This window comes from Adiantum capillus-veneris, chromosome 22 (genome assembly GCF_014529385.1).
Source record: "Adiantum capillus-veneris isolate H3 chromosome 22, ASM1452938v2, whole genome shotgun sequence".
NCBI lineage: Eukaryota > Viridiplantae > Streptophyta > Polypodiopsida > Polypodiales > Pteridaceae > Adiantum > Adiantum capillus-veneris.
The window spans coordinates 12982719-13054807 of record NC_140952.1 but is presented as its reverse complement, the minus strand read 5'-3'; the positions used below and the strand labels follow the sequence as shown (position 1 = coordinate 13054807).

Below are 72089 nucleotides of genomic sequence, written 5' to 3'. Positions count from 1 at the left end.
ACCATCGGCTACCAACCATTGACTACCGGCCAACCGAACGATTGTTTTTTGATCACTTTTCGGCCGCCATCCTACCATAATATTCAAACAAAAAAGGAATATTCCAGCGAGTGATTTTCTTACGCACGATGACTTCTCCTCATAACGAGGGGCCTTACAAATGTGTGTTTTTAAGATTAAAAATTACAAGAAGTAAAGCAGGCTCCATACTTAAGAGGTCCCTTACTTTGAAAGGGAGTTTTCAAGGATAGCAAGAAATGACCCTTGTGCACAGGGAGGCAGGGTGGCAAGCGACACCATTGAAGGCAAGACTGGTACCAAAGAGGGTCACCCCAGCATGAATAGGAGAACTCGTTTTTGCATCCATGGCCAAAACAAGCTATAACACCCGGTGCAATCGCGTCTTCTTCATCTTTGGCTTGTAGACGGCTACCACGGCTTCCACGAAGGTTGAGTTTGTACTAGGGTTGAGTTTATGTAGAGGGTGATTTCCACCATGTCGATACTCCGATGCTCAGTCCTCGTAGCTTCGGCATGCCCAACTTCGACATGCAGACTTTGAATTCCAAAAAACAAAAATTTTGCAGCCAAGGACTTCTACTTAGTTGGGTTTCAAAGGACATAGTTTGTAATTGAAGCCTCCAAAGGACAAGATGAAAACTTTTTCAAATTGAAGCATGATAATGCTTCCATGAATAAAAGTGGTAAGCCTACTTGGTTAGCACCCAACTTGAGCACGGGACTTGTCCCCTACACCTCAAATAAAGTTATGATTCAAAGGCAAGGCCCTTAATGAGCTCCAAGAGAACAGAAATAAGGTAACCTCTTTTAATTTGGTTTTTTATCAGCTAATTACACTCCTAGTTGATGCAAGTTGGTGAGGTTGCCTAGCAGTAAAGGCGAGTTAGGCTATAACTTGTACTGCAAGGAGTAAGGCTCCCTACAAGGGCATTCATGACTCGCAAGGCTTGTGTAGCCAGATTCAAGCAGTACAGACTTCAACACTTTGATGTTTGTGCTTGGATTCACAATCGTCAAGGTTGATCTTTAACTCTAACTTTAGTAAACCAGATTCAAACAAGTCCTAAGGTCTATAAGGTGAAGATTCTCAGCAAGGTTGACTATTTGTCACAATTCATGATGCCAATGGGCATCTCTCTTTCTAGTTGCGTATTTTGGATTTGCTAAGGCTTGCCCCATGGACAAGTTTTCCAAACTCGATGGAGTTAGAAAGTCGTGGTGCACCCATGGTCGGTACGACTGATCAAGGTGAATGCAACCAGTATTGTCCAACTTAAAGGAGGGGCAAAGCAAGGCTTATAGGAACAAGGCTTCTAGGAGCATGGCTCTATATCTATGATCACTTCAAAGCCATTGTAGCGTGCCAATGTGCAGGAAAATAGGTACATGAAGTACATTGAAAACACAATCATGCCACCAGATGTTCCGACTTTCGAATGCCAAGGGTAGTGGTTACAAAAATTGGTAAGTATATTACTTTTACATTTCAATTTTGACTTATTTACTTTTGTAGGATTTTCTACAATGCCAACTTGACAAGCAAATGTTTCTTCGGTTGAGTAGAGATTGGCAGTAAGATGAAATTTGATAGCTAAGCTTCCTGAGCTATCTATTTCAAGATTGGGCAATCTAAGGATTCTCAATAAGATGTATGATTTGGCAAGGCCAATCTTCTTTATGATAGCTCGACAAGGTCGACTCTTTTTTGTTTTGACATATGTGTGTCACTAGGAGCACATGTTAGCTATGAGCAGTCATGCTGCATTCTGTTTCATCTTTTTTATGAACTTATGTGAAGAAGGGCTTCACTTCAGGGTATCTTGCATAGAAGTTTCCAAAGTTTGGAATATGCTATTAGCATACAACTTTGAGAAACCTTGCACCATGTCCATTTGATTTTCTCTTGGAGGAGGTCGATATGATACACACCACGATGGAATGTAGGGTACATTTCTCAGCATACAAGGCTACGAGCCAGCTTGAAGCAAAGACAACCGCTCTCGGAGGCAATAAGGTCAGTACATTTCAAGTTATACTTGTTTCTTCTGTAATTTAACCTAAAAGTTGCCAAATATTTCTCTATTGTGCAGGGCAAAGTGCTTTGCAAGCCTTCATGGGAAGGAAGGCTTCTATTTTGTATCATCCATTGACTTCAAATCAAGGATCATGAAAAACATATTTGGCATTAAGTGGATATAATCTCACGATTTAAGTTTGGCAATAATGCATTGTGATGTATCCATGTCCATGTAATCATGCAAGGCACATATAGCAGTAGCTCACAAGGTTGAGACCGTCATTGAAGCCAAGGGCTTATCAGTCTATTTTTTTTATATGCATGCATGGCATGAAATAAGATGGCAATACATCCACTCCATCATTGTTTACGCTTCCGCAATCACATTAGCTACCTTGTCCAAGAAGAATTGAGGCTGGTAGATGGGCTTCCAATCATTGTATATGTATACAGCGATGGACACTTTACATCATTGGCCATATGCATACGGTGTAACCAATCCAAATGATAGTTTTTATGGGTAGCGGCCTAGCTATCAAGCATTTGATTCATGTCACAACATGAATAGATTAAGAGAGCCTCCATGCAGGTAATCTCTTGTGTAAACACCCGAGAAAATCTAGTCTGACTATTTTCTTTGGGAGTATTTGACATCTTTCTCCTCTGATCATGGAGGAAAAATATTCTCACATGACTTAGTTGTGAAAAAAGATCTCAACTTCATAAGATCTGTTGCTTAGTTGCAGCATTAATTAGGCCTCTAGGAGTGGCAATTTTAGGGGTATGACCCACTAATACATAATCCCTCCATAGGTGTTGAGAGTCATGAGTTGAGCTCAGCACAGTTGTACTTTCAGGGAAAGACGTCCGCAATCTACCAAAGAGTAGTGGAAAAATGCAACTTTCTTGATTGATTCCAAACATTTTTTAACACAAAGCTAACCAAGGGGTTTGGATTGCAAAGGCAACACCCAGGGTTAGCAGTTTCTACTACTTGTTTTTCCAATTGTTTCTTTCACGTTTGCAATGTGCACGTGACTATAGGTAAGTGTACATTATGTTCAACCTCCAGGTATGCATGTGGTTTGGTTTATTTCCAATTTTGAATATGTTTGAATAATCTTAAAAATGCTTCTATCATTTTTCTCTTTAGAGACATGACAAGGTCATATAAGAGCATAGAATTTTGGGTCGCAGTGTCCCAAATACATTTCTACATTATGCAGCTATGGCCCTATATGTAGGGTTTGCTTTGGCACATGTCGTCACATGGCATACAACATGGTCTAGGAACTCAAAGAGTTCATTTTAGCCAGTTTGGAGCAAGGTTAATGAGGGTCCCTCTCCCTCACGTCGCAGAGTGTTTGCAGTTATCTCCACACACACGTACATCTCGTACTTCAAGGACGTTCTTCTTACGGACATCCTTATCTGAGACATATTCCACATGTGGAGAATATGAGTCTTTGGGGCTGACATTGGCGCCCGCTATTTCAATTATGTGTCACGACAAAGTCCCTAGGTACCATTTTGAGCCCGTAATATCAGAAACAATTTCAATGGCTAAGAATTGTCGGGTACTTAGAACGACTTGTTAAGGTTACAAGTGCTACTAAACAACATTAACGGATGGTTGTTTATGCATATAGCAAGGCTGGGTGTTGTTAATGAAATATTTCATTGTTTGTACCCAGAAGCACCTTATGTTTCACATTCTATTATGGTTCAAACATTTCAGCAAGGCTTGCAAATGATTGCAATAGACAATATTTAGTATCTTTTCAAAACTATTTACACTCTTCTTTCATGTTTGCTATGAGCATCATATTCGCTATAAGTGTCAGCAAGTATGATCATTGATATCTAGCTTCAGATTATTTTTTGCTAAATGCATCCATACTAGGTGTTATGGGTCCTAGTGTTTAGCAAAGGCTGATTTGGAGCAACATGTACATTCATGACATAGATATAACAATCACCAATAGAGGTCATGGCTCAGTTTGGGTGTTTGTGGATCTTTCAAGTTAACCAAGATGGTTGTTTATATCATTGTTGATTTCTCAACCATGTTGTAAGGCATTGTGATCCCTGTTTACCAGTTATTTTGGAAGACTGTCTGTAAACGATAGGGAAACACACCTTAGTACTATCATTATCCAAAGGTGATAGAGAAATTACAAGTGTAATCTTGTACCAAAGTATATGCGAAGCGCGTACGTTAGCACCAAGCAATCCAATTAGAAAGCATGTATCTCTCTAGTTATAGTTTTTTTACCATAAGGTAAAGCATGTTTGCGACTAGGTTTAGTCTCTTCATGTGTAATTCAGGTTCTCAACCTTGAACACTAGTTATGGTGGGGCTATTTACTAATGAGAATCGATAACAAGTCAAGAACTTATACTTTGTTGATGAGTTACGTAAGCCAGTTATTTTCATAAAAAGTGAAAAGAGGTACTTTTTTTGGTACATCTTAGTTGTGATAACTCGTTTAGCATACTCTAAATGGAGTATACACGCTATATTGGATTTTGGCCAGTTACACAAGACAGTTGCAATGGGACAACAATGTGGAAAATCAAGATGTTATTCTTGATTTCATTGAAAATCCTATTGAACCGTGTTCCAACAGCTTGATCAATGAAGGATGCCACTGTGGAAGACATTAGTGTTCTTATGAAGATACAACCACTTTTGTTTTTGAGGAAGAAAATGCTTCTCCATGAGGGGAGTAATGTCAGGCCTAAGGGTAAAACCGGGTAGGCCAAGGGCCAGGACGGACATGCGGTGAAGGGGGATCTTTTATTAGCAAGGCAAAACCTATATAGGGCATGATCGGGTGGAGAGTTGCATGCTCTAGTCCCCAGTCATTACACCTTTATTTTTCTTTCTCTTTCTACCTCTTTCCTCTCACTCCATCTAACTCTTCCTCCCTTAATCTCTCCCCCACTCTCTAATCCGTACCACTCAACTCCCCCTCTCTCCATCTCTCTCCTCTTTCTCTTTGACCCCTCTCACCCAATCTCCCCTCTCATCCTCTCTCCCTCGCATCCCAACTCTCTCTCTCTCTCTCTCTCTCTCTCTCTCTCTCTCTCTCTCTCTCTCTCTCTCTATAACACCTCTCCTTGCAACCTCTCTCTCTCTCTTACCTCCTCCCCCTTCTCCTCACTCTCTCTAACTCCCCCTTCTTCTCTCTCTCTCTCTCTCTCTCTCTCTCTCTCTCTCTCTCTCTCTCTACCCCACCTCCTTCTTTCTAACTCCTCTCTCTCCGTCTCACTATCCCTCCTACTCAAATCTCTCTTCCTCTCTCTCTCTCTCTCCTCCTAACCCACCTCTTTCTCTCTAACTCCTCCCTCTCCCTCTCACTATCCCTCCTACCCAATCTCTCTCTCCCTCTCTCTCTCTCTCCTCCTAACCCACCTCTTTCTCTCTAACTCCTCCCTCTCCCTCTCACTATCCCTCCTACCCAATCTCTCTCTCTCTCCCTCTCTCTCTCTCTCTCTCTCTCTCTCTCTCTCTCTCTCTATGTATTGACCTCAAGTGTGGTAAACGGCCCGAGCATGTAGCCTCCAATCATGATGTGAATCATTTGTACCTACGTCTAGACTTCAAACGAGCACTTATATATGCTGATATGGTGGACCAAATGTTAAGCATGATAGAGCATCAAGGGAGCCCAACATTAGAATGCAAGTGGAAAGTTTTCAAAGAAGTAATTTTCTCTTGTGCGAAGGAATGCTTTTCAGGGAAACACATGTCTTGCAAAAGGTCTAAGAAGGGTAGCACCAAGAAGAAATGGTTTGACATGGAATGTAGTCAAGCCCGAAAACACTTGCTAAGATTGGATGCAATCAAAGACAAGGAAGTTTACTTGGAATGTTCACACACATACAAAGCACTTGTTCAAAAGAAGAGGAGAAGGTGGGAAGTCGAAAAACAACTTCTTTTAGCACAAGAGAAAGCACATGCATGTGGCAAGTTTTGGCAAAATCTAAAAGGCAAGCGCGTTGAGAGCTTTGGTGACTTGACTCTTGAGGATATGTATATGCATTGTAAGAACCTCTATGAGCAACCCAATGTTGATAAGATGGAGGGTTGTAGCTCCCTTCCATTTATGTCTCCCTTCTTTACCATTGAAGATGTATGCCGCGCGCTTGAGAAACTTGCTACTCGCAAGGCAGGTGACCTTCAAGGTGTCAAGGCTGAAATGATTAAATGGACAAGCAAGAAAACACGATATTGGATATGCGATATGTTTAACCTTGCACTTCAGTATGGCATGCCTCATGATTGGAGTGAAAATTGGATCAAACCTTTGCACAAAGGAGGAGATGTAAACAATGTGAACAACTATCGCACTATAATGGTTGGTTCTTTGATGGCAAAGTTATTTGGATGTATCATGGAGATGAAGATAAGTGAATGGGCTGAAAAGAATGGCAAACGTGCGCTTGGCCAAGCAGGTTTTCGAAAGCATCATAGCACTATTGATCACCTTGTCACTCTTCGAGTTCTTATGGAAGCGTCTCGATTGAAAGGAAAAAAGTTGTATTGTTGCTTTGTGGATTTCAAGAAAGCTTTTGACATGGTACCGCGAGGAAATCTTTGGAGACGTATGCAAAGCCTTCAAGTGCCGAGAGAATTTATGCATGCAGTCTTTCGCATCTACCAAAAAGTGATATGTCGATTACGTATGGGAGATGGAATTTCAGAATTTTTTGCAAGCACTATTGGTGTCAAACAAGGATGCCCACTTTCCCCAACCCTCTTTGGGCTACTCATTGATGAATTGGAATACATGGTTCTTGATTTTATGCAGCAAGAAGGCATAGAAGAGGTTAAGATTGGAAATGCGGTGATCATGCTTTTGCTTTATGCCGATGATGTAGTGCTCTTGGCACATACCTTAGAAGATGCACAAAAGCTTATGAGTGTCTTGGAACGCTTTTGCCTACATAGCGGGCTGATCGTGAATGGATCCAAAACCAAGGTTATGCTTGTAAAGACCCTCAATGACGAAAATCCATGCATTGTATACAACAATGAGAAACTTGAAGTGGTAGATCACTTCAAGTACCTTGGCCTTGAGGTTCCATCCAATCATAAATGGAAGGATTGTGCAATGCGTCGCTTGGAAGCCGGAAAGAGGGCTTATTATGCATTTGAGAACATGTGCAATGCAGGAGAGATCAAGTGTTGGGCTCTCAAAAAGTACCTCTTTGACACATTGGTGACACCGGTGCTTCTTTATGGAGTGGAGGTGTGGGGTGGAAGCATCGGGAAGTCTACTTGGAAAGAGTTTGAGAATGTCCAAAAGCGTTTTCTCACCAACTTTCTCCAAGTCAAGACACAAACACCCTACATGCTCTTACTTCTTGAGTCCGGATCGCTTCCCATTGAGGTCTTGGGCATGGAAAGGGTTGTGGAGTACATGCGTAAGACACAACGTAGCCCTTTGCATCGACTTCCTAGAATCGCATATGAAGCAAGTCAAAAGGTTCAAAAGACATGTAAGAGCAAAATACTAAGTTCGGGGTGGATGCTTGATATCAAGAAATGGTTTGGAAGATGGGATGCATGTCACTTGGTCAAGGATGCGTCGATCGACTCCCAAGTTAATGAGGCCTTCTTACAACGCCAATGTATCATGGCTTGGGAGAAATCCGGAGGTTCTCGCTTCAGCCATTACACCACACACGTTGCCCCAAACTACAAATCTCTCTTCTTCTCGGAACGAGGTAACCGAACCCATTCCTACATCCTTGAGCCCATCCCGTTGAGTGCGATCCGCACCATTGCCTCCATTCGTCTTAGCTCCCATTCTCTACGCTGCGAGACAGGACGTTGGGGCACTGGCGAGGAGTGTCATCGACTTTGCACCTTATGCCCTCGTCAAGTGCGAGAGAGTGAGTACCACACACTACTTGAGTGCTCAGCTTTTGACCACATTAGGTCCTCTTTTCCCCATATATTCAGCCATGAGCTCTCCCTACATACCTTCCTCTCCCAACCACGATGTGGACTCTCTATTGCGACGCTCATTTCAGCCATTTTTGAGCATCGAGAGTCACTTATGAACTCCACTCACACCACGTGACATGTTCATTTGGTCCCATAGGTCATATTTGACCTCCCAGGACGATAATAGAACTATCTATCTATCTATCTATCTATCTATCTCTCTCTCTCTCTCTCTCTCTCTCTCTCTCTCTCTGGCATCCACCAATTGTTATGGGCACCTGGGGGTAGTCCACGTGCCACGTGGACTGTAGGTTACATGTAGTCCACGTGAACTACCACCGGGGCGGGATTGCCTTCGTGGCATGCCACAAGTACGACAAACTTCCGTGTGGCATGGCATGTGGGTAGGAAGTTGCTCACGTGTCATGCCATGGAGGCAATCGTTGCACCAATGGTGTGCCATGGGGATGCTCCCTTCCCACGACATGGACTACCCTCAGGAGCATCAAACGGTCTAATTGGATTTTTGTGAGAGGGCATATCTCCCCTATTTCCAACCCCTCCCCCTTTTACAATACCTCTCCCTCTCTCATGCACACTCTCTTCCACTCTCTCTCACCCACATTCTCCCTCACCCACCATCTCCTTCCCTCTACCTCTCTCACTCACTCTCTCTCCCACTTGTGCTCTTCCTAACCTACCCTCTACCTCTCTCACTCCTACTCTCTCTCTCTCTCTCTCTCTCTCTCTCTCTCTCTCTCTCTCTCTCTCTCTCTCTCTCTCTCTCTCTCTCTCTCTCTCTCTACAATCCCCCCCTCCCTCTCTCACTCGTTCTCTCTACCGCCCTCTCTCACCCCGCACTCTCCCTCATCCACGCTCTCCCTCGCTCTACCTCACCCTCTCTCACGTCCTCTCACGCTCACTCTTACTCGTGCTCTCTCTCTCTCTCTGACCCTTTCTTGCTTGCGTCCTCTCTCTCTCTCTCTCTCTCTCTCTCTCACTTCGTCTCACGCACTCTCATGCTACCACTCTCCTACCCTCTTCTCACTCTTGCACTCTCACCGTCACCCTCTTCCTCTCTCTCACTCTCACCTCATATTGTCCAAAAAGTATCAATTCTCATACGAAATTAATCCAAAGGAGTCGATCGTTAAGATGAAATTCTAATCAATATGACTCAAGAGAGTGGTTCGTCGCGCAACCAACGACATTTGTGGTTGCTACATCCATGGTGGTGACAGTTGCACATATAGCTCCATGGACGGATGCAAGGACTTCAATGACCACAGACCCGCAAAATGTCGGCAATAGCAGTGTGTCTTTCAATTACTTCTTTGAATTAGTTTTTGAGTCACATTTCAACGTGATGGATTGATGCGCATATTGTGCAATACAATCACCTCTCGCCAAAGATTTCTCTTTGTCGTCTTTTAGCCAATCCGACCATTAACACAAGCAATTATGTGTTGCAAATCCCGTTGCTTCTATAGAGGAAAGAGACTATCAGCCTACGATGGCACGTTTTATTGCGTCCGCGGCTTTTCATGCACAAGGTCTTGCATTTTTCAATAGGTATGGTGTTCGTGGGAAAGAGTTGGTCAAATCCACCACCTTTGATGAATAAATTAGAACCATTTTAGAGTTCAATTATATGAAAGAAAGAATGTTCATGGTGTGGGATGGAAACCATCGGCTTCACGCATGGAAAGATTGGACATTGCGTGAGCGACTAGATGAATTTCAACCCCAAAGGTTGAGTACACATTCGTGAAGTCGATCTTTGAGTGACGGAGGAATTTTTATTAGTGCTTGGCATAATGTTTTCAAAATTTGCTTCGCTACACTTTAATTTTAAATAGTCGGTAAACTGTTACAAAAATAATTAAGGTTATATGAGTTCACGTACCTCATACTATTGTCTATGATACGTTTATGATACAAAAGTTGGCACTTGTGGATCCATGGTCCTTGTTGGGCAAGTTCAATGAGGACATATCAAATTTTGAAAAGGCACTTCATGGCATTGGCATGAATAGATCAAGGTGGCTTGAACTTCCAATGTCTTTGCTAGCTTAGCTCTTATGGAAGTATATATGTATTGGATGACTTAAATATATTGTGTTTAAAATTTAATCCATCTTTACATGTGTATTGTAAGAGGAGTTCGATGCAATGTATCGTCATAAAACATAGAACTTGCGTGCAAAAGATACAAGGGAGTACCTTTTGAAAGAAGAACGATACGAAGCAAGCGACATGGCTTTAAGTGGCTTATACTATATATGCTTTCGCTTAAGCAATCACTAGCATATAGAAATATCATGAAACTTAGAATTTTTGGCATTTGAAAATCTGATTGAAATAAAATTTTATTATACACTTTTCTTTTAGATAGTTTCAATACTTGGAGATAAGATGAAAGTTTAAATTTTCCATTTGCCACTAAGTATGGCTTCACTTATTTTGTACCCTAAATGTTAAATTACTTAGGCTATCTCTAGTGGCTCGTGTATTAACACACAAACAATATTCTCGTTCATACTTTGATTAGGTTGTGGACAAAATCTATGCGCTTTTTGCTGGACTAATACCATTTTATTTTTATACAATAAGTTGCCATACTAATTCTCATCTTTTTTGCAAAGACTGTTTTGCTCAAACAAAGAAAAATAATAATGTTTTTTTTCAATCTTTGAAAGAATTTGACGTCAATGATTTAAAGGTGAAAAAAACTTAATAGTTTTTGCCGTAATATTGACTTACTAGTTGTGGTATACTTCCTTTAGTACAAAATGTGGATCAATGTTTGTGAAACAATGTAGACAAGCGCGCGCGCGCACATACTCTGAGAGAGAGAGAGAGAGAGAGAGAGAGAGATTTGGGAACGAAGCTCCGACGCAAAACATTCGATTACCTAGACTCCCTTTTTAATTTTTTGTTTATGTTTTATCTACATTAGTTAGAAGAGTCTACAATTTTTTTTATCAAAATCCTACATATGTATAAATGATTCATTGCTCACAATAAAGCAAGTACACTATGTGCCGCAATGTCAATCCAAAACCTAATTGTGCCGTAGTCATGGCAATGTAATCCAGCTAACTATATCCAAGGCTTTCTCAATATCAACTTGAAGCACTCGCAGCAATCTCAATCCAAAACCTGATTGTGCCGTAGTCATGGCAATGTAATCCAGCTAACTATATCCCAGACTTTCTCAATATCAACTTGAAGCACTCGTACATCTTGCTTAGAATATTTGGCATGTTCTATACCAATTATGCATTAACCAGATTATCATTACTCTGTCTACAAAGAATGAAACCATACTAAACAAGATGCAATTCATCATGTAAGAAACCCTTAGCCAACATCTTAATAACCAACTTACAAATAATTGATATAAGAGTGATAAGGTGCCAATCCAAAAATGATTCACATTGATGCTTCTTAGGGAAAAGCTTGACCAATCCTTGCTTTCAAGAAACTTGCATACATTCATCTTCCCATGCTTTATTAATCATAAACAAAATCGGTTTTTTGAAAAAGGACCAAAAAGCAATAAAAATTTAAAATGTCAACCAAACCCAGCTTCCATTTGCCCATCAAATGCAAGGCTTCCTTTTGCTCCTTTCACACGCAAATGCATGCACACACACGCACGCCTCTCTGTGTTACACACATACAAGGTTGTATTACTGAGTAATCTGGCTCCTTGAGGATAAGTCGGTCTATCCTCAAGGAGCTATATAAATCAAAACATATGTACAAGGACTCCAGCTCAAGGAGGTCTGTAGGAGTCATAAAGTACAGGGCGGTGTGGAATAATGCCAAGTAAGCTGGCCCCGCGACACTCTTTATCCATAAATCTACTAATACGTCAAGTCATGAGGGAGATACGGCTCTTCACAATATCAGTTGTAAGAGGAGACACATTTGAGCTTAGGACATCACTGACATGAAAAGTCCACAACTCAATGGGCAACTGCTGATCATTCCCCAGTATTCAGTGAGAGCTCATTAGAATGTTAAAAAACCCATGTACCAAAAAAACTGCACGCTATAGCAAGCTCTGGTGAATTTTGATATTATGGCCCTTGATTTTTTTAAAAGACTCAACTGGGCTTAAGGATAAGAATGGTAGAGTATGTCCCCTACAAAATGCTAATGATTAACAGCATATGCTTGACATGCACAGAATTTAGGTGGTGCATGAAGCACAAAGTCGACTAAACTGGCACATTTAATAGCCTGTAAGGTAAGGGCCTGGCAACGACTCCATCTAATATGGACCAACCAGCTAAGGACAACTGTTTTTGTACTAGGTCAAATTTTTCAACTGCAAGCCTGTGAGAGATTTCGACGGAACTGCTGACATAAAAATCAAAATCCCCTTCATCCTGTCCAGTTCGTAGCTGGTGGAGATAGCAAACTTGTAGCATCAATTTGAGGAGGTCACGAGATGTAGTTCCCTCCTTTAGTAGAGCCTGGACAAGCAGTCAGTAAAAAAGGTTAGCATAATGCCAACAGTAAAGTGAAATACAGCTGGAAACGAATCATTCCATCTCTCTCTCTCTCTCTATCTCTCTCTCTCTCTCACACACACACACACACACACAAAGGAGCTGATTTCTAAATCCCTCAAAACACCCAAATGGTGCCGATTTTGAGCTGTATACAAAGCGATCCAGAAGGTAAAGAACTGGGAAAACTGTTACAACTGAGCCATAAGGGCAGATACAGCTAAAACTGTAAAAACTGAAAAAGTGGAGGGGGGGAGACCTCTCCTAAAGAGAGTAAAAAGTTTCCTGGCCACCGAGAGAGAGAGAGAGAGAGAGAGAGAGAGAGAGAGAGAGAGAGAGAGGCGATCCGCAGCAAAAGTACTCTCTGCATCTGTGCTCCAAAAACCCAAGGCAAACCCAAGAGGAGCACAAGGGCACCAGCAGCCTTTTGTCTCTGAGTCCGACCACAAAAATTACCAAATGATCTGCAAATAGAGCTCAAAAGGAAGAACCGACAAGAACACTAGTGTCACGTGCACATCTAACCCTATGTGCATATGGACAAGCTATAACTCCTATTTCTAGGGTTTAGGACAGCCTAGGAAGTGTTCTGACACCCTTGTGAGCCTGTACGCAGGACGTGCATGCCCAAGCACTTTAGAGTAGCTGCATACCCTCTTATTGCACATGAGCACAACCAGGGTCTTCTAGGTGTAGCATTGGGGAGTGTTCCCATACAGCACCATTAGTACCAAGCCTAGGTAAACTTGCATACGGAGCACCGCTTATTAGTAGTTCTCCAACTTATTAATAAGAGACAATTTAGCATTTTTCTGCAAGGTCATGGGGAGTCAGTTCTGGCACTGCTTGACCCTAGAGAATCACTTCTCCAGGCAAGTAAGACTTGCAGGACAAGGATCAAGTACCCTCAGCATTTCCCAGAATCAGTACCCAGAGTTTTCAAGCATCAGCACCCAACGATTTCAGCCCTCATACATCAGCATTTTCAGCCACAGCAGATGTCAGCCCTCATACATCAGCATTTTCAGCTACAGCAGATTTCAGCCCTTCATCGCCAGCAATTTGCAGAATTCAGCCTGAAATACTAGCATTTTCAGATTTCAAGATTCCCTCTTTGGATCAGCCCCAAGTTTGGAGACCCAAGCAGAGTTCCACTAGCGTTTTCAGGTTTTCCGTACAGCTATCACATAATCAGCTTCTACGCAAGAGACTAAGTGTGCGTGTGATCCTGCTTTATTTTGATGCCTTTAGGTCACTTGGGCCCCACCGGACGGAGTCCCATCAATTAGTGGGAACTCCTCTTTAAAAATAGGCCACTCGGCAAGACTTTGCAAGTCCGTAAAACTTCTTCTACTGCTTATGCTTCTCCTTAGGGTTTAGGCTCCTCGGTCGAGATCTGCAGGTTGGCTCCGTTCTTCAGTGGCTTGAAATGTCAGCAGTTTGTGACATCCCCCCTTATTGAAAAAAAGTAATCGTCCGCGATTACAGCATATCTATAAAACAACTCAAGTTAGCTCAAAAAATTTTGAGGGTCGGAGGGACATTCCGAGGGACAATCAGTTTTCTCATTCCAGATTGGAGCTCTTGATATCGTGGGTCATTGGCTTTATCCAATAAGGAGTCTCATTCCATATTGAAGCTCTTGATATCCAGGATCGTTGGCTTTCCAGAAAAATATCATCCAATAAGGAATATTCAATGGTTGACCCATCACAATGCAACACAAATGCTCACATATGCATGTTACAAGACACAACGAACATTGCCGTTGAGAACTTCAATGAGACAGATGGTCTGCGCCATGAAGCTACTCAATGACTACCTCGTCACTCCCCCCGCAAATAACCTAAAAAGGTCCGGACCATGGACTGGTACAACCAAACGCTCCCCAAAACGCAATCTGTGTCGCTTGGAGGTTCAAGCATACAACCAAAAGCTCCATAGACATCTCGTCTACGTCGTTCCGAGGTTGAGAGAATACCAAAACAACATTTCTCACTACTCAACCCGAGAGTAAATCACCAAGCATAAAGCAGTATTGAAACAGAGGATACCAAAACAACATTTCTCACTACTCAACCCGAGAGTAAATCACCAAGCATAAAGCAGTATTGAGTCAAACAATTCGAATCGGTACCAAGACAAGTTTAAAACAGATACTATCCATTTCAAAAAAAAATTCAGACAGGATCACCAAACAAGTTCTCAAACACATTCAAAAAACTGTTAATTCAAACTAAAGAAGCATTCTCGACATCAGTCGAGCTCGAAAGTCGACTTGCTTTCCATTCTGAAATCTGCATCAAAATTAGGGTTAGATTTCTTCCATAAGGTTGTAGCCGATCGTAGATGGTCGATAAACTCTTGAATAGTCGAAACAAGCCTCGAGAGACAGTGTTCCTGTGGCGATGGTAGTAGCTCCAAGATATACCAATCATGCTGGACCTTTAAGGTTATCAGTTGTCATGGGACACATCTAACCCTATGTGCACGTGGACGAGCTACAGCATGACCAAGGTTCAGTTCAGTCAAGTCAGTCTAGAATAGAAAGTGATCTGACACTTTTGTGAGTCTGATCGCAGACCGTGCATGCCCAGACACTTAGAGTAGATGCATATCCTCTGGTTGCACACAGCATGATCATCAGCATTACCATCAGAATCCATCAGGAGCATTTTCCAATGCATTAAACCTATTTTTCCTATTTTTGACATTTTTCACTTATTTATTAAGTGACTTTTGTTGGGAAACCGGGTAGGGCAAATTGAGTAGTGAAATATATAAGCAAACCTAGTGCTAGCTTATCTGGCAGAAGTGGAACAAGGAGAGCACAGGCACCAGGTTGCAGCAGGCCCTCTGGACCGCTTCTCAAGCAAGCACCCCCCAAGAACCTGGCGTTTTCAGTCCTTATCCCTTCGCAGTTTCAGCATTGAAGTGCCAGCGATTTCAGCCCCTCACTTCAGCAGCTGCAGACTCAGCCAGGCCAGCGTTTTTCAAGCAACAGAATCCAGCATTTTCAGGCAAGTATAACAGTGTTTTTCAGCCCAATGAACCTGCGTTTTTCAGCTTGCATGGTGGCGATTTCAGCCCAGCCTATCAGCATTTTAGGGACCAGCCATTCAGTGTTTTCAGCCCCCATTAGCCAGCGTTTTCAGCCTCGACAAGCAGCGTTTTTCAGCCTGTCACAAAACGAGCACTTAGAAATCTGAAAATTATAATACTTTGCAAAAGGGAGAGAAGGGAGAAGATCGACACAGTATTGGGGACCAGAAGATGGGCTGGTCCCCCCCCCCGTTAAGAGTATTCTTTTATTCAGGGAGAATTCTTATACAAGCACAAGAACCCGAGGAAACCCCTCCGTTCTGTAATCTTAGACCCGAGGGTCGTGCTTTCCCGTAAAGGGCTTGGGCACAAGGTCGTCCTTCCCGTAAGGGACTTAGGCGCGAAGCCGTACTTTCCCGTAAGGGACTTAGGCGTGAAGCCGTACTTCCCGCGAAGGGCCTCCCCGTAAGACGGGAGATTCCTGCAAAACAAACCACATGAAGCAACAATTCTCAATGCGTATCAACACCTTATACCTGTCGCTCCTTGCTCGGAGAATCGACCTCCATACTCAGTCGTCACGCGAACACTTGCAAATTCCGTCGCCAGACTCTGCTCCAAAATCCCAACGCTGGTGCTTTCTGCTGCTTCCGGCATATGAAAACTGAAACGCTGGCTACCCTTTTATAGGGTCTGGCACCCGGCGGGAATAGCAGCCAAAAAACAGGGCTGGGCGCTTCCTAGAGAGAGGAGAGAGAGAGATTGCAAAAATCAGGCCCCCCCCCCCCCCCCCCCCCCTTGCGTAGCTTTTTAACGCTGGCCTTTTTTTGAGTGGCTTGCTTTATTTTATTAATAAAGACCTGGTCACTTAAAAGTGACCGGCCACTTAATAAAATAAAGTGTGAACCTGTTCAAACTTTAAAAACTCACTTAGTTAGTGAAAGCAATGCTACACGAACACATTCCAGGCGTCCCCAGGTGCAGGACACGACACAGATGCAATGCAGACACAGACTCCTCGCGGGAAAACATCTGTCCTCCCGCGACCGTTCCTCCTTTTTGTAAAAAGCGTCATTGAACCCATCTTTATTCTTGTGCTTGCGTTCTTACACGTACTTTCTTACTCAGTTCAGATTTCCTCCTCAGCCTACGGGGTGTCCCCTTACTGATGCACCCGTCACCCATCATGTGACGCATCAGGGGCACTCGTAACCCGGCCCTTTCCACCGAACTTACGGAAACTCCTTCGCGATGTTTACCGTCACCCATCTAATGACACATCAGAGTTTGTCCGTTCCTGATGACAGTTCCTGTAGCTACAATCTTTTAACAGTTCTTAGTGCACATGATAAAATATCCTAAAAAAGAGATTAATCATTAAAAATAAGAAAATAGTCCAATTAGAAACATCCCTCTAGCTTCTAAACAGTTAACCTCAACTGTAGTGCTTGGACATATACCTCCAGTATCTCGGGATAAGCTGCTAATTCCTCCTGCGTCATCCACTGAGCATCTAGATTCGAATAGTTCTTAAACTTAACCAAATACTTCCGTGTTATCTTTCCGGATTTGAGAGACCGCTCTTGATGACTTACTATCTGCTCCGGTTGGAGTATTTCTTCTGTTTCCTCAACCTCAGGAGGTTCCTCAACACTAGGCTGGCTTGGAGGCGGTCCCACATACGGCCGGAGTAAACTGACATGGAAAGCATTATGGATCTTCCAATTAGGCGGTAGCTCTAATCGGAAGGTGACATCATTCACTCGCTCAGTGATCTTAAACGGCCCATAATAACTGGTAGAAAGTTTTACCACCTTCCCCTTATGAGACGCTTGTTTCTTAAGTCTTGCCTTCTCAAACTTGAGTAAGACTAACTGTCCGACTGTTAAGTCTAGATTCCTTTTGTGCTTGTCTGCAGCTTTCTTATGCTTTTCCTGAGAGCGTAGAATAGCTCTCCTAACTTGCCCGTAGGCTGTGTCCAAATCCCGGACAAATTCATCTGCTACAAAGATCTTATCCTTAGTTAAAAGGATGGGTGGAAGCAAAGGCTTGTCATAGAGAATCTCAAAAGGTGCTTTCCCCGTCGATGAGTGTATGGTATTGGTATACGCATACTCGACAAGAGGCAAATATTTCTCCCAGTCAGATTGCCGGTCTGACACATAAGCTTTTAACATATCCAATACTGTGGAATTGGCTATCTCACTTTGCCCGTCCGTTTGAGGATGGTAGGCAGATGAAAAATTCAGCTTTGTACCAAGATTATCCATCAAGGCACGCCAAAAATTTCCTATCATGCGAGGATCTCGATCACTCACAATAGACTTAGGCATTCCATGATGCTTAAAGATCTGTGCTAGAAAGACCCTAGCCATATGATCTGCTTTGATCGTTTTCTTGACTGGTATGAAGTGTGCTTGCTTGCTAAACCTGTCCACAATGGTCCAGATCGCGTCATTTCCAGTCTGAGTTCTCGGGAGGTCCATGATGAAGTCCATGGCAATACTTTCCCAAGGTTCATTAGGCACAGGCAAAGGTTGTAGCAACCCAGGCGTCTTATGCCGATCATACTTCACTTTTTGGCAAACCAAGCATTCCCTGACATACTTATCAATGTCTGCTTTAAGGCTAGGCCAAAAGAAATATCTTTCCATTGCTAAGGTCGTAGGGAGAATACCCCGATGACCCGCATAAAGCGAAGCGTGTGCTTCATCCATGATCTTCTTTCTTAATGGTTCCGCCACACATATGGCCTGATGGTGGTAGAGATAACCGTCCCGAATGGAATAGGGAAACTCATTCTCTCCACGATGTAGCTTTCCCCAAATGGTGGAGAAGTGTGGATCATTCGCATACAAATCCGGTAGTGCTTCTAATTCTTGGTGATACACCGAAGTGATAGCGTTCACCCTTGGCCGCCTAGATAGTGCGTCTGCGACTACATTCTTACTCCCAGCCGTGTGAAGGATCTGGAAGTGAAACATAGACAAGAAGTTTGCCCATCTCATCTGCTTCTCAGATAGTTTCCTTTGCGTAAGAAATACTGCAAACTCTGGTGATCAGTCTTGATCACAAAATCCGCTCCTAGAAGATAGTGCTTCCAGTTGGATAAGGCGTGAATCACAACTGTGAGTTCCTTTCCATAGATTGATGCATGCAACTCTGCATCCTTAAGCCGTCTGCTTTCGTAAGCCACTACATGGCCTTCTTGGTTTAACACCGCTCCGATGCAATCGCCTGAAGCATCGTAGTGAACCTCAAATGGTTTCCTTAAGTCAGGCACTATCAAAATAGGTCCATGGCTTAGCAAGTACTTGAGCCGATCAAAAGCTCCTTGTTGTCTCGATCCCCATCTGAAAGGAATGTTCTTCTTTGTTAAATCATGAAGTGGTCCTGCTACATGAGCAAATCCTCGAACAAACCTTCGATAATATGAACATAATCCCAGAAAGCTACGTACATCATGTACCGTAGTGGGAATAGGCTAATCTTCGACCACTCGGATCTTGGCAGGATCCATACTCACTTGATTGTGAGAGACTATATGGCTAAGATAGTGTATCTCTGAGAGAAAGAACTCGCTCTTCTTTGCATTCACATGCAACTCATGCTTTCGCAATTCTTGAAACACTAAGTCCAAGTGCTTCCGATGTTCCTCTTCTAACTTAGAGAAGATGAGTATGTCGTCAAAGAATACTCCCGTAAAAGCTCGATACGGGCTGAAAATGCGGTCCATCATGCGATTGAACGTCGCAGGAGCATTGGTCAAGCCGAAAGGCATTACCAAAAATTCATATAGTCCAAAGGTTGTGCGGAAAGCAGTCTTATGGACATCCTCAAGGGCGATCCGTATCTGATGATACCCACTCTTTAAGTCTATGCGACTAAAGACACTTGCACCCTGCAACTTATCAAGTATATCATCAATCCGAGGGATCGGAAAGCGATTCTTGATCGTGATCTTGTTTAAAGACCTATAGTCTATGCACATTCGAAACGTGCCATCTTTCTTCTGCACCACTAGAACTGGAGAGCAGTAGGGTGAAGCACTTGGCCGTACTAACCCTTTCTCTAGAAGCTCGTTGACTTGCTTCAAAATTTCCTCTTGCTGAGCAAGACTTACCCGATAAGGGGGTTGATTGGGAGGCGAGCTACCCGGTATAAGATCTATGCGGTGATCTTCCAGGCGTACAGGAGGGAGTTCATCAGGAAGTGTTTCCGTGAAACAATCTTTGTACTTTTCAATAAATTGAAGACGCTTAATTTCCAGACTAGAGAGAGAGTCCCTACTAGTTTTATCCTTCTCACATGCAAAAATCAAGTAAGCAGAAACACACTTCTTCATTTCTTTCTTAATGGAGATATGGCTTACAATTGGGAACTACCAATCCCCTGCATCAGCATGAATCTTTATTTTCTTACCCCCATGATCAAAAGTGAGGGTCTTTTCCACATAATCGGAAATAGGTGTCATGTGGAAGTGCCATGGCATAACCAAGATGATATCACATCCCTCGATGGGTGCCATCAAAAATGATTCGCGGTCCTTGTACTCGCCAATCCGGAGATTGAGCTGTCCTTGCACGGGAGTTGCATTGGTTGTCAACCCCTCGAATGCCGATCCGGATGTAACCGGTGTGCCAAGCTGAGCCGGTGTGAGGCACAATCGTTTCGCAGTATCCAGGGAGATGAAGTTATCCGTGGATCCTGGATCATAAAGAATCAATACTCGCTGGTTGTTCAAAGACCCCCAGCCCTTCAGAAGTTGACGCTTCCCTTTCTCCGTTTCTGTGTTTCCTTGAACATCTGGAATTGAGTTCGAACTTGGTGGTGCGGGTTCCTTCCTTGCTTTCTCTTGCCTCATAGAGGCTTGCTCTTGCCGTTGCTGCTTTAGCGGGCAGTCCGGTTTCATATGTCCTTTCTCGCCACAGTAGAAGCACCTTCCTTCCTCTCTGAAAGTTTGAAGTTGAGTAGGAGAAAGGTACTTAGTTCGCTTGCCAGTGCCCTCTGGCTTCTTAGAATGATCATCGTCTCTAGATGGAGGACGTTTTCTTCCTTGGCCCCCATGGTCATCGTAGACCCCTCTTTGCCTTGCACGGTAAGTGCTATGCTCCATCTTTCTGGGCGTCCCAGTTGAGTGCAAATCCTCAGCAATGATTGCTGACTCCATCATCCTTTGAAGAGTATCATGCGGATACACCTTCATACTCTTTCGAAGCTGCGGTTGGAGACCCGCTTCGAATTTTCTTTTCTTTTCCTCGTCGGCAATCTTCATAAAGGGAGTGACCTTCAGAAGAACCGACCAATACTTGTCCACATAAGTCGTTACTCTTTCATGTTCCTTCTGGGCAAGCCAGTCCCATTCCTTCCGTATGTCCTGCTAGAAGTCAGGCGGAAGAAATTGTTCATAAAAATTCAGATTTAAAGCTCTCCCAAGTTCTGGCCTGAGAACCTTCCAGAATCTTGGCTAACCACCAATTACTTGCCGTTTCCTTGAGGTGCATCCCCACATGGCGCAATTTGGATCTTTCTGTGAAGTGCCCATTAGTAAAGGCAACTTCAAGATGAAGGACAGTGCTTTGGAGATGTCTCTCCGTCCGTTGTAGGTTTCGAACTTGATGTCCTTGTAGCCCGATTTGAAGACTCTCATGCGATGTTGAGACTTGCGGCAATGCTTCTTGAATCGAGGCTTATCTTTAGGTTGATGTAGGGTAGTAGCAGTAGTAGCGGCTTCCTTCTTCTGACGAGATGATCGAGAAGCAGAAGTATAATCTGGAGAGTAAGATGGAGATGAGATAGAGATGTCCTTGCTCTCGTCTAGCAAAGAGAGCGCTTTTTCCTGGCCTTTCCTTGAAGTAGGCCGTTCATTCCGATCCGAAGATCCTTTGTGCACCTCGGCACGTTCTTCTTCTCTTGCCTCCTGTGGTCTCACGCCAACAGTGTTGTCTGGATGCTTGGCTGCATCAGTTCCATTCGTTTTCTTCATTCCGCCCAAAAGCTTTTGGACGTCTGGCAACAGTAAGATTTGTTGCAACTCCGCAAGCTGAGCTTGCACTTGTTGAAGCTCCTCTTCAACGCTTCTCCCTTGGCTCGACATGGTTCTTCCCGTTCTTCCCGGAATCGTCCTTCTTTGCAGAGAAAGAGAGGAGTCCGAGCTCTGATACCACTGTCACAAAACGGGAGCGTACACGAGCACTTAGAAATCTGAAAATTATAATACTTTGCAAAAGGGAGAAAAGGGAGAAGATCGACACAGTATTGGGGACCAGAATATGGGCTGCCCCCCCCCCCCCCCCCGTTAAGAGTATTCTTTTATTCAGGGAGAATTCTTATACAAGCACGAGAACCCGAGGAAACCCCTCCGTTCTGTAATCTTAGACCTGAGGGTCGTGCTTTCCCGTAAAGGGATTGGGCACAAGGCCGTCCTTCCCGTAAGGGACCTAGGCGCGAAGCCGTACTTTCCCGTAAGGGACTTAGGCGTGAAGCCGTACTTCCCGTGAAGGGCCTTCCTGTAAGACGGGAGATTCCTGCAAAACAAACCACATGAAGCAACAATTCTCAATGCGTATCAACACCTTATACCTGTCGCTCCTTGCTCGGAGAATCGACCTCCATACTCAATCGTCATGCGAACACTTGCAAATTCCGTCGCCAGACTCTGCTCCAAAATCCCAGCGCTGGTGCTTTCTGCTGCTTCCGGCATATGAAAACTGAAACGCTGGCTACCCTTTAGGGTCTGGCACCCGGCGGGAATAGCAACCAAAAAACACGACTGGGCGCTTCCTAGAGAGAGGAGAGAGAGAGATCGCAAAAATCAGCCCCCCCCCCCCCTGCGTAGCTTTTAACGCTGGCCTTTTTTTGAGTGGCTTGCTTTATTTTATTAATAAAGGCCTGGTCACTTAAAAGTGACCGGCCACTTAATAAAATAAAGTGTGAACCTGTTCAAACTTTAAAAACTCACTTAGTTAGTGAAAGCAATGCTACACGAACACATTCCAGGCGTGGTGCAGGACACGACACAGATGCAATGCAGGCACAGACTCCTCGCGGGAAAACATTTGTCCTCCCGCGACCGTTCCTGCTTTTTGTAAAAAGCGTCATTGAACCCATCTTTATTCTTGTGCTTGCGTTCTTACGCGTACTTTCTTACTCAGTTCGGATTCCTCCTTAGCCTACGGGGTGCCCCCTTACTGATGCACCCGTCACCCATCATGTGAAGCATCAGGGGCACTCGTAACCTGGCCCTTTCCACCGAACTTACGGAAACTCCGTCGTGATGTTTACCATCACCCATCTAATGACACATCAGTGTTTGTCCGTTCCTGATGGCAGTTCCTGTAGCTACAATCTTTTAACAGTTCTTAGCACACATGATGAAATATCCTAAAAAAGAGATTAATCATTAAAAATAAGAAAATAGTCCAATTAGCAACACAGCCAGTGAAGACCAGCGATTCAACCAAGAGAATGCAGCGTATTGCACAACAGAATTCAGCAGAAGAAGAACAATCCCGAAGATAGTATTTTCAGCCGTCGCCGTCGTCGTTCTCGTCGTCTACAGACTTAGATCCACATTGCATCATAGCCTCGCAACTTGCATCAACATCTTGTACCGGATTTGTACAATCAATAGTAGACCGCTCTCGCCATAGAGAGTGGGGCCTTCGGAGGAGGGTTTGACAACATTCTGGTGTCGTATTCTTCTCTCTCTATCTCTCAGTCTCAACACCTTCATTCACAATGTTCATCACTTTGTTTGTGTCCATTGCACTCTCTCACTATAGGAACCGAAGGCTCTCCCTTCCCTAAGTAAAAGGAACCTTGAGCACAATTCGGAGCACTCATCTTGAGCAAAGTTCAACAATCACTTCCGCTGCACCTTACGTTGGTATAAGAGCTTTGGCAGTGTTTTGTATCACTCAAGGAAAGAACCACAGAAATTTTTTTTGCTTGTTGTGGTTGCACGTAACCCAAGTCAACTTGGGCGTGTCGATTCCTCATCGTGTTTTTGAAGAGTGACAAGAAACCCAAGAAAGAAGAGCTTGTCCAGCCTCCCCTTGTGCCTCTTTTCACTCATTGAGAGCGGACCGTGCACTTAGCGGCCGGCCAATCGACGTGAGGTGGAAAAAAGCAACCTTGGTGTGAGCGCAAGGCCGCCAAGGGGTGCGCCCGCGGGAAAGAGCAGAACTCGGGTGAATAGAAGATCCTTCTCTAACACAGATTGCAAGCGAAAGAAGAACCTCAAGGCCCTCAAGACCCTCAAGAACCTCAAGAACTCAAGAACCGCAAGAACTCAAGAACCAAGACCCACAAGAACCCAAGTTCCTCGTGAACTTAAGAACCCAAGACCTCAGTGGATGGTCATGTCACGTGACACATCCAACTCTATGTGTCCGTGGACAAGCTACAGCATAACAGGGTTGGTTGAGTCCAATCAATCTAGATTAGAAGTGATCTGGCACTTTCGTGAGTCTATTCGTAGACCGTGCATGCCCAGTCACTTAGTGTAGATGCATATCCTCTGGTTGCACACAGCATGATCATAAGCATTCCCATCAGAATCATTCAAGGAAATTTTTCAGTGTATTTGACCTATTTTCCCTATTTTTGACATTTTTCACTTATTATTTTTAAGTGACTTTTGTTGGAAAGTAGGTAGGGCAAATTGAGTAAGTTTGTATATAAGCAAACCTAGACTAGCACTAATTGGCAAAAGAGGCAATAGGAGCACCTTGCTCAACAGGAAACTTCTCAGCAAGACCAACCCCCGCGACAACTCTGGCGTTTTCTCTCAACAGAAGGCCTAGCGTTTTTGCACCAGATCAGCCAGCGTTTTTGCATTTGCAGATTCCCGCCGACTATAGACAGCAGATCGGCCCTAGCGTTAGCAGATTTCCCCGCAAGGTCAGTTTTCAGCCTAGCGTTTTTGGTTTGCAAATCAACCTCAGCGTTTTTGCAGATCTTCGCGACAGATTCAGCCCTAGAACCAGCGTTTTCAGTTTTCAGCAGTTAGACATCGCAGAAGAAGTCCCGAACCTCGCAAATCTCACCTTCCCGCAGCAGATGCTTGCCGCACAGTCGGATCCAGCGAAGTTTACACTTTCAGCCCGCAAAACGCAGATTTCAGCATCTGCGTTTTCAACGCGTCATCGTCGAGCCGTCGCCATCAACATCGTCATCGACATATAGTCAAAATTCAGCAGATAAAGATTTGTAGATTTCAGCCCTTAGCATTTTCAGATTTCAGCCCGTCTTGTCGTCGTCCTCATCGTCGTCGACATCGTCGGCAAGTCCAAGCATTGTAGATATTTGTGCAATCATAAGTAGACCGCTCTCGCCATAGAGAGTGGGGCCTTCGGAGGACGGTTTTACAACATCTTTGGTGTCGTATTCTCTCCTCTCTCTATCTCTCAGTCTCATACACTTGCACGCACAGTGTCCATTCACTTTGTTTGTGATCATTGCACTCTCTCATTAAGAATGGAAGGCTCTCCCTTCAATAAGAACAAAAGGAACCTTGAGCACAGTTCGGAGCACTCATCTTGAGCAAAGCTCAAACATTCATTCCGCTGCACCTAACATTTCCTCGTGAACTTAAGAACCCAAGACTTCAGTGGATGGTCATCACCCGAAGCGGAATGGATACTTCGCATGAAGGTGGTGAGCATGGGAGTGGCCAAGAAGAGTTTTCCCCACCAGGAGGTTTTCCCGACCCTCCCCCTTCCCCATCTACGCCACGGTTTGCACCAAATCCTATGGAGGCTTTGGTCAAGTCGATGATGGACATGATGGCACGACAAGAAGCGACTCGTGTTGCCTTGGAACACGAGCGCGATGAACAAAAAGAAAGAAAGGCAGAAAGGCAGCTATTGAGCAAGCGCGCTTGGAAGCCGAAGACAGATGCGAGGTGTAGAGAGACCTATGCATGCAAGAGTTGGTCCGACATGCTCTCACCTCAAAGTCCGAGCCAGCCAAAGATGTTGGTAGTTCATCCAGTGGCGCAAGCCGAGATTCGGACTCCAACAACCCCGTCACAGAGAAGATCACGTTCGGTAAATATGATGGTAAGATAGATACTACAATTATTTATTCTTGGTTGCATCAATTTAATGCTTATTTTGCGACAACTAAGAAGACAGGAAATAGCAAGGTTTTGACGACAGCTATGTACCTTGCCGGTGATGCCATCAATTGGTACCACGCATGGCAAGAGGCACAGTTGGCCGTGCACCTAGAGGAAGCTGAGGATGGCGCGCCCCTTTCCTTCAATTGGGCCGACTTCCAAGACAAGCTCAAGGCGCGGTTTATGCCACCACAGTACCTCGCACGATTGAAGGACGCTTGGCGCGGTCTCAAGCAAAATGGTATGCCAGTTATGTCTTTCTCTAATCGTGTTTTGCAGCTCGGCACTCAATTACGCAAATTGGATGCGAAGCGCAAGGAGGCATTCCTTTATGGATTGGAGGAGTATATCAAGTATGATGTCGAGGTGCTCAATCCAATCGATCTCAACAAGGTGGTAGCGATTGCTCTTGCACAAGAGATGAAGCACAACAAGGGAAAGCCTAAGGAAAACAAGACTTCAACAAGTACCTCTCAGACTTCGCAGAACCCTTAGAACGGTAAAAACGGTAAGACTGGTAAGAACGGTAACTCTTCTAACCAATCTTCCAATAATCTCTCAGAAAAGAACTCTCAAATTGAACCCAAGGGTTAAGCTAACACAATTCCTAAACCTAAGCTCACTCTAGATGAAAAGGTAGAACAAGGAATTTTAGGAGGATACATCACATCGAAAGAACAAAGCACTTATTCTAAGGAAGGTCGTTGTTTTCATTGTCACATCAAGGGTCACATAAAACGAACATGTCCTAAGCTTGAATCGAATGAATCTAAAGAACCCACAGAACCCACTTCCTCTGTCAATGCAATAAATGAGCACACGAGTGTGACCCAAGTATCTCATGATCCTCCCATTGATGAGTCTTCATTAAGTGTTATGGTCAAGTGAATGGTCAGCGTTTTGTCATATTGTTTGACACAGGCAGTATGCATGATTTGATTAGTGACTCTCTTGTCGAAAGAGCCCGCTTAGAGGTTCGCAAAACATCTCCTTTCGAGGTGTCTGGCTTCTCTCCCGGTATGGACTCTCATCACGCAAGAGTGCCTTGTTGTTTTGTTCACTCTTCAACAAGTGTCCTTCCGCATAAAATTTGTAGTCTCTCCTCTTTCAGGATGTGATATGCTTTTGGGAATTCGATGGTTTCGTGAGCATAACCCTCTCATTGATTGGGCGGAAAATACGTTCATTTTCAATGCCAAAAGTGACTCTCCCCTTGTCATTCGTGGAGAGAAAGTTATTCATTCTTCATCTCTCATTTCGAATATGTAGGCGAAGATTGAAAGGATTCAGGAGAAGGAGACTCTCTCAGTCTCTTCTTTTCCAAAGCATGACACATATGATTTAATGATAATGACAAGCATGATGATTTGCATGATCATGATGTGATTTCTCACAAGCATGATGATTTGCACGAAGATGATGTTAGGAAATAAGACGTAGCTAAATAGATAATTGAGTAGATTACTTAATGGAGAGAGACAAATTTATATACACGAGATTATAGAGTAGAGAGAGAGAGAGAGAGAGAGTACACACGATATACGTGGTTCACCCAATGTGGGCTACGTCCACGGGAAAGCAGCCACTCAATGGCTTTAGTACTTCAAAACAAGAAGTAGTTTACAAAGGGATTATACCCTTAATGGAGCTCCCGCCTTGCTTCACTCTCACCACCTCACACTCACCTTGTTGCATCAACTTCACACTATGAAATGTGTGTAGAAATGGCCTCCTTTTATAGGCCAAAAGGGTTGCCCTCTCTTATGAGAGACAGCCATGTGTAGCCGCCCTTGAGAAGACAAGTCCGCTTTTGAATTCGGCCACCGGCCACCGGCCATTGACTTCCGACCACCGGCCACCGGCCATTGACTTCCGACCACTGGCCATCGGCCATTGACTACCGGCCACCGGCCAACCGACCGGTTGTTTTCCGACCACTTTCCGGCCGCCGGCCGGCCATAATATTCCGGCGGAAAAGAATATTCCGGCGGAAAAACAAAGTCTCGGGGGCCTCCGCCCCCGAGGCCTTTAAAGTTACCCCTGATTCTTGTCCGTGAAAATTTTGGTTTCCGGTGAGTGATTTTCCTTCACGCACGATGGCTTCTCCTCATAATGGGGGCCTTACAAATGTGCGCTTTTACCACAGAAAATTACAAGGGTAAATCAGGCTCCATACTTAACAATCTCCCACTTGGAGACTAATCTCCAAACCAAACCTGTGACTGCTTTCCATTCTGGCTTCTTATCCTTGAATGCCGATTGAAGATGAGCAAAAGCTCAACTTCTCCTTGTTGACCACCTTTGTAAACATGTCTGCAGGATTTTCACTTGTATGCAACTTTCCTAGCTTTAGTTGTCCCTCTTCCAAAAGAGTGCGTATGAAGTGATATCTCACCTCAATGTGCTTTGTCCTTGAATGAAAGGCTGAGTTCTTCGCAAGATGGATAGCGCTTTGGCTATCACTGTACAGGACACAATTGTCTTGTTTGAATCCAAGCTCTTCTAAGAATCTGTGAAGCCACAGAATTTCTTTGCTTGCCTCCGTCATTGCTACATACTCTGCTTCCGTGGTAGAAAGTGAAACCACTTTCTGCAGCTTTGAAGCCCAGCTTGCTGCTGTGCCTCCAACCATGAACACATAGCCAGTAGTGCTCCTTCGAGTATCTTTATCACCTGCCATATCTGCATCAACATACCCTTCTAGAAAAATATCAGTTCCTCCAAAATACAAAGCATTTGTTGTTGTCTCTTTTAGATACCTAAGTATCCACTTCACAGCTTGCCAATGCTCTTTACCTGGGTTGTCCATGAACCTACTCACAACTCCCACTGCATGTGCAATGTCTGGCCTTCTCCAGACCATAGCATACATTAGAGAACCTACCGCTGCAGCATATGGAACTTTAGACATATAGGCTATCTCCTCTTGTGTCTTTGGACACATATCCTTCGTTAGTTTAAAATGACCAGCCAAAGGTGTAGAAATTGGTTTTGCATTTTGCATTGCAAACCTTTCTAGTACCTTCTTGATGTAATCTTCTTGAGATAGCTTTATTGTCTTCTTCGTCTTGTCCCTTGATATTTTCATACCAAGTATCCTCTTTGCAGCACCTAAATCTTTCATTGAAAAAGATTTGGATAGCTCCTCTTTTAGGTCTTTGATGTCCTGCATGTTAGCACTTGCAATCAACATGTCATCAACATACAACATTAGGATGATGAATTTCCGATCTCCCAAATTCTCCGTGTAGACGCAGTGATCCGAGTTGCATCTTGTGAATCCATGATCCAACATCCATCGATCAAACTTCAAGTACCATTGTCTTGATGCTTGCTTTAAACCATACAAGCTCTTCTTTAATCTGCAAACCATTTTCTCCTTACCTTTTACTTCATACCCCTTTGATTGAAGCATGTAGATTTCCTTCTCTAAGTCACCGTAAGGGAATGCCGTATTTACATCCATTTGCTCGAGATTTAGATCATGAGCAGCCACAAGGCTTAAGACAAGCCTAATTGAGTTCATTTTTACAACAGGAGAAAATATTTCATTGAAGTCAATACCTTTCTTTTGAGAAAAACCTTTTACCACAAGCCTAAACTTGTACCTTTTCTTCCCACCTTCTTCTTCCTTTAGCTTGTACACCCATTTGTTTTGAAGTGCCCGCTTACCTTTAGGCAACTCAACCAACTCCCATGTTTGGTTGCGATGTAGTGAGTCCATCTCCACTTGCATGCTCTTCGTCCATTCTTCTTTGGATTCATGTTGCATAGCTTCTTCATATGATTCCGGCTCTCCAGAATCTGAGATCAAGAGATGGTTGAAGGAAGGAACAAACCTTTCTGGAGGTCTAAATGCTCTTGTAGATCTTCGGGGAATAGGTTGAGGCTCCTCATTTGGTTGACGTTGTTGCACATTGTCACCGTTTGCAGTCCTTGAGTCTTCACCATCCTCAAGCTCCATGAACTCATCACCTGTTTCTTTTGTTTGTTTTCTTTCCAAGTAATCTTTGTACATATTTTGTTCGTTAAAAATTACATCCCTACTCCTTAAGATTTTACCATCTTCAGGATTCCATAGGCTATACCCAAAGTCTCCATCTCCATAGCCAATAAAGAAACACTTTTTGGACTTTGCATCTAACTTTGATCTTAGGCTTCTATCTATGTGCATGAAAGCCTCACACCCAAACACTTTGAGAAATGCATAATTCACCGGTTTACCTGTCCATGCCTCTTCTGGAACTCCCCCATCCAATGCCGTTGAGGGTGACCGATTGATTAAGTACACAGACGTACTTACAGCTTCCGCCCAAAGCTCAAGCGGTAGGCCTGCATGTAGCCGCATGCTTCGTGCTCGTTCCATGATTGTCATGTTCATCCTTTCCGAAATCCCATTTTGTTGAGGTGTCCTTGGGGTTGTCCTTTGCCTCCGAATGCCATTGCTAGCACAAAAGCTTTCAAAAGCTTGGCTGCAATATTCGCCTCCATTGTCGGATCTTAGGCATTTAACCTTGGTACCTGTTTCATTCTCCACAAAGGCTTTCCACCTTTGAAATATGGAAAATACATCGGATTTATTCTTCATGACATAAACCCGTGTTTTTCTAGTCGCATCGTCTATGAATGTTACATAGTACAATGAGCCACCAAGTGATGGTGTACTTGCAGGACCCCAAACATCAGAATGAACCAACTCAAGTTTTTTATTTTTTCTTTCATTTCCTGATTTTTGAAATTTTACCCTCTTTTGTTTACCATAAACACAATCTTCACAGAACTCTAAGTCCACTTCTTTCAAACCTGGTAGAAGCTTCTTTGTTTGAAAGATTTGCATTCTTTTGGCACTCATATGCCCAAGTCCGTAGTGCCACACCGCACTGTCAACTTCTGTAGTTGCTGCACAAGCTGAAGGTTGCGTGCTAACAGTACACAAGTAAAGTGTACTGACTTTTTCACCCTTGGCAACCACCAAAGATCCCTTTGAGATCTTCCACCGTTTGTTTCCGAATGCAATGTTGTGACCTTCATCGTCCAATTGTCCTGTAGAGATCAAATTTTTGCGAAGAGAAGGAACATGCCTAACATCTTTAAGCTTCCATTCATTTCCGTTAGCAGTTTTGACAGAAACTGTACCTTTGCCGACAATCTCACAAGCTTCATCATCTCCCAAGTATACATACCCAAAATTACCTTTGGTGTAGTCTTGGAAATGTTGCTTGTGTGGTGTCGCATGGAATGAAGCCCCGGAATCTACTATCCAGGAATTAGACACATTGTCTAATGAGAGAATTAGAGCATCTTGCTCTACTTTACCTGCCACATTGGCCTCCGATGTTGGCTTGTTGTCTTGAGACTCTGTCTCCTTCTTCTTCTTGGACCAGCAATCCTTCTTGACGTGGCCCTTCTTGCCGCAATTCCAACATTCAAGAACTGACTTTGTGCGTGACTTGCTCCGCCTTGAGCGATCACGACCCTTTTGGTTTTTGAACCTCTCCTTAAGCCTTCCTCTTGTTTCCGCTGATAGTGCAGCACTTGATGATTCTCCTGTGCTTCTCCTTCGCATTTCCTCGCTTAGGAGAACACCCACAATATCATCAAACTTAAGAGTATTTGTGCCAGAGATAGAATTACTTACAGCCATCACAAGGCTGTCCCAACTATCCGGTAGAGATCATAGTATAAGGAGAGCTCGCACTTCGTCATCGAAATTGATTTTCACTGATCGAAGTTGACTTATGTTTGTGTTAAAGTCATTTAGGTGTTCTGCAACTGAACCATTCTCTGCCATCTTTAGATTGAGCAAGCGCTTCATAAGAAATACCTTATTGAATGCCGATGGTTTCTCGTAGAAGTCGTCAAGTGACTTCATCAAGTCCTCCGTGGTCTTCATCTCCGAAACATTGAAGGCCACCGTTGACGCCAAGCTTAACCGGATTGTTCCCAGTGCCTTTCGATCAAGGACAATCCATGCTTCATCTGCCATTGTTGCGGGCTCTTCCCAAGACCGCATAGTGGCAAATAGAGGTCCTTCTGGTAGAGATAGTCTTCAATCTGCATCTTCCAATGTTGGTAGTTTTTGCCGTTGAACTTCTCAATCTTTAGCTTCCCTTCCTCCACCATAACTCCCACTCAATTCAAGGAATCCTTTCCTTGAGATAATTTAGCTACGAGCAAACCTTGCTCTGATACTAGTTGTTAGGAAATAAGACGTAGCTAAATAGATAATTAAGTAGATTACTTAATGGAGAGAGACAGATTTATATACACGAGATTATAGAGTAGAGAGAGAGAGAGTACACACGATATACGTGGTTCACCCAATGTGGGCTACGTCCACGGGAAAGCAGCCACTCAATGGCTTTAGTACTTCAAAACAAGAAGTAGTTTACAAAGGGATTATACCCTTAATGGAGCTCCCGCCTTGCTTCACTCTCACCACCTCACACTCACCTTGTTGCATCAACTTCCCACTATGAAATGTGTGTAGAAATGGCCTCTTTTTATAGGCCAAAAGGGTTGCCCTCTCTTATGAGAGACAGCCATGTGTAGCCGCCCTTGTGCGAATAAGTCCAAATCGGACCCTCCAATCCGCCCATGTGTGGCCGCCCTTGAGAAGACAAGTCCGCTTTTGAATTCGGCCACCGGCCATTGACTTCCGACCACCGGCCATCGGCCATTGACTACCGGCCACCGGCCAACCGACCGGTTGTTTTCCGACCACTTTCCGGCCACCGTCCGGCCATAATATTCCGGCGGAAAAGAATATTCCGGCGGGAAAAAAAGTCTCGGGGGCCCCGAGGCCTTTAAAGTTGCCCCTAATTCTTGTCCGTGAAAATTTTGGTTTCCGGTGAGTGATTTTCCTTCACGCACGATGGCTTCTCCTCATAATGGGGGCCTTACAAATGTGCGCTTTTACCACAGAAAATTACAAGGGTAAATCAGGCTCCATACTTAACAGATGATGTGATTGTTCACAAGGATAATGTGTTAGTCGATACTTTCTCTAGTGAAGCTAACCTCATTGCAGATTCGATCAATCACGAAGAATTGATCTTGGCTCTCGAGTCGAGGCCCACAGAACCCCCACAGGAAGATTCGATCGATCACGAAGAACCGATCTTGGCTCTTGAGCCTAGCTCCAAAGAACCCCCACAGGAAGTACTATATGTTCGAATGATTAGTCAGCACGCATTGTTCGAGTGTTTCATTCGTGATGATTTCATGTATTTTAATCAACGTCTTTATGTGGTCCCTTTTCATAGGCATGACATATTGTACGATGAACACGATTCACTCATGAATGAGCACGGATGTATGCGGAATTCTCATGAAAAGATGAAATGTTTGCATTCAAGGAAGTCACATTCCATGTCTCTTCCTTGGCATGACACAGTTGTAGAAAGAGCACAAGAAGGATTGAGCATCAAGCATCGGCATTTCCATTGTGATTTGCCACAATTGATTGATTTAGATCAGAAAGACAAATTTCGACCCCATTGTTTGCGTGTGTTTGATGAATGGTTTGGCACTCCGTCTATATGTTCATTTGCATGGCATGTACAGTTTTTTCGAAGGAATAGTATTTTTTCCAGTCACTTTACATGGAATGGGTATGTTGATGTTTTTGTGTTGGAAGTGGTTTCAGGAATTTTCATCCTCGGAGATTCTTGAAGAAGGTAGACACATGACTATCGACGAAGATGAAGCATTGAAAGAACCACAGATGCCTTTGTGTCGCTTTCGGCGCGGCCCAAAGAAGCAAGCGTTGCAGTCCTTTATGAATTTCAAGTATTACTTGACCCACGCATCAGAGTGGGCCGGCGAAGAGTCCTTCACAGGATTCCAGACGTTGTTGGCAATCTCCTTCGACGCCATACAGTTCGGTACCAGTACCTCACTTTGAAAAGGAGGGATGTCACGTGACACATCTAACCCTATGTGCACGTGGACAAGCTACAGCATGACCAGGGTTCAGTTCAGTCAAGTCAGTCTAGAATAGGAAGTGATCTGGCACTTTTGTGAGTCTGATCGCAGACGGTGTATGTCCAGACACTTAGAGTAGATGCATTAGATACATATCCTCTGGTTGCACACAGCATGATCATCAGCATTACCATCAGGAGCATTTTCCAGTGCATTAAACCTGTTTTCCCTATTTTTGACATTTTTCACTTATTTATTAAGTGACTTTTGTTTAGCGCTAGCTTATCTGGCAGAAGTGGAACAAGGAGAGCACAAGCACGAGTTGCAGCAGGCCCTCTGGACCACTTCTCAAGCAAGATGTCACGTGACACATCCAGCCCTATGTGTCCGTGGACAAGCTACAGCATGATCAGGGTTCAGTCAATCCAGTCAGTCTAGATTAGAAGTGATATGGCACTTTTGTGAGTCTATTCGTAGACCGTGCATGCCCAGTCATTTAGTGTAGATGCATATCCTCTGGTTGCACACAGCATGATCATCAGTATTCCCATCAAAATCAGATAGGGGAATTTTCCAGTGCATTTAGCCTATTTTTCCTATTTTTGACATTTTTCACTTATTATTTTTAAGTGACTTCCCAACAAAAGTAGGTAGGGCAATTTTGCTAAGTTAACATATAAGCAAACCCAAGTTAGCACTAAATGGCAGAAGAGGCAGCAGGAGCTCCCCGCTCAACAGGCATCTTCTCAGCAAGAACCCGCAGTACCCCCCAAACCTGGCGTTTTCCTCTCCCATTGCCCTAGCATTTTTGGTCTTCATCAGCACCCCTTCAAGCCCTTGGCGTTTTTCAACTTTGCAGCAAATCGCCAACTCCCAGATCCCTAGCGTTTCCACTAACGCTACCCAGATGAACCAGCGTTTTCATTTTCAGCCATTAGCGAAGCCATTGCAGCAGCGTTTTCAGCCTTGAAGACGACAGCAGATTCAGCCCTAATCATTGCAAGAGATCCACCATTTTCAGCCCTCAAAAACGCAGCAAAACAGTCATTTTCAGCGTCAAAGATCCACCGGAAACAGCCCCCAAATCAGCGTTTTTGACTCAGTCCCAGATTTTCAGCCGTAGCGTTTTTATGGACAGCAGATAGAAGACCGCAGATTTCAGCCCTAGAGTCGTCGTTGTCATCCCCGTCGTCGTCACCGACATGGTCCCAAGTTGCATCAGTCCATTGCATCGTCATTGTACCAGATTGTGCAATCAATAAGTAGACCACTCTCGCCGACGAGAGTGGGGCCTTCGGAGGACGGTTTTACAACGTCTCTGGTGTCGTATCTCTCTTCTCTCTCTATCCCTCAGTCTCATACACTTCCACGCACAGTGTCCATTCACTTTGTTTGTGATCATAGCACTCTCTCACTAAGAACGGAAGGCTCTACCTTCCATAAGAACAAAAGGAACCTTGAGCACAGTTCGGAGCACTCATCTTGAGCAAAGCGCAAACAATCATTCCGTTGCACCTAACATTGGTATCAGAGCTTTGGCAGTGTTCTGTATCACTCAAGGAAAGAACCACAAGAATCACAAGAATTTTTTTGCTTGTTGCAGTCGCACGAACCCAAGTTCGCTTGGGCGTGTGGATTCCTAATCGTGTTTTTTGAAGAGTGACAGGAATCTCAAGAAAGAAGGACTTGTCCAGCCTCCCCTTGTGTCTCTTTTCACTCATTGAGAGCGGACCGTGCGGTTAGCGGCCGGCCAATCGATGTGAGGTGGGAAAAAGCAACCTTGGTGTGAGCGCAAGGCCGCCAAGGGGTGCGCCCGAGGAAAAGAGTAGAACTCGCGTGAAGAGAAGATCCTTCTCAAACACGGTTTGCAAGCGAAAGAAAACCCCAAGAATCTCAAGACCCTTCAGAACCTCAAGAACCTAAAGAACTCAAGAACTCAAGAACCCCAAGAACCAAGACTCTCAAGAACCCAAGTTCCTCGTGAACTTAAGAACCCAAGACCATACGAACCCACAAGAACCCACGACTTCAGAATGGTCATCACTCGAAGCGAAATGGATACTTCACTTGAAGGTGATGAGCATGAGAGAGGCGAAGAAGAATTTTCCTCACCAGGAGGTTTTTCCGACCCTCCCCCTTCCCCATCTACAACAAGGATTGCACTAACTCCTATGGAGGAGTTGAAGCAATTGTTTAAGAAAAGGAAGTTAGAACGCGAAGAAAGAAAAGCATAAAGAGAAGCAGAAAGAAAGGCCTACGAAGAACAAAGGGCAGCCATAGATCGTGACTACAACGAAGGAATGGCAGCCATACAGCGTCAGTACGACTTGAAAGCAATACAAGAACAGAGCGACCGACAAAACAAAGAGTTCTGGCGACTCTATTCTCAAGTTCAGGCACAGATGCACGAGATTTGGGGAAAGGAGACTCTCTCAGTCTCTTCTTCTCCCAAGCATGACACACAAGATTTGCATGATTGTGAGAAGCATGATGATTTGATTCACAATGATAAGCATGATGATTTGATTGACAATGATTTGCATGATGATTTGGATGATAATGACAAGCATGATGATTTGCATGATCAAGATGTGATTTCTCACAAGCATGATGATTTTCATGATCAAGATGTGATTTGTGATTTCTCACAAGCATGATGATTTACATGAAGATGATGTGATTGTTCACAAGGATGACGTATTAGTGGATACTTTTTCTAGCAAAGCTAACCTCGTTGTAGATTCGATCAATCACGAAGAACCAATCTTGGCTTTCGAGTCGAGGTCCAAAGAACCCCCACAAGACGATTCGATCATTCAGGAAGAACCGATCTTGGCTCTCGAGCCTAGGTCCAAAGAACCCTCACAGGAAGTATTATGTGTTCGCATGATTGATACGCACGCATTGTTCAAGTGTTTCATTTGTGATCGTTTCCTATATTTTAGTCGGCATCGTTATGTGTGATCCCTTTTTTCTAGGCATGACATATTGTATATTAAGCACGTTTCTCTCATGGATGAGCACGAATGTATGCAGAAGTTTCATGAAAAGTTGAAAAGTATGTATGTCAGGAAGTCACATTCTATGTCTCTCTTACTTGGCATGACACATTTGTAGAACGAGCACATGAAAGTATGAGCACCAAGCATGGGCATTTCCATTGTGTTCTTCCACAATTGATTGCTCTAGATCATAAGAGAAAGATTCGATCTCATTGTTTGCATGTGTTTGATAAACGGTTTGGCACTCCGTCTCTTTGTTCTTCCACATTGCATGCACAGTCTTTAGCGAAGACAAGATTTTTTCCACTCACTTTACATGGAATGGGTATGTTCATGTTTTTGTTGAAAGTGGTTTCAGGAATTTTCAGCTATGGAGATTCTTGAAGAAGAAAGAAGCATGACTCTCAACGAAGTTGAAGCATCGAAGGAGCCACAGAAGACTTTGTGTCGCTTTCTGCGCGGCCCAAAGAAGCAAGCGTTGCAGACCTTTATAAAGTTCAAGTACCGCACGACCCACACATCAAAGTGGGCCGGCGAAAAGTCCCTTCCAAGATTCCGGATGCTATTGGCGATCTCCCTCGACGCCATACAGTTCGGTACCAGTACCTCACTTTGAAACGGAAGGGATGTCACATGACACATCCAGCCCTATGTGTCCGTGGACAAGCTACAGCATGATCAGCCCTAGTCATTGCAAGAGATCCACCATTTTCAGCCCACAAAAACGCAGTAAAACAGTCATTTTCAGCGTCAAAGATCCACCGAAAACAGCCCCCGAATCAGCGTTTTTGACTCAGTCCCAGATTTTTAGCCATAGCGTTTTTATGGACAGTAGATAGAAGACCGCAGATTTCAGCCCTAAAGTCGTCGTCGTCACCGACATAAGTCCCAGGTTGCATCAGTCCATTGCATCATCATTGTACAAGATTGTGCAATCAATAAGTAGACCACTCTCACCGACGAGTGGGGCCTTCGAAGGAGGGTTTTACAACATCTCTGGTGTCGTATCTCTCTTCTCTCTCTATCTCTCAGTCTCGTACACTTTGTTTGTGATCATAGCACTCTGTCACTAAGAACAGAAGGCTCTACCAGTTCGGAGCACTCATCTTGAGCAAAGCGCAAACAATCATTCCGCTGCACCTAACCCAAGAACCTGGCGTTTTCAGTTTTTGACCCTTCGCGGTTTCAGCATTGAAGTGCCAGCGATTTCAGCCCCTCACTTCAGCAGCTGCAGACTCAGCCAGGCCAGCATTTTTCAAGCAGCAAAATCCAGCGTTTTCAGGCAAGCATAACAGCGTTTTTCAGCCCAATGAACCTGGTTTTTCAGCCTGCATGGTGGCGATTTCAGCCCAGCCTATCAGCATTTTAGGGACCAGCCATTCAGCGTTTTCAGCCCCCATTAGCCAGCATTTTCAGCCTCAACAAGCAGCGTTTTTCAGCGAGTGAAGACCAACGATTCAACCAAGAGAATTCAGCGTTTTGCACAGCAGAATTCAGTAGAAGAAGAACAATCCCGAAAATAGTATTTTCAGGCGTTGACGTTCTCGTCGTCACCGTCGTCTACAGACTTAGATCTACATTGCATCATAGCTTCGCAACTTGTACCGGGTTTGTGCAATCAATAGTAGACCGCTCTCGCCATAGAGAGTGGGGCCTTCGGAGGAGGATTTGACAACATTCTGGTGTCGTATTCTTCTCTCTCTATCTCTCAGTCTCAGCACCTCATTCACAGTGTTCATCACTTTGTTTGTGTCCATTGCACTCTCTCACTAAAGGAACGGAAGGCTCTCCCTTCCCTAAGTAAAAAGAACCTTGAGCACAGTTCGGTTCTAAAGAAACACATGTTGAGAGATGTTGAGAAATTTCAAGTTATAATGGGCTAGGCTTTCCATGGCAAGCATTTGAGGATACCCCACTCTGCCAAAAGCTGCACTCCGAAGGAAGATGTTTGAAGGCATGTAGCTTCGGGCAAAAATTTTCTTAAAAGCTTGCCAAGTCCTTGGAGTGGGCGGCTTAGCTATAGACTTCCACCAGTGCATGGCACTACCTCTAAGAAAACAGCGGCTCGAATGAAAAGTTTTGATCCTTCTCGTGAAAGTGATCTTTATAGCTTATGCCTTGTAAGACAGAGCGATGAAGACCGGAGCTCGCCCGATGTGCGATGGAGTAAGGGTGGGAGTGGATAATACGTTCGGGGTTAGGACACAAGATTCTTTGGTAAATTTCTCTATGAAACTTGAAAGCGTCATCTTGCTCTGTTTGTTCTTTGGTAGGACCGGTATGCTTTCAGAAAAGCACACGCCTGAAGCTATGATACCATTGTCACGGGAACGGGCACCACGTGCCAATGGAAAAGAACAGACTGAACAACTTTAAGCACTTCAAATAACAATTGAACTGAAAGAGATGCACGACACGAGACAGGAGTGGCGGAGTTCACCCCGAGAGAGCACTAGCCCTAAACGTTGGCACCCCTTTCGGTATTACTTTATATGGCTTGACTCAGTACAACCCCCATGGCTCTGCTCTGTATCCCCCGCAGGTAGACTGCCAGAGTGAGAGCCCATGGATCTAAGTGTAGTCACTAAGAGGCTCCCATACTTTGTGCAAGCATGTCACTGGCAATGCATGGCGGAATGCAACCTGTCCAAAACTGGATCGCCTGCAAAGTCTGGTGAATAACAAACTCCACAAGACCTCTGGAGTCTGTTCAAGTCTTTGTGCCTGTAAAAGGTACTCTACCTACTACCTAGGAAAGAGTGCGCCTTCTACGCATGCTACAGAATGTAGAAGCATACAAACAAAGGACCTAAGTAATCGCCATTGTACTCAGGTCATGAGAACTGCCAAGCTCATGGAGCACTAGCCAATGACAGCGAGGAACATGAGAAGGTGACAAGGTGCACAAAAGTGGAGACGAAGATGCAGGAGCAACATGTGGAGGGGGCAGTAAGTGGGGGTGGGTTGGCAGATTGTGGTGGTGCTGGAGCATCAATAGAGAAGGCGGAAGAGGAAGAGATGCTCGTTAGGATGATAAAGATCTATCTACATGGCAAAGTATGGAGCAATAGCTTGGGTGGTGGGTCTAGGTGCCTGTGGTGTAATTGATGGATGCCGGGAGGAAGAAGGTATACCCTATAAGGGCTGGTCCAACGTTACTCGGAAACCTGAAAGACACTCACAGACACTGCTTGTTGAAGTGGTGAAGGTGGAGACATAGGAGGCTGCTGCCGACGAAAGGTATGACGGTGGGGGCTGTTGGGACTCACGCCTATGGGGAGGCTAGGTAGGGCAATTAAGAGCCATGTGCCCCAAAAGCATGGCACCTAAGACACTAATCCAGACGTCCAGTCACCACCAAGCGTTGTAGACAAAACCTACCTGTAGTGGATCTCTGCGTAGCACTGTGTCCGGAAAGTGGATATGACTAGGGATATATCATGTACCCCTGCACTCGTGGTGAACCAATCTTCGTAGTGGCTGAGAAGAAGCTCGGAGCAGCGCTCATCTGAAAGCTATACCAGAAAGGTGCCACGGCCCAGCCAGAATGCTTCCCGCGGTACCGCGAAGTGCAAGCTGAAGCCCCTCACCAACCATGGCGCGAGAGGGGGGAGTCACACCATGCGCCCGCCAGGTTCCAAGTAGCGTGGAGTAGCCATCTCAATGCTAGCAAGGTCCTCGTGTGTGCATGCACGAGCAAACACATCCCTTCATAAGGTCAGAAAAGTCTGCACTTAAGATTTCTAAGAAGAAATAAAGCACTTGGGAATAAAACATCAGCAGAAAGACCATATCAAGACACAAGAAAACAGAGTATTTCACTTCTTTTAATCACAAAGTACCATATATTTTGAAAGAAAAATAGATGAAAACAAAACAATGATAACGTGAAAATACTTTCAGAAAAGATCTAGGCACTTCAGCTCATCTGCCTCCCACTCTCATCTGCTGATGCTAACCGCAAATAAAGTTAACACCCATCTTCAGGGTGTACGCACTCCCAAAACCAACTTTGGTATCACAGACAGGCATAAAGAACTGGACATTTCATTGACAAATCACTCCATGCCATTCAACATCTCGTAAATTTTATGTCAAGTGCTACCATGTGCCATCTCTTAATCCCTCTTTGCACAATTTAAACACTAACCAAAAACCAACCTGATATGCATTCTGCCTTTCCACCAAGACATACTTTTCATCCCGGTAAATTTTAAACAATCTATCAGCTTCTGATTGGGATCTTATGACATTCCGAAAGGAAACACCTAGCTTCAGCTTGCTTGCAATGGTTGCTGCATCCTCTTTAGTTTCCAAAGAGAGTACGTTGCCAGTATTTCCCTGCAAATTGATCAATTTTCCTTGAATTTAACTCTGAAAAGCTTTGAAGCTTGTGATTCAGCAGAATAACACAAAGTCTCTATACTTAACAAAAGACATAAATATTTACAAGCAAAGCGTCCTCATTCATTTTGTAAACAACTTAACAAGTATCCAATTCAGTTTGTGGTGTATGCAGCTAACCTTATGTTTGAATTGCTTGAGTAACAAAAAGGGGATTTCAGTGAAGATTGGCTCTGCTGCATTGACTTCTTCCACAGAAGCAACTACACCACCTCTTATATACTCTCCAAATATTAAACCTACAATACGTGCCAAAAAACTTTTGATTCATGATATCAGCATCCAGGTAAAAACAGAGATTGTGAAGAAATCATACATGCTCTGTATGGATTCAAAGTGCGAAGTTGCACTGCTTGATATGATTTTAGATTGCAAAACATGTGAATGCCAGTCACCATAAGAAAAGTGACTACTAGCCTCGGTCCAGAAGCGCCTACAGAAGCTGATATAGCTATGCCAAGCGCAATGCCAAGAAATTTGCTAACCATGCCTTGTGCCTCTCCCTTAGCGATCACCTGAATTAAGGCAGCTGCTTGTTAGATGTTATCATGCTGGAGAATCATGGCTAGTTCTATGCATAAGATAACGTGAAAAGAGCATGAATATCCATTGCAGATGTGGAACTAATCTATGTAAAAATTGACCGCCTCCAAAAACATGAAAAAAATTTACAGAACAGGCTATAGAACTCAAACTAAAATTTCCTTACTTCTGCAAAATTCCGCTGAGCTGCAAATCCTGCATAAAAGCAACTTCTAGTGGCTGCCTGCATAAGAACATATTAAAATTTTAAAAAGACAAAACAAAAATTCAACAAAAAACAGTAATGCCAACATTTCACTTCATACATGGGGCTAAAATTCATAGCCACCAAGGCTTGTTGATTGAAAAGTTAACCATTTAGATTATAGCCTCAAACAAAAACGCAGCCCTTGAGCCCCACATACCTTGCATGTGCACCTTCGCCCGTGCAATGGCTGCAATCAGCCAGAAAAACGTGCTAGAGGCAACCAAGCAACAAGCTGCAAGATGCATTACCTTGTCAAAGAATGCAGAGCCGCAAAGAAAAAAGTACATACATTGAAACCGGCCGGTAAGGCGGTCCACTTGATAAACTTTACTTAAACTTCACGACACTGAGAAACTTCGCAAATGAACATGTGACTGGAATTAACACTTCAAACAAAGCACGGCTTGATAGCTAGAGCGCTCCTAAGGAGACAGCGACACCCTTTAGGCCCCAAACACCCTATAGGCCCCAAAGACTGGCGCCCCTTTCGGTATTTCTTTATTCTTATAAAATTTGAGAGAAAACCTGCGAGTTCCTATGAGTTGTCCCACTTTTACCAGGCTGAAAATGGCCTACTCTAGCCCGATTTTGGCAGCATAACCACAGTAGGAGGCTTCACAAACAAAATCCCCATGTAAAAGATGACTTTCCCGGCGCATACAGGCACTTTCTCAAACCTGGCGAGAATCTGCAGCGTGCTGAATTCTTTGTTCTCTGCCCCGAAAATGCGCCCGATCACGCGTACAGTGATCCCAACGCTTCCCTGAAGGTCCTCGGGGTATTAGGGATCAATTAGGATCAAAATCCTAAACCTGCAAAAATACACAGCAGGTTGTAATTCACTGTTTCGAGATCCATTTCGCGTGCCAGTCGCATCCGTAGCAAGCCCTCATACTCCCGCACCTGTAGGGCTACCGCCCTTTGAATCGGACAAGATTTCTCGCGTGAAATCTCTCCAAATTCACATGTACCTGCGGGGGATTAGCAATTAGCTAATCCAGTACCTGGACAACGCGCATGAACCCACACAATTGAACATACAGATGGAAAGCCCTCAAGCGAGGCATTATGATTTTGTATTCAAAGGGAGAGAGAGGTGCACGAGAGCGGAATCATCACGCAAGCGAGAAGGAAAGCTTTCCATTAAAGCTGTAAAACCTACACCCACTACTCACCCACACACTGTAGTCACTTAACGTGAAGCCAAAATCAGCCTCCAAGGAGAAGCAAGAAGGCTTCGGCCTACGCTTGGGAATTCCGGAAACGAAATTCGGAGATTGTCTGCAGAGTCTCAACTCCGAGTACAGACGGAAAAAGGATTGAGAGCTCGTCTCTCGGATTTCCCTTACGGGAAGGAACGACCATCGAGTCAGAGAATTAGAAAGAGGGATTCTCTCAGGTTCTTGTGCTTGTAAAAAGATTCTCCCTAATAAAGGATTCTCTTTAAGGGGGGGGACCAGCCCATCTTCTGGTCCCCAGTATTGTGTCGATCTTCTCACTCTCTCTCTACTTATTTCTCTCTATATCCTTTGGCTTCAGTATTAAGTGATAAATTCTATCTATCCGAGTATATTTTATATTGTTATGCGCTCCCGTTTGTGACAAAGAGCACATGAAAGTATGAGCACCAAGCATGGGCATTTCCATTGTGATTTGCCACAGTTGATTGCTTTAGATTAGAAGAGAAAGATTCAATCTCATTGTTTGCGTGTGTGTGGTGAACAGTTTGGCACTCCGTCTCTTTGTTCATCTACATTGCATGCACAGTCCTTGAGGAAGACGAGATTTTTTCCACTCACTTTACATGGAATGGGTATGTTCATGTTTTTGTGTTGGAAGTGGTTTCAGGAATTTTCAGCCATGGAGATTCTTGAAGAGGGAGGAAGCATGACTCTAGACGAAGTTGAAGCATTGAAGGAGCCACAGAAGACTTTGTGTCGCTTTCGACGCGGCCCAAAGAAGCAAGCATTGCAGACCTTTATGAAGTTCAAGTATTGCAGGACCCACACATCAGAGTGGGCCGGCGAAGAGTCTCTTCCCGGATTCCAAATGTTATTGGCGCTCTCCCTCAACGCCATACAGTTCGGTACCAGTACCTCACTTTGAAAAGGAGAGGATGTCATGTGACACATCCAACCTTATGTGTCAGTGGACAAGCTACAGCATGATCAGGGTTCAGTTCAGTCAAGTCAGTCTAGAATAGGGAGTGATCTGGCACTTTTGTGAATCTGTTCGTAGACCGTGCATGTCCAGACACTTAGTGTAGATGCATATCCTCTGGTTGCACACAGCATGATCATAAGCATTCCCATCAGAATCCTTCAGGGGAATTTTCCAGTGCATTTAGCCTATTTTACCTATTTTTGACATTTTTCACTTATTATTTTTAAGTGACTTTTGTTGGAAAGTAGATAGAGCAAATTCAGTAAGTTTGTATATAAGCAAACCAAAGCTAGCACTAAATCGCAGAAGAGGCAACAGGAGCCAAGCTCAGCAGGCAACTTCTCAGCAAGACCAAGCCTTTGTGGATTCCCTCCGAGCAGCAGATCCCCCCATCCTAGCGTTTCTTCATCAGCATTGCCTAGCGTTTTTGCACCAGCACATCATCGCCATACCCCCCAGTGCCTAGCGTTTTGCATCAGTTTGTCATCGCCAGAAGACAACAGGAGCTTTTGCAAGGACCAACATACCTGGCGTTTTTGTCATCAGCATACCTAGTGTTTTTGGGAGCCCATGACTAGCGTTTTCAGCAGATACCACCCACAGCAATGCAGCGATTTTCAGCAATGAAGTAGTTGCAGATTCAGCCCTCGAAGAGTAGCAGATTCAGCCCGGAAAGACCATCAGTTTTCAGCCTAAAGAAACCTCTGTTTTCAGCCCAAAACCTGCAGAATTTCAGCGGCAAAGACCCACAGAAACAGCCCCAGAAATCAGAGTTTTGGGACCCGCAGCAGATTTCAGCCCATAGCGTTTTTGGACAACAGTAGAAAGATTGGATTTCAGCCCTTAGGTCGACTTCGCCATCGCCGTCGTCATCGCCGACATAGCCTAGACTTGCATCAGTCTCATGCATATCATTTGTACCAGATTGTGCAATCATAAGTAGACCACTCTCGCCGACGAGAGTGGGGCCTACAGAGGAGGGTTTTACAACGTCTCTGGTGTCGTATCTCTTTTCTCTCTCTATCTCTCAGTCTCATACACTTGCACGCACAGTGTCCATTCACTTTCTTTGTGATCATAGCATTCTCTCATTAAGAACGGAAGGCTCTACCTTCCATAAGAACAAAAAGGAACCTTGAGCACAGTTCGGAGCACTCATCTTGAGCAAAGCGCAAACAATCATTCCGCTGCACCTAACAATGGGGCTTGTGTATGAGCTTACGGATTGCATGGTTGAGCAAATTCAAAACATGCAAGGTATTGATGCGGCAAGGATGCAAGAGATCAAGGACCTATGCGTTGATAGATGGAACATGATGCACACACCATTGCATGTTGTGAGATACTTGTTGCATCCTGTATGGCGAGGAAGAGGGCAATTCAATGATAGTGAGGTTCATGACGGGTGGATGACATTTTTGGACGAGTATATCAAGGGTGATTTGACCATGCAAGGTACCCTCATTGATGAGTTGGACACTTTCCTCACAGAAAGAAAGTCATTTGCTCATCCTATTGCAAAGAATCCAAAGAGAATGCAAGAGGGTGTAAAATGGTGGGAGACTTTTGTGGCTTGCACGCCCACATTGCAGACTCTTGCACTTCAGGTGCTTCTCAAGGGACATGTGCCTCTCCATGTGAGAGAAATTGGAGCACCTTCTCTCTCATTTACACCAAGAGAAGAAATAGGCTACTTCCTGCTCATACCGAGAAGCTTGTCTACATACACACAAACTCGAGGCTCTTATGCAAGATCAAAGAGTGCGGCTATGAGAGAATGGAAGTGACATTAGAGATGCTTAACAAAGAGAAGGGTGAGGAGCGCTTGCTTGAGTTGCAGGAGAGTCAGGAGGCTATTGCACAGAGCGCTGATGATGTTATGGAGTCTTCCGATTAGCATGCCCAATGATATTGGGACTTCGTGCTCCGTTGCTGAGGATGAGGCTTGGGATGAGGATGAGGATGAGGATGAGGATGAGGATGATGATGAGGAGGTGGCCTGCGATGAGAGTTAGAGCTCATTGCATTTTGCTCTAGCCTCGGTCCTGACTCCTCTTAGCTCTACTTATGTTTTGGATTCACTATTTAGCATCGAGTGGCTGGAATCCACCCTCTAGGCTCTATTTATGTTTTGTCATTTGGAGTACTCACAATACAGTCTTGTTGGTTTTGGAGGCTCCATATTTTGCCATCTGATGCTTTGCTCTAGCCTCTAGTATGATGTATCTATTGATCAAAGATCTTGATTTGTTTGTCGACTCCCGACTCCTTCATTTAGCTAGATTCTACATTTTCTATGATGTTTTAATGCATTATGTGGCTTTAGGCTGCTCTCTAGAGTCTAGTGTTTTAAATTTAATTGCTATTTGTTATGATATATATATATACTAATTTTTTAGTGCCATATGGTATTCCACATATGGAATCTTCGGGGGGTCTGAATCGGGCTTATATCGGGCTTCCATACCCGCCCGAGTGAGACGCATGGTTGACGTATGAAAAAACTACGGAAGAAATAATGAACCAAATAAAAGAACTTCTAGAAAAGGGTCTCATCCAACCTAGCACATCACCTTCCTATTCTCCGGTTTTGCTAGTATTAAAGAAAGACGGATCTTGGAGAATGTGCATTGATTATAGAGCTCTCAATAAAATCACCATCAAGAACAGATTTCCTATTCCAAGGATCGATGATATTCTCGACAAACTTCAAGGATCCTCTTCTTTCATTAGAATTGTTTAAAGAGCGGATATGATCAAATTAGAATCACTCCGGGAGATGTCTACAAGACAGCCTTTCAGACAAGTTTTGGTTTATACGAATTTTTGGTAATGCCTTTTGGACTCACAAAAGCTCCACCAACATGTAATCGAATGATGGACAAGATATTTCGAGAGTATCGGACTTTTGTCGGCACTTTCTTTGACGACATTATAGTTTTCTCCAAGAATGAAGTAGAGCACCGACATCATCTGCTACTGACCTTGTTGCAATAGAGGCCTTATTGCGATAGAAAGAAAACTTTGTGATAGAGACCTTTTATTGCGATAGAAGACTTTGTGATAGAGAGAGGCTCTTGGAGCCGGTGGTGTGCGGCTCTTCAGAGAATCTTTTTTGCACCTGCCATCGCTCAAGCTAGTCTTCTGCTCGCCATACACTCGTCTCAAGGCTCATGAATAAGTTTGCTATTCTGCAAAGAAAATAGCAGCACGTAGAGAGCAAATCCTCTATGAACTGCAAGTCCCAAGGGCCCCAAAAGCTAGCACGCAGTCAACAACAAGTCAGGACGAGCACGAGCGAGCTGTTTTGCTTGGCAGCGTGCACGTCGCAAGCTGCTTCAAGTTCGCGAGCTTCAAGAAGAGAGAGAGAGAGAGAGAGAGAGAGAGAGAGAGAGAGAGAGAGAGAGAGAGAGAGAGAAAATGAAATGAGATGTTATATTAACATCTTCAAAAGGCCAAAATGACCTATGAGACCAAAAAGTTACAAATGAAAGAGAGAGAGAGAGAGAGAGAGAGAGAGAGAGAAGAGACGAACGGCATGTTGGGTCTCAACCCACCCTCAAGGGCCTAGAGCAAGTACTTGCTTTTTATTACTTGCACAAATGCTTTGAGGGTCTCCTTGCTCTATTGCCAAAGCAAGTACTTGCTTTTTATTACTTCCACAAACGCTGATACAATGGTCTTAAATGCCGAGATGCTGATGGGTACTTGCTAGAGATGCTTGGTACTACTGAGATGTTGATGGGTACTCGCTAGAGATGCTTGGTATTGCGAGGCTAAGGATTGGAGGCTGGAAAACGTTGATGATGAAGCGCTGAAATCTGCAACGTACTGGCAATGCCAATGGCTGCGGGCTGAAAACGCTAATTCGATGAGGCTGTACATGCTGATTCTAAGGCTTGGGAAAACGTTGGCGCTAATGCGTGAAAAGCTGGTGCTGAACTTGGAAACGCTGATGCTGAGGCTGAGTTGAAAACGCTGGTGTAGAGGCTGAGGTGAAAACGCTGAAGGGTTGGCTGAAAATGCCAGATGCTTGCTGGTACTTGTACTGAGTACCGGTCCTTGTTCTTCTTCTTACTTTAGGAGGTGAGACTCCCAGGTCCTTTATGTAGCCAAGCAAAGCTGGGTCAAGCAGCCATAACCTGAGCCCCCCGACCTTGACAATTTTATGCTTAAAAAAGCCACTTATTATTAATAATGACTTAAGAGACTGTTCACACGCCTATATGTTGAAATGACTGTACGACGCAAGAGAGGGTATGCAACTATGACCTGCCTGAACATGCACGTTCAGCTAGAGGCTCACAAAGTGCCAGGTTAGGTCCTAAGCTAAACTAGGACTAACGCTAGACTGTAGCAGAAGCTTGTCCACGTGGCTCTATTGCAATGCGCACGTGACTCTCTCTCTCTCTCTCTCTCTCTCTCTCTCTCTCTCTCTCTCTCTCTCTCTCTCTCTCCTTGAAGCTCGCGAACTTCTTTTCTCTCTCTCTTTCTTTCTTTCTTTCTTCTTTTCTCTCTCTCTCTCTCTCTCTCTCTCTCTCTCTCTCTCTCTCTCTCTCTCTCTCTCTCTCTCTCTCTCTCTCTCTCTTCTTGAAGCTCGCGAACTTGAAGCAGCTTGCGACGTGCACGCTGCCAAGCAAAACAGCTCGCTCGTGCTCGTCCTGACTTGTTGTTGTTGACTGCGTGCTAGCTTTTGGGGCCCTTGGGACTTGCAGTTCATAGAGGATTTGCTCTCTACGTGCTGCTATTTTCTTTGCAGAATAGCAAACTTATTCATGAGCCTTGAGACGAGTGTATGGCGAGCAGAAGACTAGCTTGAGCGATGGCAGGTGCAAAAAAGATTCTCTGAAGAGCCGCACACCACTGGCTCCAAGAGCCTCTCCCTATCACAAAGTCTTCTATCGCAATAAAAGGTCTCTATCACAAAGTTTTCTTTCTATCGCAATAAGGCCTCTATTGCAACAAGGTCAGTAGCAGATGATGTCACTGCTGCTGCTCCTGCGCGCCACTGCTGCTGCTCCTGCGCGCGCCACTGCTGCTGCCCCCTGTGCGCGCCACTGCTGCTGCTGTTTCACCCCCTGCGCGCGCCACTGCTGCTGCTGCTGAACCCGTTGTAGCTGACCTGTTGCGACTGCACGCTGCCAAGGCTGTAGCACTTGCCGCTGCCTCACTGTGGCAGCATTACCAAGTGCACCAGGCCCGCTGCCCCCAATCTCTCACACACGGATACATACCCACACACACACTACACACATACACGCATACACACAAGTACTCCCTCTCTTCCCCTTCTCCCCTCTTCTTCACAATATGAAGAGAGGGTAGTTACGAAGACAGCCATGTCTTCCCCCATCATCAAGACGCCGACATCGACAATGAAGACAACGTTCATGCTCACGAACAAGAGGCTTGCACAATTGGAGAAGGACATGAAAGAATGGCGGATGGAGAGAGAGATATGGGAGGAGGAGAAAGCCACCCTCATCAAGCTATGGAACGAAGAGAAGGAGGACATGAGAGCGGAAATCCAAAATCTCAAAGAGGAGAAGGAGAGAAGGGAACGGGAGAACGGGAAGGAGAGGGAGAGATGGAGGAAAGAGCAAGAAGAGATGAAGGCACAAATCGATCTCCTTCATGCTTCCATCACATCCCTCACCCCCGAAGAAGGAGAGATTAAAGAGGAGGCTAAGGAAGCCCTCAAGGAGGAGATCACCAAAGCCCTCACCGCAAGCATTGAGGACAAATTAGAGGCCACCAAAGAAGGATGGGTCGAAGTGGTCAAAAAGAACATCAAGAAGGTTGCAAGAGAGGAAGCCCAAAAAGATGAGGTACTCATCGTACACACAACCATCGAGGAGGAGAAGATGCGACAAGCTCGCCGTCTCAATGTGCGAGTGACCGGCATCAAAGAAGAAGAAGGGTCTACACCCGAGAGCGATGGGAAAGCTTTATGCAAGAAAGTGGGATACAAGGAAGAAGAGATCCCTTTCTCCAAAGTTTGGAGAGCCGGCAAAGATCCAAAGAAGAGAGCTCTCATCCTCCAATTCGCCTCCGAGGAGTCTCGAACTTCTTTCCTCCGAAAGAGGGTCATCTTGAGAGGGCTAGAAGGCCCCCCGATTTATCTTGATGATGACCTCACAAAGATGCAACAAGATCACCGTCGCGCGTGCATGCCTAGAGTCCACCAAGCCCGCAAAGAAGGGAAGAAGGCAGTATATCGAGATGGTAGGGTTATCATTGATGGCAAGACCATCGCATAGGGACTCGCGGCCTGTGGGACACACGAGGAGATTCATGTCACGGTTTGGAATTGCAATGGAGACCTATGGACACACCCAGAGAGACTTGAGGAGGTGATGAGAGGTCGAGACCTCATTCTACTTACAGAGACACACGAGAGCCCAGAGAGAGGGCTACCACGGATACATGGATTCCAGTGGGAGTCTCTACATCGGGGGTGTATGCGCCAGCACACCACTCGTGGCTCAGGAGGAGTGGCCATACTCTTTAGACAGGGGCTTCACAGTAGACTACAGATTGTTGCCCGGGACCCACAGGCCCGCTACATGTGGATTCGCCTCGAGCTCTCACGAGACAGGATCGTCTACATTGCCCTTTGCTACTTTGCTCCCACAGGCTCCAGATTCGCCCCTATTGAGCAGGAGTCACCGTACGCATGCCTCACGGAGGAGATTATGGAGTACTCCACACTGGGTGAAGTCTTCCTTATGGGAGACTTCAATGCTCGTACGCGCAGTGAGCAGTGTGAGGCATATGACCACGAGGACCCAGAGGCACTACACACTCTAGATGAGGAGGCTACTATGAGAGATACAGCAGACAGAGCTCCAGTCACAGCCTACGGACGACATCTACTTCGACTTGGCTCCCAGCACCGTCTCGTTATTTATAACGGGATGGTCCAGTGGCCCACCTCAAGGGGCCTGACTTGTATGCCACATGGAGTTGCGGAGGGAGGGGGGAGTACAGTCGACTATATTCTGGGACCCAGGGAGGCTACACACCTTATCACATCCTTCACCATTCCACCCATACCCATCGGAGCCGACCACACATACCTCTCTTTCTCCATCACCGGAGATACCATCCCACACAGCTCCACAGCACACACTCCACACACCACCATCCATTTCACACATGAGCTAGCCTCTCTTTCCTCGGCCGAGGTCGAGCATGGCCTATGCCTCCTCCACCCATCCACACCACTCTCAGTTCTCACATCACATATCTCTTCCGTTCTCCACACTTCAGCTATTAGCTCCTTTCCACACACCACTCACACAGGACGCACTCCCCCCCCCGGGACTATGCCTCAGAACCGCTGGTATGATGATGAGTGCAGAGAGCTATACCGACGCCTCCGCGCACAGCGAGCCTTAGGAGAGATCACAGAGAGAGAGGCCAGACGGCATATGAAGACACTGACACGCCAAAAGCGGCGAGCATTCGAAGAGGCACAGGAGCTTGAGCTATACCGCCTATTCATGAGCATGGATAGCGCGACAGCATGGCGCACCCTGTGCGAGCCACGTCCGACTACAGCTATTGAGGATCCACAGATATGGCATGATTATGCAGAGCGACTTTACGAGGTGCCAGGACAGCCTCCTATCCCACAGCCACACGAGCCACGCCCCACGTGCTCCTCCTTCTTTACAGCACAGATGGTAGAGAGGGCCATACGCCGCATGCAGCACAGACGATCAGCTGACCATACTGGATTACAGAGTGAGCACATCATTTATGCGGCCTCCACTATAGCCCCGTTGATTGCACATGTCTTCAACCGGGCTATAGGGGAGGGCTTCCCAGAGGAGTGGACACAGCACACCATAGTGCCTATCCACAAATCTGGCGACACCCTGGATCCAGGGAACTACAGGACTATCATGATTGGCCACACGATGGCCAAGCTATATGGAGCAGTACTTGAGGCACAGCTCAACTGCTACGCAGAGATCGAGGGTTTACGAGCTCCAGGCCAGGCAGGTTTCAGACGAGCTTTCTCCACCACTGATCACATCTTCGTTCTGCGCTGCCTCATTGATGGGGCAAAGGCGCGGAAGAAGAGGCTTTACTGCTGCTTTGTGGATTTCCGCAAGGCCTTTGACACAGTCCCACGCGAGAGACTCTTCCAGCGCCTTCACAGCATTGGGGTACCAACAGAGATGATTTGGGCCATATATGCTCTCTACGAGAAGGTGACGGGTCGAGTTCGTTGCCCAGGCGGTTTTTCAAAGACCATTGCTAGCAGCATTGGTGTTAAGAAAGGATGCCCACTCTCCCCGACACTCTTTGGGCTCTACATCGACGAGATCTCCGACTACATACTGCGAGCAGGGGGAGAGGGGAGCGACTTGGCAGGTACTCCGGTCCACATCATGTTATATGCTGATGATATTGTGTTGATTTCAGAGTCACCCGAGGGCTTGCAACGCCATCTTGAGGCCTTGGACGAATTCAGCACACACAGGGGGTTGACTGTGAACCTTGGCAAAACCAAGGTTATGATCTTTCACACATCCAGTGCAGTGAGGAGCGCTGCCACCTTCACAGCAGCAGGAGGAAAGGTTGATGTAGTCACCTCCTATGTCTACCTTGGCATCACATTCACCAGCCTACCAGGACCCTTCACTATGAGGCAGGCTGCTGCTGACAGGCTCACCCGAGGATATGCAGCTCTGGCCATGCTAGAGCGGAGATGCCACCAGGCACACTTTCAGGAACCCCGCACGAAGGGGTGGCTTTTCGACACCTTAGTCACCCCGGCCTTGATGTACTCGGCGGCAGTATGGGCACCAGGATTGACAGCTGACCAGTGGACACAGCTTGAGAGGCCACAGGTATGTATGATCTCACGCTTGCTCCGCAGCAAGAAGACAGTGCCACATGACATTATTAGAGCCGAGCTCGCCACACCACCCATGGTGGTAGAGGCACTATTCCAGACAGTCTGCTTCATCCAGAGGATGAGAGAGCTACCTCCTGACAGACTTACTCGTAGAGCATTTGAGGCAGCTATACAGCTATCAGAGAGTGGGCATGAGAGAGCATGGTACTCACAGGTCAGAGCATGGTTTGAGGGACACGGTCTTGACATGGAGAGCCTACCACCATTCCAGTACGACCCCCACTCACCATATGTTCACCTCTCTCGCAGTGAGAGGAACTTGGTACTGAGACAGGATCTGTGGCAGTTATACACTAGGAGAGTCTGGGAGTCACCTGGCTTGGGGACGAGGATGTCAGATTACAGAGACCAGTTTCTCACCATATTGTCCGGGGGGTTCATACAGAGACTACGCTACATGGACACATATATGCCACATAGCTCACGGGTGGCGATTGGTCAGCTGAGAGTGGCTTCACACAGGTTAGAGATTGAGATCGGGAGACATACTGGTGTTCCCAGGGAGGAGCGCGTCTGCAGAGCCTGCACAGAGGAGGTGGAGAGTGAGGAGCACTTTGTATGTAGATGCAGAGCATACACTGAGATCAGAGGCAGGTATGAGGCCCTATTCAGAGGACAGCCCACTCTCCGAGAGATCATGGACTCTCGAGATCAGAGACAGCTCGGACGGTTCTTACTAGAGATACAGAGCCATCGGGACACACTACTACAGCCACACACAGCTACACATACAGAGGGGAGACAGTCGCAGCTCACAGACTTCTTTCAGAGGATTACCGCCCCTCCCCCACCAGACACTCAGAGGGGAGTGACACTCCCACAGGCGGAGGTGAGCCGAGCTAGACGACGACCACGAGTCACAGGCTACAGGGGCGCGAGCTCCCACCACCGACAGATCGAGGAGATCCGAGCCCGGGAGCGCCGTGCCACTGAGGAGCGAGTGGCCCGGATGAGGGCCGACCCGACAGCTTTCATCCGGGCAGCCTTGGCACCAGACCCGCCCATGTACCACATCTTACATCCCCCCATTAGTACAGGATGGAGCTAGATAGCTTGATGCATTCTCATGATTGTACTACCTTGAGCATATAGACATGCATATACCCCTAGAGATAGAGCTCCATCCCTCCTCAGATACCCCACTACCTACACTCAGTTCAGTTTTGTATCAGTTTTTGTTTCATTTGTCTTTCCGATAGACGGATGACATACACACCATGTACATTTGATTTGTCTCATAGGCCGATTTCGGCCTGACATAGACGTTAAAAATCTTTCTTTCTTTTCTCTCTCTCTCTCTCTGTGTGGAAGTGAGGCAGCGGGAAGTGCTACGCGCTGGAAGTGCTAACGGGCTCGCGCAGGTGCAACTGCAGGAGAACGCGCAGGCACAGCAGAGGGGGAGCCTGGAGCAGCAGCAGGTGCAACTGCAGGAGAACGCGCAAGCACAGCACCAGGGACCAGCGTGCAGGTGGCTGATGTCGTCCTCCTAGCAGCGCACACTGGTGTAGAGTCACAGCAGGCAACGCGCGCGGTTTGGGGAGGGAGCAGTACAGTAGGACGTCCACGCAAGCAGCCCCATGGCGAGGAGCTGTTGCGGCCCCATCGCGAGGACTCTCTCTCTCTCTCTCTCTCTCTCTCTCTCTCTCTCTCTCTCTCTCTCTCTCTCTCTCTCTCTCTCTCTCTCTCTCTCTCTCTCTCTCTCTCTCTCTCTCTCTCTCTCATTGAGGCAGTGAGGCAGCGGGCTCACGCAGGAGACGCGGTACTCCGTGATTCCCTACGCGTAGAATGTCCTCGGCACCTCTCCTTTACCTACGCGTAGAAGGTCCTCGGGAGCCCTCCTTTACCTACGCGTAGGTCTTACATTTTCTACGTTAAAGTTTAAAGGTTTTCTAAGCCTTGAAATAAACTCTTAAAGTTCAAAGGCTTTTAAGCTTTAAAATAAACTTTTAAAGTTTGCCTTATTCTCGGTCCCTTACCTTAGTACCCTACCCCACATTTGCGGGGCGGGTTCGATGGATCTGCTTACCGAAGAGGAAGGGCCGGGTGTAGATAGCTACACCACCCCAAAAAAAACAACAGCCACATTTAAGCGGAGAAACAGAGATACTGTACTATCACCAGGATCATTACGAGTGGGGCAAAACATCCAAGGTACGTGATGAACTAATGATGGAGAAGGTCCAGATGATGCTCAAATCAGAGCTAAACTACATGAGAGATGGCATCAGGAAGGAAATGCACGCGAGCGCGGAGAGCTACAGGAACTCCATGTATGGAGACATGATGAGAGAACTAAGGGGAGAGACCCGGGGGATACAAAATGAGGAGATTCAGATCTTGAAAACAGAATTACGAAACCTAATCAAGGCCGAAGTAAATGTAACAGAATGCGTTATGCAAAAGAAACTCGATGAGGCAGTAGCAAGTTTCGAAGCATGGAGAACAAATATGGAAAAGCACATGAGGGAAAAAGATGCAATAATCGAGGAGCTAAAAGGAGAACTTGCGGCCTGCAAATCTACAACTAAGGAGAAGGGAGACGACCAACCTTCGGTGCTCAAGGAGCTTGAGGACATGAAGGATCAAATGAAAGCTCTACGGGAAGGAGATGAACAGAAATCGAAAACGGCATCTTCATGGGCGGAACGTCTCTTTAAGACACAAGAAAAGGTTGATGAAGCAGAGAAATGGATTGAGGATGCGAAGAAAGGGAAGACCCAGATGCTCGAGACCACACCTACCTCCACCATTATTAATATGACAATTGAGGAAGAGCAGAAAAGGAAGACTCGGACTCTGCATGTGCGGGTAACAGGAATCAAAGACAAAGAGAATGTAGATGAAGAAGTGAAGGAACTGCTACAACGCATGGGCATCACAGAGCCCACTCACACGAGTGCATGGAGAGTGGGCAAGAAAGGAATCAATGAGAAGGGAAACGTAAAGGATAGGGCACTTATTCTCCGCTTCCCGAATATAGAAATAAGGAAAGAATTTCTAAAGAAGAGGCCAACTCTTAAGAAAACCGGTATTTTCTTGGGAGATGACCTTACATTGGCACAAGTGGCACACATGCAAGAGTTGATGCCAGAGATAAAGGCTGCACGAGAAAAGGGGAAAATCGCCTTTTATAGAGGAGGGAAAGTAGTGGTTTTGGAAAAGCGCTCAGCATGACGGTGCGAGACCTATGGGACGACGCTACAGATAGCGGTGTGGAATTGTAATGGATCATATAGGCTAGATGTAGGTGCCTTTGAAGACAGCTTTAGGGACAGAGACATAGTTTTCTACTCAGAGACACACCAGATACCGGGACAGCGTATGCCACATGTGAAGGGTTATTTATGGGAAACAGCTGGTCGACCAAACAAGAGATCTCTACAGGGTAGCCGGGGTTCAGGAGGAGTAGCAGTCTTATTTAAAGAGGAGCTGAAACCACTACTACAGATTATCAGGAAAGATGAGCAAGCAAGGTATATGTGGGTGAGAATGAGAGCCGAGACAGGTAGATTTCTATACATCGCTATATGCTACTTCCCTCCGAATACCTCAGTCTACTCCTCACCTAAAAGACAATCCCCTTTCTCCATATTGAATAATGACATATGGGAGTTCTCTAGAGATGGAGACATCGTTCTCTTAGGAGACTTTAATGCCAGAACGGCCAACTCTCAAGCAGTATTCTATGATACTTCTGAGGAAATGCTTGCAGAAGTGGATTTATCACAGAGGGGGCTTACTAGAAACTCACAGGATAAAGAACACACTGAATATGGAACACATCTCATGGAGATGGCAACTATACATGTCACCAGCGTGTGACTACTATCTATCCTTTTTGTTGATTTCTTTCTTATTATCTATTTACTTTCACTTTTTGGAAACACCCCTCGGGAAATCTAACTGCCCTGCATTGCATAGCTAGTGTGGAACTGTCCAGAGGGAGTCCAGGCCTGAGGGCAAGAGAGCATTAAGGTTAGACAAGGACTATGGTTAGCCAAGTGGGGTCATTGACTAGCCAAAGTGGAATCCTTTGCTACAGAGGCTACATTTCAGTTTTGGATGTGGCCGCAGTGTACAAAGAGGGTCGGATGACCTAGTAAGATACAATGGCAGTATCTCCTAAAATTTAGGGAACTGCTATTTTGGGACCTGAAAATGTGTTTGCGTCATTACCTCTGGAATGACAAGGGGAACATTTTCTTACTCTGCCGTGAAGTCAACTGGGCAACCGGTTGGGAGATTTTTAGGCGGCAACCCCGAAACGGGAAAATGCTTGTAAATGTGCCAAGTGGCACAGTTTGGTGCACTTTCCTCATGCAACAAGAAGTGGCGCTGAATTTAGAGGAGGTCTCAGTTTTCAGCTTTTGTCACAGGTTAAGAGCTATGGAGTGCTCTTATGCACAGTGCGGTGCCAGGAGTGATGCCCTGCACGCTACGCACTGCCCTCTCTCTCCCCTTTGGCAGTATGTTATGCCCCACTAGTGGGCTCTTCATTTGACCAATGTACAGTTGTGTGGGTTCATGCGCGATTGTCGAGGCAAGAGCCTCTTGCACACGTACTGGATTAGCTAGCGGCTAATCCCCCGCAGGTACAGGTGATTCGGAGAGGTTTCACGCTCGAAATCTCGTCCGATTCAAAGGGCAAGTAGCCCTACAGGTGCGGGAGCTCGAGGACTTGCTAAGGATGCGACCGGCACGCGAAACGGAGCCCGAAACAGCGAATTACAGCCTGCTGTGTATTTTTGCAGGTTTAGGGTTTTGGCCCTAAACGGACCCTAATACCCACAGGAGGTTCGGGGACGCAAGGGAACCGCTGTACAAGTGATCTGGCGCATTTTCAGGGCTGAAAACAGAGAATTCAGCGTGCTGCAGATTCTCGCCAGGTTTTGCAAAGTGCCCGTATGCGTCGGGAAAGTCATTTAATGCGTGGGAATACTGACCGTGAAGGGTTCTAGTACAGTTATGCTGCCGAAATCAGGCCAGAACAGTCAAAATTCAGCCAAGGTTGTGCGGGGCAGCTTGGAAAGAACCACAACGTTTATTCCCTCTTTTGAACAATAAAGAAATACCGAAAGGGGCGCCTAAGTTAGGGGCCAATCTGGTGTCGGTCTACTCATACAGGTGCAATCTAACAGCCTGTATCCCTTTCCCCCGTGTGTTGTCTTGAAAGTACAGGCAAAATAGACGACTAATAATGGGTGAAAGCTAAATCAAGGTTTAAAGTAAAGTCTACCGCCCTTTTTGGATTGAACAGGCCGGTTTCATGGTTCCATCGACGGGATTAAATCACTTTTTCCCATAGAAGTGAGCCTTAGTCAGGTTGGGCTTGAAGACACAGGGGATCATAGACCAGACACAGGGAATTGCAATTATGGCTGACAGACCAAATGATGTGACTGAAGAGGTTTCCTCTTCACAGGGTCAACAGACACATGAAGTGGGTGAGTCCTCAAGACCACCACAGACGGATGATGATATATTCAGGACCCAGTTGGCTACTGCTGTGGCTATATTTACACAAGTAATGCAAAACCCGAGGTTTTTAGCCTTTCTACAACCTCCTGTTCCGTCTCAGCAAGTTGGGTCACTGGATCATATTCAAAAGCCTGTTAAGGCTCGAGCACAGGTGATTCATACTGCACAGTCAATGGAAACACCTGTACACTTGACGGAGAACATGCAGTCTCCACAACCTATGCCTAAGGTGCAAGAACAGGTGGCTGAGATGCCAGTCTTTCAAGCTGTGCCAGTTCAGCCCGCCACTTTTCAGCAGCCTATAGCTGGTTCTAATGGGCAAGGAAGCAACCTACAGGCTATGCAACAAGTCTTCCCACCACCTTCAGTACACCCTGGCTATTTTGGAGGTGGATCGGTATTCCAGAGCATGGTCGGTCATGCACCTGGAAATCAATTTTACACTCCAGGCACAGTGTTCGGGGGTGCTCAAACGATGATGCCTAACCCCATGTATGGTGTCACGGGCATGCTAGCAGGGGTTTCAGAGCACTCAAGGCCAATTCGGGATGCCACAGACAAATTTTGGTATGGCTGGAATTACAAATCAGCAGCCAAATATGGCATTTCCAAGTCAACTTAATTGCGGTCAGGGAACACAAATGAACCCTAACAGTGTTCCCATGTTTCAGTCACTTCCATATGACAATTTGACGCCGCTGGAGAAGCCAACTCCATACAAAGAAGGTGGCAAAGGTGTGACATTCACGACCTTTACAGGGTTTGATGACAGGAAGAAGGCTCTCTCATTCCTCCAGCAGTTTGACAAGGCCTATGCAGGGGGAAACTTTACAGAGGCTTCAAAGGTCCGCAAGGCAGCCACTTTCTTGACAGGGAATGCGGGACAATGGTGGACAACTTTATTGCTTCAAGGGCAAGCTCCGTCCACATGGATTTACTTCAAGCAGATTTTTGCAGCGGCATGGTTATCTGATGACTTTGAAGCAGATGTCATGATAGAATGGCACCAGCTTAATGCTGCCACTTGCAGAAATCTGGATGATTACAATCGGAAGTTTTGGAAAGCTCTACTACCAGTAACTTCCTATAGGTTCATGCCATTGACAGAACAGATTGAAAAGTACTGTTCTGGCCTACCCAAAGGATTGAGAAAGTACTGTACGAAGACAAAAGTCACTACTTTGACGCAACTCATCGAGGTAGCAAACACTGGCAATGGTTTGCTCAAGGGAGAAGCTTGTGAATTTAACACTGGCGTCAAGGCAGGATCAGGCAAGAAAAATTCAGCCAAGAAGCACGTTCCCAATGAGGCTCCTAAAGGGACTCAGGAGTCCGCCAACGCAGGGAAAGATAAAGCTACGGCTGAATCAGAAAAGGGACCAGCAAAGAAATGGAAAAGACGTTTTCCTCGTAAGTCAGAAGAGCAAAAGAAGGTCCTGAGGACAGAGAACAAATGCTTTATATGTGAGCAGCCTGGCCACATTGCTTATAATTGTCCTACAAAGAAAAGGCCAGCTGATTCTCATGACAAGGAAGACAAGAAAGAAAAAAAGCCCATGGCTGGTCTAGTGCCAGATATGGTGGGCGACAAGCCAAATTCAGATGCAAGTGAGCTTTGCAGAGCATGGGGAAAGGTCAGGGATCAAACAGTGCTTATCTTCTTTGATCCAGGTGCCAAAGCCAACTTTATTTCCCCAGAATTGGCTTCAAAGTTGGGAATCAGACCTGAAGAGATGGGGTATACAGCAGAGGCAGGTTTGGCATATCCTGGCCATACAGAGGCTGTGACACCCATTATTGGAAAGTTGCGTCTACATATCCAATCCTATGTAGATGTTGAAGAATTTTACATCATGCCACTGGACGGATGTGATGTGTTGTTAGGTATTCCTTGGTTGTTTCGTGTACAAGGAATCATGGATGCCTACAACAAAAAGATCACTGTACAGAGCAGGGAAAAGACTCACATTATGGATGTAAAGCTTAAAGGGGAGTCTATTCCTACTGTATCAGCTTCTGGTATTACTTCTGTAATAAAAAAGCATCTTTCTGCGTACTTGGTTTTTGCACGTAAAGTGTCAGATTGTGATGAATCAAATTTATCTGTGCTAGATAAAGAAAGGTCAATGTTTTTACAACAATATAGTGACTGTTTTTTCGATTCATTACCGTCTCAATTACCGCCAGAGAGACCCAAGGACCATGCGATAGATTTGGTGCCAGGCAGTAGCCCACCAAATAAGCCTTCGTACAGGGTTAGTGCAGCTCAGCAGAAAGAGATAATGGGCCAAGTACAGGAGTTGTTAGAAAAGGGGTTGATTCAGCACAGTTCATCTCCATTCTGTTCTCCAGTGTTGTTGGTGCAGAAAAAGGATGGCTCATGGCATATGTGCATCGACTACCGTGCACTGAACAAGAATACCATCAAGAATAGGTTCCCTATACCTAGAATTGATGATATTATGGACAAATTAGAAGGAGTAGCTATGTTTAGCAGGATAGATCTAAAGAGTGGGTACCATCAGATCCCCATTAAATCAGAGGATGTGCACAAGACTGCTTTTAGAACGACGTTTGGCCTTTACGAATTTTTAGTGATGCCCTTTGGTCTCACAAATGCTCCTGCTACGTTCAATAGGATGATGGACAGAATTTTCCGTCCACACCAGCAGTTTGTTGGTACATTCTTTGATGACATGATAGTCTACTCAAAGAATGAAGAGGAGCATAGGCATCACTTGGCCATTGTATTCGAAGAGCTACGCAGTCATAGGTTGCTCATCAATGCAAAGAAAAGTGAATTTTTTCTGGAAGAGATCCACTTTCTGGGACACATTGTCTCAAAGGATGGTGTCAGAATGGATCCTGCAAAAGTTGAAGCGATCAAGTCATGGCCAGATTTGAAGACGGTGCATGATGTCCGAAGCTTCTTGGGACTATGCTCCTATTACAGAAGGTTTATCCGAAATTTCGTTGAGATTGCTTCACCTTTACATGCTCTTCAAAAGAAGGCAGTCACCTTTAGATGGACACAGAAAGAGATTTCAGCTTTTAATCTCTTAAAGGAAAAGATGACTTCCGATCCAGTCATTGTGTTGCCAGATCTTAGGAAGTCATTTGTGGTCCAATGTGACGCCTGTGGTAGTAGCATTGGTGCAGTGCTAATACAAGATGGCAGGGTAGTAGCCTATGAGAGCAGAATTTTGCAAGGGCCAGAGATGACCATGCAGGTCTATGAGAAAGAGTTACTGGCTGTGATTCATGAGCTCTTAAGTTGGAAACACTACTTGCTAGGTGCAGATTTTGTTGTCCAAACGGACCATCAGACCTTGCGATACTTCTTGACACAGACAAAGTTATCTAAGAAGCATATGCGATGGGCAAATATCTTGTCCATGTTCCATTTTCAGATTGTGCATGTGGAAGGCAAGAAAAACATTGTGGCTGATGCCTTGTCAAGGAAGCCACAAATTTCAACTGTGTCAATTCCTTATCATCATGAACTTGATGATATGAGAGAACAGTATGCAAATGATGAAGCTTTTGCAAGGGTCTTCGAGCAGTTAATGGATGGACAACGTCATGAACACTATCTTCTCAAAGATGGGTTCATGATGATGCATGGCAGATTGTGTGTCACAAAGCCATTGCAACGCAAAGTTATGGAAGAGAGTCATGTCCCACCGTATGCAGGGCATCGTGGTATCGATGCTATAGTTAAAGCAGTTGAGACATTCTTCTACTGGCCTACATTGAGTTAAGATGTGGATGCCTTTGTGCGAGAATGCCTAATATGCCAAAAGGTCAAGTTTGACAGGCAAAAGGCACCAGGGTTATTGCAACCACTACCTATTCCAGATAAACCATGGGAAAGTATTGCTATGGATTTTATCTTTGATCTTTCGAGAACGCAGACAGGAAATGATGGTATTTGGACCATTATTTGCAAATTCAGCAAACAGGCTCATTTTATTCCTGTCAGGAAGAAGATAAAGCCAGATCAGATGGCACGCTTGTTTATGAGCAATATTTTCAAGTATCATGGCATGCCACAGTCGATTGTTAGCGACCGTGATCCACGCATGACAAGTTTGTTCTGGAGAGGCTTGTTTGAGAATATGGGCACAACGCTCAAATTCTCTTCGTCATTTCATCCTCAAACAGATGGGCAGTCAGAAGAGGCAAATTCTACTGTCCTAGATCTGCTGAAGTGTTGTGTCAGAGCATAAAGGAAAGTGGGAGCAGTATTTGCCATTGGTGGAGTATGCATACAATAATACAGTGCATTCATCAACTGGCAAGGCACCCTTTGAGATAGTTGAAGGTGGCAAGAAAGTTCCTCCCATACTGCATACAAAGGACAAGATATTTGAAGCAGATAAGTATGTTCAGGACATGGATGAAATGTACAAGAAGGTCAAAGTGGCCTTAGAAAGGACTCAGGCAAAGCAAAAGAAAGCAGCTGATCGTCACCGTCATGAAGTAGTATATTCACTTGGTGATTGGGTGCTTTTACGCTTTGAAAAGGCAAGATTAAAGAAGATGAAGGGCAAGGAAAGACTGTTTCCAAAGCTCAGCATGCGTTACTATGGACCTTTTCAAGTGTGCGACATAATCAGTGATGTTGCATATAGGCTGAAATTGCCTGACAGCTGGAAGATTCATAATGCGTTTCATGTGAGTCTTCTCAGACCCTATGTGGGTGATGTGCCAGAAGATATGCCAGCTGAAGATCAACCGGAAGTCGAGGAACTTGACAAGATCTTGGTCCTTGAACAGATTTTGGCACACAAAGAAAGGAAAGTGAAAGGCAAGGTTGCTAGGCGTTCCTTGGTAAAGTTCAGAAACTATCCACCAATGGATGCTATGTGGATGGAAGAAGGTGAACTTGTAGAGTCACCAATTGTGTTATCACTTTACCTGGAAGCCTTCGATTTGCAACCTACCTTGACCCCTTGAGTTTCAAAGCTACATGGATTGTCAGTGTGACAATGGCTTCTGAAACAAATGATGTACATGGTATTTAAAGTGAGCTCAAATGAAATACCTGTTACATGAATGTTAGAGCTGTACAGATTGTCAGTATGGCAATTGCTCTTATAGAATGTCCAAAAGTTTGGTTAGTGCTATAGAAGTGAGTATTTCTTGTCAGTTTGTCAAGGATACAGTGATTGCTTCTATTAAAGAGTACATGTGTAACTGCATTCTTAAACTGTCGGTTTGGGTATGCTCGAAAGTGTTACGGGATCCAACGTGTACTATAAGACAGTGGCAAAATGTGCAGCTACCATTTTGTCATTGGAAAGTTAGTGACTCAAAGCAATGGCACAGTGCGAAGCTACCACTATGTCATTGGGACAGGGTTCACACGCAGGCAATACATGAGTCGACGAGGTGTTGAATACACCAAGGTTGACAATGAGCATGTATGTGTCGTACATGTGTCAACAGGTGTTGAATACATCAGTGTTGACAAGGAGCCTGTACGGCATAGATGCAAACGAGGACGTTTGAGATTTCAAGAGGGGGGTATGTCACCAGCGTGTGACTACTATCTATCCCTTTTGTTGATTTCTTTCTTATTATCTATTTACTTTCACTTTTTGGAAACACCCCTCGAGAAATCTAACTGCCCTGCATTGCATAGCTAGTGTGGAACTGTCCAGAGGGAGTCCAGGCCTGAGGGCAAGAGAGCACTAAGGTTGGACAAGGACTATGGTTAGCCAAGTGGGGTCATTGACTAACCAAAGTGGAATCCTTTGCTACAGAGGCTACATTTCAGTTTTGGATGTGGCCGCAGTGTACAAAGAGGGTCAGATGACCTAGTAAGATACAATGGCAGTATCTCCTAAAATTTAGGGAACTGCTATTTTGGGACCTGAAAATGTGTTTGCGTCATTACCTCTGGAATGACAAGGGGAACATTTTCTTACTCTGCCGTGAAGTCAACTGGGCAACCGGTTGGGAGATTTTTAGGCGGCAACCCCGAAACGGGAAAATGCTTGTAAATGTGCCAAGTGGCACAGTTTGGTGCACTTTCCTCATGCAACAAGAAGTGGCGCTGAATTTAGAGGAGGGCTCAGTTTTCAGCTTTTGTCACAGGTTAAGAGCTATGGAGTGCTTGCTTTCCCTCTTATGCACAGTGCGGTGCCAGGAGTGATGCCTTGCACGCTACGCACTGCCCTCTCTCTCCCCTTTGGCAGTATGTTATGCCCCACTAGTGGGCTCTTCATTTGACCAATGTACAGTTGTGTGGGTTCATGCGCGATTGCCGAGGCAAGAGCCTCTTGCACAGGTACTGGATTAGCTAGCGGCTAATCCCCCGCAGGTACAGGTGATTCGGAGAGGTTTCACGCTCGAAATCTCGTCCGATTCAAAGGGCAAGTAGCCCTACAGGTGCGGGAGCTCGAGGACTTGCTAAGGATGCGACCGGCACACGAAACGGAGCCCGAAACTGCGAATTACAGCCTGCTGTGTATTTTTGCAGGTTTAGGGTTTTGGCCCTAAACGGACCCTAATACCCCCAGGAGGTTCGGGGACGCAAGGGAACCGCTGTACAGGTGATCTGGCGCATTTTCAGGGCTGAAAACAGAGAATTCAGCGTGCTGCAGATTCTCGCCAGGTTTTGCAAAGTGCCCGTATGCGTCGGGAAAGTCATTTAATGCGTGGGAATACTGACCGTGAAGGGTTCTAGTACAGTTATGCTGCCGAAATCAAGCCAAAACAGTCAAAATTCAGCCAAGGTTATGCGGGGCAGCTTGGAAAGAACCACAGCGTTTATTCCCTCTTTTGAACAATAAAGAAATACCGAAAGGGGCGCCTAAGTTAGGGGCCAATCTAGTGTCGGTCTACTCATACAGGTGCAATCTAACAGCCTGTATCCCTTTCCCCCGTGTTGTGTCTTGAAAGTACAGGTAAAATAGACGACTAATAATGGGTGAAAGCTAAATCAAGGTTTAAAGTAAAGTCTACCGCCCTTTTTGGATTGAACAGGCCGGTTTCAACTTTCAATACATGGTTTGGCCATACTTAATGGTCTAGAGAATTTCCCGTTATCGGGGGGATTCACATGCTTCCCGCACAGGCATGGGGCCAGTTCAGTGGATTATGTCATGACTTCACCAAGCTTTATTTCTAGTATCAAGGAATTTAAGGTGGGACCCAGACCGGTTGGGATTGCAGTGGATCATGCTCTATTGACCTTTTCAATCTCCTTCCAATACAATGCCTCTCAAGTACAAAGGAAGAAGACACACACAAGATATATTTTCACGCCAGAAACTGATTCAGTCTATGTGGAAAAGAACTATAATAGGATGTGGACAGCGGAGCCAGTATATACTGTAGAGGAGATTACTTCTCAATTAACAGAGATGCTACATGGAGCAGCACAAGAGGCATACCCACATACTCAACCTGATCAGAAGAGAGGAGCTGGGAACATGCCTCAAAACAGCTGGTATGACGAGGAATGCAGAGAGACGAGAACCCAGGTCCAGAAAGAGCTTACACTTGGGATCATCACATATAAGCAGTCTCGGATTGCTCTTCGGCGTATGGTACGTCGCAAGAAAAGGGCATTTTTAGCCAAACTGGAGAAGGATTTATATCAGCTCTTCTTGAGTCAGGACTCACATGAGGCATGGCGCTTATTTCACGAGCACTCACCGCCTCCGACGATTACTTCTCCTGAGATATGGGGTCAATATGTAACATCATTATATATGGTATCTGGACAGCCTCCATTACCAGATCCACTAGAGCCATGCCCTGCTACTAGTACTTTCTTTACTACGGAAATGGTGGAGAAAGCCATTGATAAGATGAAGACAAGAAGAGCATATGATCATGATGGTTTAGTAGCAAAACATCTGATCCATGCCAGGGATCTACTTTCAGAAGTCCTTGCTCGTCTGTTTAATCGGGTCATGTGTGAAGGATTCCCTGAATCTTGGAAATTATCTACTATCGTACCTATTTTCAAGTCAGGGGATCCTATGATACCCGGGAACTATTGTACCATTATGGTAGGTCACACTTTGACCCGACTGTACGCATGACCCGACTGTACGCATCCATTCTTGAACAAAAATTGAGTAGATGGGCAGAGAATCAGGGCATAAGGGCAACGGGACAAGCTGGATTGAGAAGGGGTTATTCCACTTTAGATCATATTCTTACGCTCAGAGCCATTATTGAAGAAGGAAGAGCAAATGGGAGAAGAATGTATTGTTGCTTTGTGGATTTTCGGAAAGCTTTTGATACAGTACCAAGGGCCAGATTGATGCGCAGGATGCAAGAGTTAGGGGTCCCCAAAGAGATTATTTGGGGGATCATGGCCTTATACGGATCAGTAACTGGTTATGTACGTACTCCAAAAGGGGATTCCGACATTGTTCACTCCACCGTTGGAGTAAAGCGAGGATGCCCACTGTCCCCAACTTTATTTGGTATGTACATAGATGAGGTATCAGATTACATTGATAGAGAAGGTGACAGAGGTGCTCAACTTGCAGGGTCATGGATCCCGTTGCTGTTGTATGCAGATGATATTGTATTGATAGCAGAATCACCAGATGGAATGCAGAGGCAGCTAGATGCTTTACATAAATTCGCGGATGACAGTGGACTGTCGGTAAACTTGGGTAAAACCAAAGTTATGGTGTTTAACACCACACCGCAGTGGGTTAGGAGATCGGCACCTACATTCGCATATGGCCAGGATACAGTAGAGTACACAGATGCATACACATACCTTGGGGTGGTATTTGCACGATCGAAGTTTACTCTTAAGAAAGCAGCGGATGCTAGATTATCCAGAGCCTCTGCAGCCCTGGGAGGGTTGGAGAGGATGTGTTCACAAGTGCAGTTTCAGGAACCACGAACAAAACTTTGGCTCTTTGATACTGTGGTGGCTTCGGCTATGCTTTATGGGGTCCAGATTTGGGGACCATCTGCGGATCAGGATAATTGGAAGTCAATGGAGAGACCTTTGGTATCTATGATTTCCCGAATGATTAGAGCCAAGGCCTCCGTACCACACGCGATTACCCGAGCGGAACTAGCAGCCCCTCCGATAGAAATTGAAGCTCTTACCAGATCAGTGTCCTTTATACATGGTTTGTGGGATACAAATAATGGCCGATATACTAGACTGGCCCTCGAATCCTCTCGACAATTGGCAATGAAAGGGGATACATCATGCTGGTATGCGCAACTGTCCTCGTGGTTTCAGAGACACGGGTTCAGTATGGAAAGATTGCCCCCCTTCCAATACTCTCTTGAGGCTCCATCACTGGCAATTACACGAAAGGAGATTAATAAAATCATCCGACAGGATCTTATACAGTTGGATACTAAGAGGACATGGGTAGACCCTACACAAGAATTGGGCACGAAGATGGCCGACTACAAAGAAAACTTCCTACAACTATCTGAAGATGGATTTGCGATTCGGCCGAGTTACATGGATACCCACTTGTCTCATGGGGTGAGATGTGCTATTGCTCAGATTCGTACATCCTCACACCAATTGGAAATTGAATTTGGCAGATTTAGGGGAATCCCACCTGAGAGCAGAATTTGCAAGTTATGCAGAATGGAGCCGGAGACAAAATTACACTATATATGCCACTGCACAGTATACTACGAGATACGTGGGCGTTTTCACTGCCTCTTTAAAGAAGGCTTTGGACCTCTAGATAGAATCATGCAATACCAAGATCAAAGATGCTTAGGCTTGTACCTACTGGAACTACATCGGCACAGGGATAATCTAATGAGAAGACAAAGAGCACTACAGCCTCAGAGCTCTCTCTCTCTCTCTCTCTCTCTCTCTCTCTCTCTCTCTCTCTCTCTCTCTCTCTCTCTCTCTCTCTCTCTCTCTCTCTCTCTCTCTCTCTCTCTGCGTCATATCTCCTCCGCTCGATTCTCAATAATGGCCACAGCGATGTAAGATTTTATAGCCAAGGAGTCTTGCTGCTGCGCCTGATGGAAATGCTCTGCTGCCATATCCCATGCGAACTCACAATTGGCCAGTCCTTTAAGCTCTAGGAGCAACAAGACAAGAGAGAGAGAGAGAGAGAGAGAGAGAGAGAGAGAAACTCTTAAAAGGGAGCTTACTATTACTGGCCCGAAATACAGGGCCACACTTTTTGTAGTAAAAATCGAATCGTTGCATTGGCAACTGCCTACGGCAGTGCCAACAAAGCTGTTGAGTGCTTGCACAATAGCAATAATCAAGAAGTTCAAGGTCTGCAAATCAAAGCAGTACACATACCTGTATCAAACCTGCAGCAGATTTCCCTGCTCCTGCTGCTGCACCTAAATATACAAAAAGGTGTGGATAGATTGGTGTTAACAATTCCAAAGCATAAGATGCATTCTCCAGAAGATCTGCCAACAATCGCCACCCTTTTGGATGCACGTCAAAATGACGTCCATAATTTGCCAGCAAGATCTTGCTCAGGTAACCAATTCCATCCTTCAATACCCAATTCAATGCTGCTGCTGTAGGAATTGCTCCTTTTCCCAAACCCACAGCATAGAGTAGAGCCTGCAAAGAGTGACTACAATCTTACAGACTAATTGTGGATCTAATCTCATAATACATATTGCCAAAAAGGTGACCTGAGTGGTAAGCACACCATTGATTTGGCTTGCAATATTTTGACCCATCCTCCACAATGTGTAATTTAGATAATCCCCAGTTACACTTTCAGGATAGCCATCTGGCAGTAAAATATTCTTTATAAAATCTGTACAGCGTTTAATAGCCCAATCCAGACCCCTAACCTGAAGAGATTTCTCCCGGTGATCCTGGCCATGTTCATCCCTGGCAAACGCATCCTTATCAGATTCTTTCACTGGATCAACTACAAATTCATCCTTGTCAGTATTGATCAAAAGCCTTGTCCATGTACCTCCTCGCACTTCAAAGACGGCATCAGGTTCTAGTTTTTCAGTGGATGCTTCACTGCCAATTCCATCAGTGAAGGGAGATGGATTAAGAGGTGAGATGATGGTATCAGCATTGGCAATCAGATCTTTTTGCAGAAAGAGCTGCAATAAGATGGCAGGTACTAACATGTTGTCACAAGCATGCTTGACTAAGTATCCAAGCAAGAAAATTAAGCAAGCCTGCCCTTGAAAAAGCCCATCTCTGCCATTTCCCCAACCATTGCCCCAGGGCCAGCCAGAACCACCATTGCTGCAGCCTCTACCATTTCCACTCCCATCTTGTCCATCTCCTCGGCAATAATCATAAATTGCTCCTTTGAAAGCTTTGCAACATCCTCTCCCCTTGTCTTTATATGCATTGCAGTCTGATGAGATCCTCAACCGTAGCTCAGTGATACCCTCTCTAATCCAATCTGAGCGTGGACTGTTGAGGAAAGCCCGCAAGGAGCGTCTTCTGAGAATAACAAGCTGAGCTTGTGGGACTCGCCAATCGCCATTTCCTAGAGGATGCTGAAAGCAAATTTGGCTGCTTCTCTGTCCGTTGCCGGAAAGTGCTTGCCTTGGAAATGACACAGGTTTAAGCATTTGTTTTCTACATGCGATGTTTCCATCGCGGGAAGATGATAGAACTGGACAGCTCCTCATCTTTACCTCGCACGACAGGAGACTACCACAAGTATAACAGCACCTGCGAAGAGGGCATTATTCTTCGACTGTGCTCGTGCATGTGCCTCTGTGTGCCCGCGCTTATGTGTGCGCGCGCGCGCTTCTGTGTGTGGCGGGGGGCGAATTACTTTTTTTTTTTTAAACAAACCTCACAATTGTTTTATAATTAAAAAAAAGACATACTGCTTCTCAGATGCCTCATCTGATGGATCTTTCCCAATTTGCTTACCGCCTCTTCTGGCAGTAGCACACAAGCAACACAAAAAGCTCCTCTCAGATTCGAACTCGGGTGCACTAGAGTCAAGAACCCTGCGCTAACCAACTCATCTTTGTTGATTTCACTACCTACGGAACATCCCTTTAAAATTAATAAAAATAACTCTTGCAGCCCCTCCCAACCCTGCGTCCACCTGCGAATGTCCCCACGCGCCAAATGCCTTGTTATGGAATTGATATTTTATTATTTATTGCAGCTGTCATGTGGAAAAGACTGGATCGAACTAAGCTATTGCAAAAGGATATTATATATTATGTATATTTGATTATTCAAGTGCTCTTATGAGATTTGGCCATTTATGACCGGCCGGCCAGTTTGTACTCACAATTGACCATTTAAGAAATCTTTAAAACAAATACGTGCAAGAGGGAAATGGTCACTCTTGCACGGGGGGAGATTGCACCCAGTGTTTGTGTTGCTCTTCTCTTCTCTCCTCTCCACTCTTCTGTCTTGCCGTGCCGGCGTAGCGCCCCGCTCTAGGAGGTGGGCTTGCATGTGTTCTTTCGCTCTCTCCCGCTCTCTATCTCTCTCTGTTCGCGTATATCGTCAATTATGTGCTCGTGGATGCGTCAGGTATGCAAATATCGTTTTATTGTCTGTAGCCTGTTATTTTACGTATGTTGCAGGGACACCGCGTCTTCCGTTTGTAGCAGTGGTATCAGAGCTACGGTTATGCTCTTGGACTGGCAGCGATGATGGCTACAGAGATTATGGTGAACAAAGATAAGTAATGCTTACTTACATTTAATTTTCTTTGTTTAAAATTAGAGGTACATGATTATTATAAACCTAATTGCATCATAAGTATTTCCAATTGTTTAAAGATATTGGATCATTTTTTGTGTGATTAATCGAATCTCTATCTAGGTAAGGATAATTGGTTGTACGATAAGTACAGTCTAGAGCATAATATCCATTCACATGATGCATGCAATCAAATTCAAGTTTATGTACGTTAAACCTAAGAAGATCAAACTATAGGTAATAAAGGTTTGATTCGCTTCTTCCGGGCTACAAGAAGCAGAAGTAGAAGAAGAATCTAGGGTAGATTGTTGTAGGAATAAACCCAACAAACCTTGGGGAGTGTCCGAGTGTAGAAGTCATAGGGAGAACACAAGGAACTAGATTGCCTCATCTCCCATATCTAAGCTTAGTGGGACTGACCCTCAAGTAATTATTTTTTGTGAGCATCACTGAAAGCCATAAAAAAAATTTATTTATTTTTTAATTAAAGCACACAACGGCAGCATACTCCACAACAGGTGGCGCAAGAGGGCAAGACACATCACAGAGACGTATAGGCAATTTCGCTCTCCCCCTCGACAGTAGTAGGCAAAGGGAACCACCACCAGTGTTAGCTTGGGTGCAACCTACTCGACCTGCATGTATGTTACTTGGCGGTCGCAAAAGATCTCATGGCTTTGCTGCAGCCTGTGCATCACCGACATGCAATACCAAGGTGCCCGAACTCATCGTCATTTAGCCATGATCATTTGCGCACGTCATCGTCATTTAGCCATGATACCCTTGCCCCTCCAATCTGAGTACCGTGTTGTCAATCACATCTGGCAGTCTTGTACAATGGCAGGCACTTTTGTCCAACGCCAACACAGGGAGCACCTGGTAGGTACACGAAGTGAGAAAAATGTCTCGACAAGTTTTTTTTTTTTGGCATGCAACACCACCCAACCTGCACCACTCATTCACATCGCATGCGAACTGAAGCTACAAGAAAACAACCCTTTGTGCCTTTTTGAGAAGCGACGTCAACTGGCCCTTTTGCATAACCATGCAACCGTCCTCAACC

General features: G+C 45.2%; 1 protein-coding gene across 1 annotated transcript; it reads right to left on the bottom strand.

Moving 5' to 3' along the window:
- Positions 1 to 11687: 11687 nt before the first annotated feature.
- On the bottom strand, positions 11688 to 70136 carry RUS1 (root UVB sensitive-like protein (Protein of unknown function, DUF647)). The gene is made up of 7 exons (XM_086495546.1): positions 69010 to 70136; positions 68660 to 68935; positions 41727 to 41783; positions 41334 to 41532; positions 41138 to 41256; positions 40775 to 40954; positions 11688 to 12484 (listed from the first exon to the last, which is right to left on the bottom strand). Exons 1-7 carry the CDS (start codon positions 69982 to 69984, stop codon positions 12227 to 12229), a joined length of 2064 nt encoding a protein of 687 aa, XP_086351672.1. The 5' UTR covers positions 69985 to 70136; the 3' UTR covers positions 11688 to 12226.
- Positions 70137 to 72089: the final 1953 nt, after the last annotated feature.

Excerpts from the sequence above, each read along its gene's own strand:
- RUS1 (XM_086495546.1), bottom strand. The coding sequence starts at position 69,984 with ATGAGGAGCTGTCCAGTTCTATCATCTTCCCGCGATGGAAACATCGCA. Across the intron at positions 41,784-68,659 it reads CTGCTGCAGGTTTGATACAG|GCAGCCACTAGAAGTTGCTT; the intron begins GTATGTGTACTG and ends GTTCTTATGCAG. Across the intron at positions 41,533-41,726 it reads CTCAGCGGAATTTTGCAGAA|GTGATCGCTAAGGGAGAGGC; the intron begins GTAAGGAAATTT and ends GCCTTAATTCAG.